This window comes from Parasteatoda tepidariorum, chromosome 4 (genome assembly GCF_982258835.1).
Source record: "Parasteatoda tepidariorum strain Cologne lab strain chromosome 4, Ptep-v5.0, whole genome shotgun sequence".
NCBI classification, from domain to species: domain Eukaryota; kingdom Metazoa; phylum Arthropoda; class Arachnida; order Araneae; family Theridiidae; genus Parasteatoda; species Parasteatoda tepidariorum.
This window is the reverse complement of record NC_141758.1, coordinates 83148820-83220908: the sequence shown is the minus strand read 5'-3', so window position 1 is coordinate 83220908 and position 72089 is coordinate 83148820. Positions and strand designations below refer to the sequence as shown.

Below are 72089 nucleotides of genomic sequence, written 5' to 3'. Positions count from 1 at the left end.
ATTTCCATGACTTAAGTAAATTGAATGTTGGGGTCAAAATTCAATTTACTTTATTATATATTTTTTTTGGGTGTTGGAGTTGACAACAGAAAGTAACTTGAAGATCAGAATCACTGCATACTAATATAAAGGTATGCTGAACAAAAATTTTCACCCCGAGAGTTTGAACAATTTTAAAACTTTTCGTTTAAAATAGTTCATGAAATTGTTATAAAATTCTCCAAATTGTAATTTTTTTCTTCAAATTATCATTTAATTCTTTTAATGTATGGTAATATTCATGAATAGAAAAATTAGCATAAAGCTATAGTAATATTATCAAAGCATTTTTTTTGTAGCACAAACTGAAATTCAGTGTGAATTTTCAGTTAATAAAGGAAAGCAAGCAGTATTGTTGGATTTGAAAAGATTCTAGTCATCTAACAATCAAATCCAAATATTTCTTTAAATAGCTTCAAAATAAAATGTAACAATGAAACATATCTCTGTCAGTGAGCTTAACAATATAGTTAGTCCATTTTTTTCAAATCCCGTTTAGACTTAGTTACGATTACCAACTTAAAAAAGTTCTCTGCAATCATGCCTAATATTTTCCGCTACATCTGGAGAAAAATGTAAGCATAATATTTTTCTAATTTTATAGACATTATGAAAGTTCAAAAACGACAAATGATAAAAATTATTGGCGTCTAATCATTTTTAATATTTAAAAACAATAATTCATTCTGAATAACTTACTTTAATGCCAACGCATTGTTCATAAATTCTTGTTAATCAAAATAAATATTTGTTTAGTCAATATGATGTACATCTTCTTTAAATTAAAAAAAACATTCGATGACTAACTTTAAAGCCGAAGAACTGTGCAACCAAAATTATGATTTAATATCCCATTTACAGATTAATAATTGACTTTGAAAGGAATTCTATTGAGTTTGAAGTGTTTTTATTATTATTTATACTGTCGACAATTAATTTATAATTATTCATGGGCATTCCTTTTTAGCTTGTTTTTTGGTTGTGATTATGGTTAAAATTAAATAATTTTTTTTTGTGTAAATTAATGTTTATTAGTTTGAATAAAAGAAGTCTTAAATTTGCTGTGCCTCAATCATGTTGTATCCAAAAATTCATTATAGAGCTATAGCATGGTGTTCCAGCAATAGCACTGCAGTCAATTTTTCTTATCGTTGAATTCCAAAAAAATTTAAAATTTCTTACACAGTTAGATCATTTTTCTAATAATGACCTTCAGTGTTACATTAGGTAATAATGAATCTTATAAGAGAAAAAGTGGCATCATATTATTCCCATTTATTAAATTAAAAATTTGATAAAGTGATGAAACTTCGTTAAAAAGAACAATCAAAGGAACTTTTAACTTAAGGAAGAACGTGTTTGTTTGAAGTGAAAATTTAACGACTGCAGAATTGTCAATTTTGGAGACTTCAACGGTACTTAATTCATCTGGAAATCCATGTAGTATCAAATTTGTTCTGTTTAGAGATTTCGCACAAATTAAATTTGAAAAGATCAAAATATTGTGCTTTTCTTAAAAATTTCAATCAGCGTATACGCGAACAAAAGTTTTGAGTTTTATGGATTTAAAAAAGAAAGGAATTTAAAATTAAGCTAAATTTGTGAATGCTTAACAGTTTTTTTCCATAATTACTTAAAATTTCAGAAGTACAAAACATTGCAATAGTTATTTTAATTTACATAATTACTAAAAAGTTTATTTTAAAAATCATTTCAGCACAAAAAGGAAAAAATCAAAAGAGATATTACCCCCAAATGAGACTAAAAAAGGAAAGGAAGAGATAAAATGTTATGAAAAAGATCTGAAAACTTCCCCTGAAAACCTCAATCTTCCACAGCTCGCCCCGCTGCAATTTGAATTGACTGATGGCAAAATTAGCCCAACAGGAAAGAAGAGCAAGATCATCACTGATGAAACCAAAGAAATGGAAATCGGTGGAAACGCGCTTAACATCTGCGATTGCTCACAACTCACCCCACTTCAAATAGAACAGAGTGAGGGAAGAGTTATTGTTAATGTAATGAATAAAGACAACAAGATCGTCTCTGATAAATGCACAGAAAATGAACCTGAGGAAAATGCACTCAACATCTGCAATACTCCTCATCTTGCAATGCAAAGAATTGAATTCAGCGGAGGAAGAGATAATAAAATAGGAAATGAGAACAAAATCAACTGTGACAAATCAAAAGAAATGGAAATTGGTGAAAATGCACCTAACATCTGTAATTCTTCACAGCTCGCCCAACTCCGAATAGAACTGAGTGAGGGAAGAGTTTATTACTACAACAATAAAATGAATATAGAGAAAAAGACCATCTCTGATAAGACCACAGAACTTGATCCTAGAGGAAATGCACTCAATATCTGCAATACTCCTCATCTTGCCCCGCAAGGAATTGAATTCAGCGGAGGAAAAGATAAAACAATAGGGAACGAGAATAAAATCATTATTGACGAATCAAAAGAAGTGGAAATTGATGAAAATGCACATATCTGCAATTCGTCCCAGCTCGCCCAACTCCGAATAGAACTGAGTGAGGGAAGAGTTTACTACTTTAATCGAATGAACACAGAGAACAACTCTAATAAAACCAAAGGACTTGATCATGGAGAAAATGTACTGAACATCAGCAATGCTCCTCATCTTAAACATCAAAGAATAGACTCAAGTGGTGGAAGAGATAACACAATGAGAAAGAAGAACAAAAGCAATATTGGTGAACATGCGACTAACATCTGTAATTTTTCACCTCTCGCCCCACTCCGAATAGAAAGGAATAAAAGAAGACCTTACTATATCAGTCTAATGACTGGATGGAACATCACCAACTTTGATGGACTCAGAGAAATTGAGCCAGAAGAGAATGTACTCGGCATTTGCAATATTCCTCATCCTGCTCCACAACAACTGAGTTCGGAAAAAGCAAATGTCAACCAAACTAATATAGAGAATGATATCGACTCGAGCGAATTGAAACATGAAAATACATCTGACATCCGCCATGTTTCACAACTCACCCCGCTGCCTTTAAACCTGAGCGAGGGAAGAGTTTCTGATAGCCGAGATGACTATAATATTGATACATGGAAGGACGTTGAAGACAACGATTACTCATGTATCCAGAGTTTCTTGTTTGACATCACTAGAACAGCCGAACAGATAGCTGAATACAATAAAAGAAATTACATCGAAATTGATCCCAACGATCCTTTCATATTGGAACAATTAAGTGTGAAGGAAGACGAATCGAGTGATGAAGAATCCACTCCACCTAAAAAGACATTTATTAAGAGAAAATGGCGATTCTTAAAAAAAGGTCTGCGACCAAAAAAATCAAAGAATACAAAAGATTCAGTGCAAAAACGGGAGTTCTAAATTTTTTTAAGTGTTTCTTTCTGCAATTTCAGTTTGTTTTGGTTAAATGTACATGCAAAATTTTTAAGCTGATATTCATATATTTTTGCGCAGGAGTAATTTCAGAACAAAACCAGCAAAGAAATACAAGTTGCATCCAAACACAATAGAAATAAATTCAATACTGGAAGTTTTAAACTGAAGAAACAATATGAATTAAAAAGTAAAGGACAATTTCAGCGAATATTTCTGGCAGAAGATATTAAACCAATTTCTATTAAACAGCAACCTTGAACTGCAGCCTATTAAACAATAATATTGACCAGCAACCAACAAATCCAGGAAAGAAATACACTTTGCATCCAATCACAATAGAAATAAATTGAATACCGGAATTTTTAAATTGAAAAAAAAAAGAATATTAAATGAAAAGTAAAAAACAATTTCTGCGAATATTTCTGGGAGAAGAGATTAAACCAATATTCTATTGAACAGCAACCTTGAACTGCAGCTAACAGTAATATTGACCAGCAACCTCGAACTTGATATGTATCCTCAAACACCAACATCGAATGATAACCTCGAACTCGCGCTGTGATATGTTTTTACGAAAACATATTTATTAAAAAAAAAGATTTAAATCAGAATTGTACAATAATTGTACTTATTAGTATATTTTTAGAATTTTTTTAAATGTGGTAGGTAGAAATATACCATTGATGGTAGTTTCTCACCTGACCGTTAATCAAAAACAGTATACAATTTATCATTAGGTATTTTTTTTACCTATGAGAAAGAGAAAAGAAGAAAAAAGAAGATAAAAGAAGAAGAAAGGAAGATGCAAGAGGAAAAGAAGAGGAAAAGAAAAAAGAAGAGAAACAATAGCAAGAGAAATAAATTGAAAATAAAAAATTGTGGTTTTGGTGACATAGTCCCTCTGAAAACAAAATAGGAAAACAAAATATTAATGCAATAATCATAAAGAAATTAAAAGTGGAAAACTATTTTTTAAATATGCATCTGAAGAAGAAAATAGAAGAAAAGTGATGTTCTGAAAATAGCTATGTGCAAAATTAAAAGTTCTATAAAAACAATAAAATTAAAAACACATCCAAAAAAAAATTTTAAAAATCGAAAATTGTCGGCGTGTTGTCCCCATAGTCTCCAACAAAAAAAAATAAAAAATGATGAAAACAAAAGAAAAAGATAAATAACTGGAAAAAATGCTTCGCAATATGCCTGTCTATTGTAAAACTAAAAAAAGAAGACAATATTGCAATTTTAAAATTTAATATTCATGATTATAAAATGTTTTGGCCAATAAATATATCAAAATTCCCCTGTTTCATGCCTCATTTTGTTTTACTATTCTTTAATCCATTCACAGTAAAGAATTAAAATTGTGATATCAAAGTATAACAGTTAATATTTAATGATATGTAAACATCAATTGATTGAATGGTAATAAATGTCAACATGGTACATGCGCTCACAAATGGGCTCCCATTCTCAAGACTCACCTGATGTAAGTGAGAAAAACAAATAAATTTGAAACAAGTAACGTAAATTTGCCAAAGTAAAATGGAAAATAAATGTGAAAAACAAAGCTACAAGAATAGAAGTTGCCAGGAGTGAAACAGAAAGGAAAAATAAATAAAATTTTTGCCTCTCCCCTTATGTCATTACAACTTTGCTGTTCGGTCTAGTATTGTAGGTATATATTATACTTTGCTAAATCTTGTTTTAAAATACCTTGTGTTAAACTCTTTATTGTCAATAGCTACTTTTGAAAAAATGTCTTAGAAATGGATTGAAACTTTTTAAACTTTTAAGGTTTTCAAAATAAATAAATAAATTTATTAATTAATAAATAAAAATAAATGTTTTATGAGCTTGAGCTTTCTGAAAGGATTACTCTAAATGCTCATACATAACTTACTCCATTTTTAACAATTTCTTTTCAAATTTCAAAAAGATATTTTTGCCATTATTTAAAAAACTGCTCAAAAAATATTGTTCAATTTTGTGGAATATATTTACAGTTATAGTAAGAAAATGCGATTAAAAAAAGTTTCGCTATAAAAATGTCAAAAATCTCCTTGAATATTTAAGCTAGATTGGCGAAATATATGTAGCTATTGCATGCAGTAACCAAAGAGATCGTTATAATTTTCTAGTTTATTGCAATGCTTTCAAGCATCGGATGCTCAAATACTGTTTTTCATTTGTAATTTATTGCCAAATTTATTCTAACAAATGAAAGCTTTCCTCTTAATATGCATCGTTTGACCAAAATATCTCATAAGTTATAAGATAACTCTCTTATTATTTCATGTTAATTTAAAAAAACTTAAATTATTATCGTTTCCACTTTTGCAGGGTGGTATATGATTTTTCGTTTTGTAAATTTGATTTTAACATTAAAGGAATTTTCCACAACACTTTATGTAAGTGATTCATAAATTCAAAGGAAAAGCCAAGCTGTTATACTGGTGAGGAGTTTCTTTAGTTTTAAATATTCTACCACGCTATAAAATATTTTGCGAAAAAGAGTAGCACTTGACTATGCCATCTACTTTCTTAGATCACCTGTTGCCGGAACTACTTCCTTCCAAAAGTCAGCCGTTTTTTGATGGATATACATTCTCTTCTCATCGGTTTCAATCCACTTTAGGAAGCCATTTGAATATTGTGTATATTATCAATATTTCAGATTCTAAATCTCTTAGAATCACAAATTCGAAATTTAAATATACATTGGTGTTACGTGAAACAGCTATACGATTTTTAAATGTATCTAACTTGTAGCCAAAAAAATCCACTTATTTCATTCGCCGTGGTGCTTGAAAATTTGTAGATGGTATCTAAACTTTTAATGCATTTTGAACACTTTCTTTAATCCAAAAATGCTAATATTTTCGTAAAGAAACAATAAAAACTTGTAAATTTGGCTTCTAACATGGTTTGCCCTGGACTTTGATCTTTCGGTCTGTTTGTTGTGATTTCCCATGTCAATGAAAAATATTAAAATGCTTCAAAGCAAAAAAGCATTTGATAATGTTCATAGTTAAATTCTAGCAATAATCATGGTCTGATCTCGTATCGTGGTTAATAAGTGTACAAAGAACCAAAAAATGTAAATTAACATTAGTTTCTGGATAGTGGCAATGATTTCTTCTTTTCGTTCAATTAAATTAAAAATGCTCTAAACAACAATTTTTTTTCAACACTTTTACTTTTTGAAGAAAGTCAGAAGAGCGTCAGCTGGGAGATATATGGTAGTTGCCTTCGTCAGTACTTCTATGCTACGAGAAACGAAAGAAGATGTAGAATAGAAGGTTATTAATGGAGAATAGTTGATGGTCAGAAAAACTAAACTATTTTGTTCTTACTGCAACTTCGTCTACGTATGTACTAACTGTAACTTTGACTACTTATTTCATATGTAATTAACTTCGATTACTGCTTTTATTTTAATGTAGTTATCACTCAATTATTTTTACGAGACAAGCAATTGAGCAATTTTTATTAGAGGTAGTAAGAAAAATCAGAGTTTTATTAAGTCTGCTGTAAGTTTGGGTAAAAATATACTTGAGGGTGTCTCTTGGCGAAATTGGCGACTTATGTTTGGCGCCATTCCTGTTTGCGTGGAACACCGTGGTAACAGGAAAAGAGGCCAAAACATAATGATATTTTAACAAAACATCAGCTAAAACCTTATGAAATTGTAATGAACCCAATATATGAAAAATTAATAAACCCAATAAAATACATTTTGAATCGAATCAAAAATTAATGGAGTAAGCGCAGAAGGAAAAGGAAAAAAACAACTCCCACAAACAGGACATTTATATTTATTACTAATTAAGCCTGTCTTGCAAACACACATTTTATTTTATTGCTTTTTATTACTTTTTCTTGTTTTTATTGTTTGTTTGAATATCTTAATGAAACCTTCATTCATACACCAGTCAATCAGCGTTTTTTTTTGCCATTGTTATTTAAATCATACAGAAACTTAAGATTTATTTTATTTACTGTCGTCATTTTTAGGACCAGAAGCGAAAGTAACCTTTCCAGCTGGTATCTAACGTAGAACTAACGAACTTCTGAAATAACATTTACCTTTGAACATTTAAAAATAACGCTAAAATCTAAACCAATCAGAATCACGATTGGGTTTCAACATCGCCCATCTTGGCGATCAACCACTATCACAATTTGGCGAGAATCAAGGAGCACCCTCAAATATAATCTACCCTCAGTTTGCAACTGTTACCTATGACTGTTAGGTCAAGTTTTGCTTATCTAATACCAGCGCCAAACGACAATATGGAGAAAAGTCACGGTTTTGTGAAAATGAAAAGCATATAATTTTTTAATATTTAAAAGCTTATTCCATAACCTGGGCTCCTAAAAATTTGTCAAATCTGAGAAAAGGCATTGATTTTGATAATTTTCATCAAGGTGAAAAAAAAACCGCCAAATTGGCAATTTTTTAAAAAGTTTAACAACTTTTAAAATATTTAAGTTATTTGTCCGTTTTAAAGCCCAGATAATTCTTCCTGGCAAGGTTATATATATAGTTTAAAAATATAGAATTCTTTAAGTGTAAGGCACTTAAACTATGGCCTGTGTTACAATGTTAAGGACAAACCACTTTTAGATGTCTAAAGGATGTTTTTCCTAGTTTATTTCATCAAAACAGAGTGCAGTGTTTTTATGCATCATTAAAAGAAAACAATGTTGATGTTTATCATTTAAAATTTAGTGGTTTTGTCTTATTTTTGTTTATTTTTTTGGTGATTATGTCTATGACATGATTGAATAGTACTTCTCTATGTATCAAGTTGTGATCAAGTGTTTCATTTGAATATGGTAATTGGTATTTAACAATTTCTTCCAGAAATTTCTAAAGGTGTGCATTTTGTAAATATATTAGTTGGGCATTCATATCTAGCTATTTAGAAAAGCAAAAGCCGAAGAACGAAATAATAACAAAAGCCGAATGAAAGAAATATCTGTTCTGACTTTTAATAAATCGACTGATTTATAATCAATTTCAGCACGCTATGCTAAATAAACTCCAAACGTCGTAGAGATATTTTCAGTAACACTTTGTGCCAGTTTTTATAAGGTAAGAGATTGTTTCACTTACACTAGATTACTGGAATATATTATTGACTAAAATCGCTACTCTGGAATGATTAAGGGTCTAACTGATTATTTAACTGAAATTATCTGAAATAATTAATTGCACACAAATAGCACGCAGTTTCTAAATTCGATAAACTTCAAGCTTAAAATTGAACTTTACTTTTTACGAATTTACACTAATTTTTATTTAAACTGTTTTTTTTCCAAATAGTAATTTTTGTTACATTGTTTAAACAAATTATGATGTCATTTAATCATGATGGCTTAAATTTAAATAAATATTATCAAAATTATTTAAATATTTCAAGCCAAACTACATTTTAAGTAAATCACAACGTGCTGTTGCTGGAACTTAAATAGACAAGTAAGTACATTTCGAAATGCATTTTAATACGATTATTTTGTTGTTATTATTTTATTGTCATTTCTATCAATATTGTACTTTCTAATTCTCACAATTTCTGTTATTTGCACATACGTACAATTATTAGACACGTTGGGGGGGGGGGAGGGTCGTCATAAAAATTTAATTGTTTTTTTAAATTTTTTATTTATTTTTTTAGCACAAGAGATGGAGATATAAAAATGTTGATTTCAAATTTATTCATTTTTGTGGATTATCCTCAAAAATAAAAGCTCTTATATTCCCATGAAATTTTTTTCTCTCTTTACATTGGGTTTCTTAACGGGATTTTTTTTATAAGAAATGATATTTAAAAATTTGAAAAGACATAATTCCAATATTTCTGACAACATAAATGTTGTGGATATTAAAAGTAAACGAAACTATTTGAAAAGCTATATTAATCTCATTAACTAAGATAATTAAGGACAATTCATACCCTCTCACATCATCAAGATCCTTTTAGCTATACTATCCAAATCGCTAGAATTTAAAAAGAACGGTCAGTTAGTTTATTAGATTTAAGTAGTTGACATTCCACAAATAATAATAATAATCCCGTAAAATTTGTAGTTTTAAACAGGCAACTGGATTGGTTATGAAAAACTGTGAAGTTCACGAAATAAATGCTTAGCTTCAACCATTTTTACGAGAACGTTTTTTTACCCTAAAAACCACGAGGGAAATCCGTAATAAAACTGCTTTTTTACAGTAACAAAACAAGTTCTCCAATAAAAAAAAATTTATTTTTCTCAACAGACTTTTACTGTATGGTACAATCGGTGTTCATGTCAGAATGTAAAAATTACCGATTAAATGGTTGATGAAAAATTATTCAATTTTGTCGTAATTCTTCAAAGTATTAACTTGAAAATCTTTTTTTGTTTTTGTTAAAATTACTTTTCAATTTTGTAACTTTATCAAATGTATGGTAATAAGAACTATAATTTTGAAAACCAAAATCTGCAATTAATTACTGCTGTAACGAACGGAAAAACTATGAACATGATTTAAATACCCCACATTTCGGTAATAATTTCTAGAATTCTTTTTTTTCTTCTTTTTTTTTCTTCGTCAGATCTGTCTTTTTCCAGAAAGCATGTTTTCTTTTATTGGCAGAACTTTTTCCTTATTCTGATAAGACATTTTTGTAATATTTTGAGATATTTGCTCGATGTAAGTTATTTTAAAAAAAAACAGGATTTAGTAGTTTATCACACTGGATGAGTATTGCAGCTATTAAATAAAAAGAGTATGAAATTATATACCTTTTTTTCTTAGATATTAAAATGATGATTAAAATGATATTCAAAGAGACATAGAAATTTTTTACCAAGCCTACGTTGAACACTATAATAATTGTATCACTAAATGCTTGTCAAATTTTATACATTTATTGATCTTAAAAATAACATGTCAAAAGATTTGAAATTTTATAAATTGTCTGCAGTTTTAAATATCTTTCTTAGTATAGCGTGGAAAAAACAAACCATTACTAAGAAATCCTTTTTCGTTTCATATTAAATAGAAATTTAAATTTTATAAGTTATGAATTAGAATTTAATATTGTCAGAAAAATTCAATAATTGGGAAGAGATTTATTAAAGTTTTGTTGAATAATTTTCAAAAGCTATATTAATATCAATATTCTTAGAGCGCATTGTTAGGAAATACAAAACAGCTTTTTTGTAAATTCTATTCTGTTTGAGAGAAAACATGCTTTATTGCACAAAGATTCATAAGTGCCTTTATAGAGTGGTAAAAATGGGACTTTTAACCTTAAATGTATGCATCAGATACACAGTTTAGATCTGTCGTACACTTTCGTTACAAGTTTGAGTATATATAAGAGCCATATATGCTGTATCTCTTTAAGTTAGAACATTATAGCTAATTTAAAGGGAAAAACTCTACCACTTTATTTTATTAAAGAACCTTTTGCATTACTGTAAAATAGGTTGTATCCTTTTACAGACAGAACTTACCGCAAAGCCTAATATTTACTTAGAAAAAAGTTAAACAGAAGTAAGTAAGTAAAAAATATATTTAAGTTACTTTTAATTCGTGATCGCAACGCTCGAATGCGCCCTCTAGCGGGAGCCTGAAAATATCGGGCATTAATTCCAGCATAACCATTGGCAATGACGGACGCCATTTTCCTAACAGCAAATAAGAAGCAGAATTTCCCTAAGAATAAGGTAGAAAAACTTGAAAAAACTAACCAGAACACGCCAAACAATGCAGCAGAACAAGCTAAGCATTTGCTGAGCAATTTCTCAATAATTGTTACCTTTCTATTACCAACAATATAACTTCCGATTTCATGATCACTTGCTGTTACAGATGTGTGTATGACGGTAAAATAATTTTTTCTGTCTTCAATTCATTACAAATTAAAGTGAAATCAACATTGCTTTCGTCATTCCAATGAATAAATGTGAATTCAGAACGTACAGAACCGTAGTTGTAGAAGATTCTTCTTTATGGAATAGTATATATTTCTGTATCTATATAATTCCGAAAACAACAATAGTGAATCATCAAATTACTTGAAATAGTATCATTTTATTATTACAAAATTTTTATCGTTTTCTTGGTAAGCATTTTTTAGTCTTGAAAGAATAATTTCAACTAGAATTCAGCTATTCTGTTTTTAAACTATATATTCAAATTCATATCGAGATCTCACAATTATAAAATTTTGATGTGCGGTATGTTATCTAAAAGTAATGAAGGGATAATCTATGCATATATTATTTGAAAATAAAAGTTTCAAACGAAGTACATTTCATTTGGAATTCTACGGATTTATAATATAGGTGAGTGTTATGATTTTTATAATAAAAAATTTGCTTGCAAATAATTCTTTTTCTTATTTGATGATCGTTCTCTACAGAATGGTTTTTTACGTCTGATTAAGAACTATAAGAATAAAAAAAAACATTATGGAAGTATTTTATTTCAATATGAGAAATTTTTACAATCGGTTTTTACAATAAGAATTCTTAATTTTACGTTTTTTAGTTTATAGTTTTTCGATAAAAATTGTTGTCAAAATACTTTTTTTGAAAAATTAAATGGTACAACATTATGTGCTTATGCATACTTCTTGCATATTCTAAAGTTTGAAGTGATATGAATCAGAAAAGTATGGAATAAAAATTCGGTACTTACGTATTAGCGCCACCGCAGCTGCAGATTTGGCGGTTAAGTGCAACACCTCCTAGAAGTAGAAAGGCCTCAGCATGGATCAAATTAGTAGTCCGATGTAACGAAGTTAACTGCGCAGTAGACGAAAAATAAGTGTCGCCAACCTACACTTGAAATTTTTGCGACAAATTATAAAATAAAACATTTTATTTAAAATCAAAGTAATTAATCGGATTTCGGTGGAAAATGGGCCGATATAGAGTTTAGCATAGATTCAAAACAATCTCTATTTTCTTTCACCTGGTCGCCATATGAACTCTGATAAGTAAGATTCCAAATGAAATAACATGTTCAAAACGTACGTTTACTAAGATATAGTTTCATGTGTTATGTCATGGGAATTGGTACATTTTCGTTTTTTCGGCCAAATATTTCGCTCCTGAAGAAGTAAAATGGCATCTTGTTTTGTTTTTGGCGAATCCTAAAGAAGCATTTTCGTAGCACTAAAAAATGGCGTCGAGAAAGATTTTTTTTTGTTTTGTTTCGTAAGAATTCTTTATGTTTTTTAGTTTCTAAATAATGATTTTTATTGAAACTTAATATTTTTGATATAAATTGTTGTCAAAAAACTTTGTTTACAATATTAAATTATATAAAATTACAAGGCTTTATGTCCTATTTTTCTGCTCATTTTAATTTTTGAAGAAGTATGATTCTTAAAACTACGGAATGTAAAGTTTAAATGGGTCTTTCATGTTATAGCGTTAAATTTAATATTTCTCAGGCATTAGGTTTTAACTTTAATAAGAAGATACTTACTTTTTTCTGCTTATTTACAAATATTTTCCGATGTGTTTGGGATGGGGAAAAAAGAGATACCATTTTGTTTTCGTTTGTATACGAAAGAATATCAAACATTTTTCTTTTTTAAATTTAATAAGCCACAATAAAGAAGGAACGTTACAATGCTAGACTCTACATTAAAGACATCTCAAGAATAACTGAATGACTGTTCATATAGAAATCGCAGGTATTCGTCTCATACAACAACGGCCCCCTACAGTTCGTTGCGATCGCGAATTATGTATTATTTTTAGTTATTTGACTTTATTAATGTTCTAAAATTAATTAAATAGTTTTAGAATTTTGATTTTCCTCTACGATTTTATATATATTTTTTTAAATTGTTGAATAGAAAATCAAACGATTTATAAATATTCCAAATACAATATATGTTTATATAAGAGTTTTTACTTTCTTAATCATTATTTTAAAGTGCAAACAAATTAAACACCAGATATTTTTTAGGCAAATGCAGGTAAGTTTTATATTATTAATAGTTTCTTCATTAATATTACTGAGTAATTGATTTTTATCAAGATTTAAGACGTTTCATTGCACACAGTTGTTTGAATAATTGTTATAACTTTTCAATGAGTAAAAGTTACCTTCTACCTAAATTGTATAACTTTACAAATTCCAATTTCTTTTCTCTTTTTCAAAATATTTCATCTTATAAGTTTAAGAATTAGTCACTGCGCATTAGTATAGGTAAAAATATGTATTGTCAATAAATTTTATATCTATTTTTTAATCGTTTTATAAATATATGTATTCCAATAATAATTTGTGCAATTCTTTTATTAATAATTTTTATATTTCAATTAATATTTTTATAATTTTTTTTTAATTTGAGTTAATTTATGTTTACTACTTGCTTTAAAAGAATTGAATATTTATAATTGTAATCCATTTATAACCTATAAGTAAATCCATTTACTTGATAAGCACTTTCTATTTCGTCTTATTTTATAGTAAATAGTTTCTTAACTTCATGCAGACATTAATTTTTAATCTTTCTTTTTATTATAGTTTTAGATATGGTTAAAATTGAAAACGCTTTTATTGCAGGGCCTTTATCTCCGTACAATCCTTTTCTTTCAAACTCTTGGGAAAAAGAATTAACTCGACAAATATTTAAATTATTTATTAAAAAAATTTGCCAGTTTTTGAAATCTTTTTCCTCCTTGAAAATTGGTAAAATATTGCATATTTTTATGTGTTCAAACAATGCCGTAGAGGAGTTAATACTGAAATATAAAGAAAATAGTGATTTATTAAAAAAAAGGTCGGCATTGATTATCCTCAACAGTGATTTCTAAGAATTTGATAAAATTCTGACAGATACATTTATTTGCGACACCAGAACATGAAGTTTTTAATCAAACTGCGACTTCATGTGCCACAAGCATTTTTAAAATATATGAACTGAGTGTTCCGTTTCCTCGTTCTTGATATTAATTGTTTAAATATTTATTAAGAATTTAATCTAAATAATACGCAATTAATTGCGTACTATTTAGATTAAATTCTCAATAAAATAACCTATAATTATTGGTTAATCTATAATTATAGGTTATTTTATAGGAATAATTATAGGTTAACCTATAATTATCGGAGACCGATAATTATAGCAAAGAATATAGAGGGGTTCTATAATCAGGGGGGAAGGTGGGCGCACGATGCGCCCACTTAAAACTTTGGGGGGGGGGAATTTTTACACTAAATAAAACGAATACTTTTGGGGGGGAATTTAGACGAGAGAATTTGTTTCTTTTTGAGTACATAAATAAAAGAAGCAACGTAGCACTATTTCGAACAAGCTAACATGGAAGGGGGAAGTTAGCAAATTTTTTTGGGGTGGGGGGGTGGGGACCACTGTCTATAATATTCTTTGATTATAGGTCGCAGGCTAATATGCGGAGAAGCGAGGAAGTAACAAAAAGATAATTGGAAACTATCGAGTCCCTAAAGAAGAAAAGATGAAAAAACGGCAAAACCAATTTGATTGCCTAATGATTCTTAGATATAGTTCTACCGATCTCCTTTCAATTTTTTTCTGTTTCACCCGAAAATCAAGTATGCTTCGTTATTTACGCCAACTGGGATTCGCGGGTTTTCACTGATAATGTTTCGTTCTCGCTTAAATTTTAATATGCATGAAATTTATTTGCAGCCTCTGTCTATAGTTTCTTTTAAGTATAATTTTAAATATAATTTATTTTCCTTCTTCAGAAGAAGTTAAAAAGCTGAAGCGTCAAAACAACGAATTTTCGAAGAACCATTCTTTTTCAGAAAAGGCTAACATTAACACACACAAGATAATTTTTAAAGCAATAGTATAACAATTAGAAAAATGTTTTTTCCTCCCCTTTTTTTTAAATTTAAATATCTGAATCCAAAAATCAACTCATGTATATGTGACCAATGTGTTTCGTTATTTTCACAGAATTGCAAATGCATGTAAATAATTCTTCTTCGATTTAGGGCATTTTCAGCGTGGACGGAAAAGAAAATCTTTGATGTCAAGCTTTGTGCTCTCGAAATAGCTATTTCGAGAGCACAAAGCTTGACATCAAGCACGGTAAAATCAACTAAATCAACATAAACTACAATTCAATTCGTAATCAAATACTTTTAAAGGTAAGTGTAAAGCAAAATGTCAACATAACATCAAGGAATTTTTTTATACAAATTAAACTATTTTACAAAAATTATTTTTGTATTAAGTTTTATGAAAGAAAGAAAAAACATTATTTAAATTTTAAAAGTTTCATTTTCTTCAATAGTCTTTTCTATTTCGGAATGATTTGCTTGTCCGAATATATTAGCAATTGTTTCCACACTTTTTGACAATGTCAGTAAATTCTTCTTTTAAAATGTAAAAAATTCTTAAACGACTTATTTTTCAAGGAAATAAAATTCATCCCTCCCATAATTAAATTTTCTTTTTTGTACACTCCTTTCTATTTTCATTTCATTGCTGTAAGGATTTACTAATTCCATCACTAGATGGCAGCTCTGCATTAAAGTACACTCTACTAAAGGCTCTGTTAGTAGTTTAGAATTGTAAAATTAAATTATCAAATTAATTATTAATAAGTAATTAACTAAGTTAATACATATTTCTAAAACGAGTCAAAAGTTTTATTAACTTTAAAAGTAAAAATACAATTTATTGTCCATTTTTTATAATTTATTATATTGTTATATTCGAAATCAGAACTAGTACAACTAAGCACTCAACGAAAAAAAAAAGGGTAGTAAATTTTTTTAAAACGCCAATAATAAGATAAACCACACAAATAAGGTAACCCTGAAAACCGGTTTTTCGTTGCCATCGGAAAGATAGGACCTTCACTTCCTCTTACGGGTTCCTTATATCTACGGCACTAAGCACCCCAGAGTCCAAGGTCAAGAAAACTGAGATTAGCACAGTAGGTCTAGGCCCTCTATGGGCTGTCACGCCACTAAGTATAGTTACTGTGCCAGGGAACATGCTCGGTAACTAAAATAATAATGGTTCGAGAACGTTTCGCGAGTTTTAACAGTCTGATCATTTCGTAAAGCTGCAGTAATTTGTGTGATTACTGAGCTGGGTTGAGCTGCAAAAATTTTTGTGTTGAACGTTATCAAATCTGATCAGGAGTAAATTAACTTGTTATTATCGATAATGTGAGTTAATATTTAGATTCCAGTTCAATAAGTGGAATATAATTTCAAATAGAAACCTTTATTCATTCTAGTTTGCTTTATGTAACATAACATAACTCATAACATTGCACTTTGTGTAGTGACTTTGTGCCAATTTTCGGTGTTGAGTAATGAGTGCTGTAATCAGTATATGTGTAACGAGATATGTGGACGAACCTCATCCGTTGAGGAAACACTGTGAACTAATGTCACCTATGTTGCTTAGCATTTCAGCAAAATTTATCTTAGGATGATAATTGCAGATTTCATGTTCAAGTGTGTCATGGAATGTCTTAGTTTCTGCCAAGGAAGAGTATTAGGTAGAACATAGTCGTGATGCTCTTTGACACAAGAAAAAAAAGACATTCTGCTTCTAAAAAAATTGTTAGACGTTAAGTTTCGTTTTAAATAATTAAAGTTTAATAAAAATAATAATAGTGTTATGCAAAATACTAATACCAAATTTTTGTGTGCCTTCCCCGTGATAAAATTTCTTAAAAATAATGGATATTGAAAATTAATATTTCTTAATTATGTTTAAGAGATTGTGTATTAAGAGCAAAATGCTCAACTGTCAGCAAAGATAAAGTTTAAGTAAATTTAAAAAAAAAATTAAATGAAACAAAGTGATTTTGACTATGAGTGTGAATTTGCAGCAAAGGAAATGTATTTCGTTAGCATTTTCTTAATATTTAGTTTGAAGTTTAACCTATACGAGGTATATTCAAAAAGTTCCCGGATTAGTTCAATTTGAAATTATTAAAAAGTAGAACAATTAATTTTACTTTATTGACCTTCAAAGAGCTTTCCTTTTGCATCCAAACACTTCTTCTAGTTTTCGTACAACTGTTCAAAACACTCCTGGAATCCATTTTTTCAGTTGTCCTTCGCTTGATTCGTCGCTTTTTCGATCACATCATCTGAATTCACGAAACAATGACCCTTCAATTTTACTTTCAGCAGTGGGGAGTGTTCCAGAGGTTGCAGAGAGTTTAGTCATGTCTTTCATGATTTGAGGAACTATTTGAATATTTTAAAAATTTAAACTGTACAATAAAATTTACAATACTATTTATCAGTTACAATTTTGAAACCCTCTTCAAAATGCACTTCAAAATGTGGTCTAGTGTTTTCTCCTCCTACAATTTATAGTTTCGATAAATATTTACCAAAATTCCGATTAATGTGTATAAAAAGAATTTTTTAAAAAGAAAATGATGTAGTTTTGCACTTCAGACATATTTTATTAGAGAATTTAAAAAAAAAAGAACGTCGGATATGATTTTCTATGGTATTTTTTATATCAGTTATAAAACTTTTTTTGATTGATAATATATTTAATTTTATTTGCTTGAAATTTAAAATGTTTCATTTATTTGTATATATTAAGGGGATTCGGTAGGGTAATTCCCAATAATGTTAAAGCTGGCCTTTTTGGATATACCTTTTTTCAGCATCTAAACAAGGTGTTGCTTCAGTTTTTTCCACAGAATATTGACATATACATGTGATAACTGTTAATACATAACTTTGGAAGATTTAAAAAAAAAAGAATTATAAATTGAGAATTATAAATTGAAATCTTTAAAAAAGTTTAATAATTTTCGTTCAAAAATCTTTCATAACTCCAAAAGTATTCCAGTTAACACTAAAACACATTCACAGCATACAACTGATATAATATCAAATATCCCCCAAAAACTTGAAAACGATATCATTGTTTAGAACTTCTTTCGTAGAACCGATACCCTTAATTCATAGAGTGATTTATCTGGAAAAAAAACATGTGGCGGACGGGGTTGTTACGGAACAATAATTCGATATTCCATTTTTTTTCTCCTTATAATCATTTCAATTTAAATAACTAAACAAAATCACAACTATTATGAGATATAATTGGTCATAATGACTTTCGAAAAAAAAACTGCTTTTTCATCTAGTTCATCACGCTATTTTGTTATATAATTTTCAGATGGTACTTTGAAGTACTTTGATTTTGTCGAAGAAATCAGTGACAGTGCGTAATCTAACTTATTGTTCATTAAATTCAAACTATTGTAATTTTAGGAGAAAGATTCACCTTGTATAAAAAAATTTCCTATTTAAAATATCTCAGTTTAGAAGAATTTTTTAAAAAATGAGGAAAAAAGTTTTGATTTCTATACTTTTTTTACAGATTTAACTAAAAAAACATAGAAAGTAAATATTACAAATAAATTATAATTTTTTAGTATTTTCCTCATCGTAATTAAGTTTGTTGTTGCTAATGAGCCGCTATATTATTTATTATATAAAATATATTAAAAATACCATATTAAATTAAAAATAACACTTAGACATCATTCTTTTGTATTTGTTTCTATTAAACGCTCCAGTGATTTTTTATTATTTTATTTTAATTTTACTCTCTACTGAAATATATCAGCGGTTTATATTAATATAGAGTGATTTATATGGTGAAAAATGCAAGCAACGAAAGAGTTTCTCTTGTAAAAATTTAAGGTATTGGTTTTGAGAATGTTTTGAGTTGTCAAGGTTTATTTGAGGTTTGTTCGAAGTTGATTTCAAAAACAACCTTAAAAGAACAATCAATTAAGGTTCATAATCAAGGTGCTTGAAGTTGTTTTATTCACACTTGAGGATGTTTTGAGGTTAATACTAAGATGTTTCGAGGAAACTACTTTAGAGCAACTAGGACAGAGAGGTTGTTTTTAGGTGTACGGGTTATTTTTTCGCCACTCAATGAAAATATGTATAATTTAAATGATTAATATTTTATCCGATCTGAACTAAAATTATTTCTGAGTAATATATGAGGTTGAATTCGTGAAGTGTAAATTTAGGTGAAATTGTAATTGATAAGGCTATTTTGAGTTCAAAACATATTCTTCCTCAGGTGCATTTTTTACATCCGCCAACCTTATAATAACCTCAAAAATACCTTATTTTTAGTAAGGTTTATTGTATAGCTATAATGGAACATTATTTATTTCACCTATAGGAATTGAAAATTAACCTTCAACTATGTTGAGAAGACGAAAACAAATTTTTGGTGATTATGCAACTGACATATTGCGAAATTCAATGGTTACTGGAGTTCCACAAATAGCACAAGCTGCAAACCCTGCTAAGAAACTCATTCGAGTTCTGGTACTCATCGCTTGCTTGACGGGGTTCATTTACCAATCTTTAGACTTCATGAATCTATATTGGCAGTATAAAACGATAGCAAACGCTTATGTGGAAGAAACAAGAGACACGGAACACATTCACAATATGTAACTTAAATGGGTATGGATTTTTATTACCTAATCATTTGTTTTAAAACTTTCAAAAGAAAATAGTATTCATTTAGAATATTCATTCTGTGTCATAGTTTTTTTCTCACCAGCATTTCAGCATTATCTGCTGTAATTTTGTAATTATTTTTTACCAAAATATATTTGTTTATTAAGTTAAATATATCTATACTCTAAAACGAACGGAGCTAATTTCTCAAATTAAGATGAATACTTAACCTTTACGATCTTCAAATATCCCCAGAAAACCTCTTCCTCTATTGTTCTAATTTTTTCATGCTAACATGCAAAAATGATATGCATTCTTCATCGTTGCAAATTATTTTAAAGTAAATCTTTTTAAAACAAAAGTCAAATTTGAGTTCTACATTATTGGTTTCTTCAAATAAATAATAAAAAATTATTCGAAAGTATTATTCTAGCTGTTAAATTGCATTAGAACATTGAACACATTAGACTGATCGAATGTTAGCACCACAATTTAATGCTGAATATGGAAAAAATTTCCTCATGTCGCATAACTTAAGGTTCCTTTGACTACTCGTAAGAGAGCAAAGAAATTCCCAGAAAAGAACACTTGGTTTAAATGCATGATTATTGGCTCTTAGTCACGTGCTAACATTAAAATTATTGAGCGCTGCTACATTGAAAAACATTTGAGCTTTTCTTTTTACCAAATCTAACCAACTACTTTACTACTTATCAATACCAACTACTTTATATTAAAAGTAGTGCAGATGAACGCGAAGGAAAATTCTTGCTGCAATCAAGCACCAAGAATCGTGTCTGGTGTTTAGAAATATGAGGAATGCTTTATTTCACTTCATTTTGTGTATTTGTGTATAGCAGCTGAAACAATATTTGGCGATCAGCGATACCGAAATTTTCATTCGTAATAATATATAATACACGTAAGAATCAGTTAAGTTGGTTTTGTATTACAATTTTAGTACGAACTATCAATTTAAAGTACATTCACTCAATAATATTTGAAATAAAATAAGTTTGTAAGTTAATCTAACTACAAACAGAGAGAATATTGGACTAATTATTAATATTAAAATATTCGGATGGAAATTAAAATTATTCAATATAGTTACAAGTGGCGACTTGCACTTTAAAAAGAGGAATTACACGGATGCCACAAATGTGACATATGACGTCAGCTCCAGCTGGATCGTTTATAAGCAAAATGTGTTTATAAGTGTGCTAAAGTTGAGCTGAGTTTCTCCACATACGTTAGAATTTGTGAACTTTATTAAATATAGTAACGTATGGCACGTCAAATTATTATTTATGTATTTTATTGTGACCCGTGGTATATTTTTGTTTTATATGCCTGGTAACTTCAATGCATAATTAGTTTGTTTATGTCCTATATGGCTTAATGCCTGTCTTTGAGTTAAGTATGAATTATATAGTGAATGAGCTAAAATCTTGGTGAAAGAATCTTTGTGTAAGAACATAAAATGGGTCACTTAAGAGAATTGATATTTGACGAACTTGACTTACTCGAAATTGACTTACTTACTCAATGAATTCCCATCAATTAGCTAAATTACAACTATCTTGCTCTATTTCACAAATTTCTCGAAAACTAGGAGGCTTCGCCCCCTGCTCGCTGGCGCTCGTCAACCCCCGGAACTGCTTTCGCAGTTCATAAATATCTTTGAAAACACAATTATAGATTTGGCATCTTGGAGCAATTACTAAAAGGCTGTCAAATGACTTAACTCTTGACAGGCCAACATAAAGTTGTCCATGACTAAAAACTTGTTTAGTCAATACTAAACTGATTTTCTCAAAAGTCTGACCTGACTTATTTATAGTCACGGAGAAGGTAAGCCTACTAATTGAGTTTAAATTAAATATTATCATGTTTTTAGGGCATGAATCTGAATTGAACGACCTGATAATGCTCACTGTGGTTATTGTTTCCGTTTTTAAAAGCGCTATTTGTTGAGCCTGTTTAAATTAAATATTATCATGTTTTTAAGGCATGAATCTGAATTGAACAATTATTGTTTCCGTTTTTAAAAGCGCTATATGTTGAGCCACCTGAGCTAGATTTGGCATGTGACATTTTTAGCAGCAATCATTGGTCGATTTTCTAACGTTGCCATTCGGGGAGCTGTAATGAGGCTTTTTTTGGTGCCGTGTAAGAGAAATATATAAATAGATACTTATGCACGTTGCAACAAGTCATATTAAACTCTAATACTTATGCTCGCCCTTAAAAGAAGAGCATCAAATATATTTGCAAGCATGTGAGGCAGTGATATGGCAGTATTTCGATTTGAAAATACCAATGTGACTGCTCTTCCAGTGAATAACAGCGATTAAATAACGCTGTACCAAATTGGCCGGTACATCAGCTCACATGAAGCTGTTTGGCGTATCTCTGGATTCCCAATTCATGGACGGGATCCAACCGTTAGTCATTCAGCCGTCCATCTTGAAAACGATCAGAGCGTATATTTCACGAACGAGACAGCGATTGACCGAGCTATAAATCTACCAAAAACAACACTCACCGAATTTTTTGAATCGAGTAATTGGGTGGATGCTTTTGGAGCCTTCACGTACATTACTCAGAAGTACCAATCTATTTCACATGGGCTTAAACAAAAGAATGGGCATCCCGCAAGCAAGGCACACCGGCTGATGTATGTCCCGGTTTATTCAAATCAAGTGCCTTGGGGAGAGTATTTACAGTCAATCGAGGGCAGACTGAGTACTTTTATTTTCGACTGTTGTTGGTTAATCTCACCGGCTCCTTGTCATTTCAAGATATATAAAGTCGATGGACATCAGCATCCTACATATAAAGATGCATGCTTTGCACTCGACTTGCTGGAAGACGACATCCAGTGGGAATGTATGTTTGCTGAAGCAGCATTGAACTGTACTGCAAAGCAAATTCGTCTTCTATTTGGTATAGTATTAACTACATGTTTCCCGGCCCGTATACAAAGTTTATGGGATAATCACAAAGATTCGATGACTGATGATACACGGTATCAACATCGCACATGTTGCAACGATCTAACGATAGCATTCAGCGATGCTATGTACAATGAAGCACTGATTGCTATAGAGGATCTTTGCATTTTTATTGCCAACTTGCTACTCCGTCATTTCGGTATGCCTTTCTCCAAATCGAAGTGCATCTGATTTATTAAACATTGACATGAACTGACTGTGAACTGCAATACAATGCGATAGAAATCGCAGCAATGTTACTCGTTATGTTACACTAATGAATGAGGAACAAAGGAACATTTATGACCGCATTATGCTGGCAATTTTGGCAGGACAAGGTTGATTTTTTTTGGATGCGACAGGTGGAACTGGCAAAACATTTATTATTTCGCAAATTCTCGCTGAAATTCGATCAAATAATTGCATCGCGTTTGGCCGTTGCATCATCTGGCATTGCGGCAACTTTATTGGATGGAGGCAGAACAGCTCATTCAGTATTTAAGCTGCCATCGAATATTCAAAACAACCAAGATGTAACTTGCAACATAAAAAAGCAATCGTCTATGGCCACAGTGCTGAAACATTGCAAAATTATCATCTGAGATGAATGCACTATGTCACACAAGCATTCGCTTTAGGCGTTGAACAGGACATTGAAGGATATAAAAAACAATGACAAATTATTTGACGACACTCTGTTACTCCTTTCCTTTGATTTAAGACAAACACTTCCTGTCATTCCGCGTTCAACGTGTGCTGATGAGATCAATACTTGATTGAAGTCATCTCCACTGTGGCATAATGTTGAAAAAGTTCAACTAAAAGTAAATGTGCGTGTCCAAATTCATCCATCTGCTGAAATATTCTCAAAGCATTTATTAGATATCGGCGATGGAAAAGTTACTAAGGACGAGACTGGATGCATAAAATTACTTAACAGTTTCTGCACAATCATTGATTCACAAGATGCTCTCATTAATCAGATATTTCCGGATGTACACACACACAAAACATTCATCATGAGTGGCTGACAGAAAGGGCAATTTTAGCAGCAAAAAATGTGGACGTCAGCGAATTCAATCTGAAGATACAACAGTTATTGCCAGGCAACTTGGGAACATATAAATCCGTTGATGCAGTTTGCGATTCCATTGAATCTGCAAATTTTCCAACAGAGCTTTTAAACTCAATGGATTTACCAGGTATCCCACCGCATAATTTAGCACTCAAAGTTGGATCTCCGGTTATTTTGCTTCGTAATTTTAACCCACCACGGCTGTGCAACGGCTATTAGTCGTTAAAAGATTAATGAACAGCGTTATAGAAGTCATTATTTTAAATGGCAAATTCTGGTGTGAAAGTATATTCTTTCCACGATTCCCTATTATGCCAACAGATGGGACAATTCAATTCAAACGCCGTCCGTTCCCCATTAGATTGGCATTTGCAATGACTATTAATAAATCTCTAGGTCAAACAATGTCTGTTTGTGGCTTAGATTTGAGCACAGCATGTTTTTCACACGGACAATTATACGTGGTATGCTTTTGAGTGGGCAAACCATCCAGTTTGTTTGTGTTAGCTACAGATCGAATGACAAAAAATATTTTGCACTCCATTGCACTAAGAGATTAATATTTTTGACTAATATTTTCAGAATTCGTTGGATATATAATTTATGAAAAAAAGTTACAATAAAATAAATAAACTATTATTTGGTGTGTTGTTGTTTTCACATTCCGTTCTTAGCGCTCCATGCCTCTTACACTCATATACCACATACGCACACACTTGCAATAAATAAGATTAATTTTCATACTCTAGAAATAATTCATATAGCACAACAACGTTTGCCTGGTCAGCTAGTATATACCTAAAAATACAGCAGAATAATTAAAATTATTAAAAATGACTTTTTATATATTTTTATAATGATATTTGAATCAAAAACCAAATATTCATACCAATTTCTCTGATGAGGTCAAAATGGACGCAATGGTCACTCTAGTTAGGTGAAAATGTCAGTTGTTTAGTGTTAAGATACAAGAAAACTGTTCACTGTGTACTTTGTCTCGTAAATATAACTTTAAGGCTTCTTATGTGTATCATATCTTACTATAAATTATTAATTTTAGTGCTTCTAAAAAACAAACATGGTTGCAGCTAATTTACACCAAGTAACGTAAAACAGCCAGAAACAATCCTTAGATTTTGGTGTGGTATTTTCTAAAAGCAAAAAACACGAAAAAGGCATTTGAACAGGAAAGGTGGTGCATCAATTGGGTGTAAAGTACCTTTTTTCGTATTCAGAGACACGATTTTTTTTACAGGTTTTGACATTATATGATCTATTTTTACTGTTTCTATGTGTATTTTTAACTGATTTCAGTCAAAAATCTGCATGTAATTTTAACTACTATCTTAATTACTTTGTTTTACATAATTTTTAACACGATTTTGTCTTTGCATTTTATAATTTTTGCAGAATATATAGAAGTCGGATTTGTAGTGACCCAAGATTCATGCCAAACTGTTCAAATTTCGAAGATTACAATTGGTGTGAATGTTCAGATCAAAGATGGTGCTATAATGGAACTCTGGAAGATACTAAAGTGAGCAATATATTTCTTTGAAGTAAAATTTTTTCATTGCATTTAAGGTTAAGTGTGTTTTTATCATACACAGTACAGGAACTGTTTTCAAAAATAAATATGTTGTTCAAAATATACTAATCAATTTTACTTTAATTGATTAGTATATTTTTTTTGTCTACGCATGTGTTCCCCAAGACGTAAAGTTCTAGTAGAAACTGGCATTAGATTTTGCTTAGGGTCAACTCAAATGAAATCATATCTTAAATGAAAATGATAGTTGGATCTGCACAATATTTTCTGGAAAAAAGCACTGATATAAAATCACTTTCACTATTGTTTAAAAATTGAGGAACATACACTGTAAAAAATTTCATGCATTTACGAAAGCAAAGCATACTCCTGGTGTAGTATAGCAAATATGTATTAAGTTATTTTACACTGCCTGGTATAAAGTAAACTCCACCATGCTTGTTACTCAATAACACTAAAATTAATAGTTAACAGATGATATACGTCAAAATCATTTTTACAATACAATCTAAAGCAATAACAAAAATTTAGAAAGCGTTTTTACATTTAAAATTGATGTTTTTGGGTTCTCTATTGCACCATTTATGTAAAGTAAAAATCGCTTTCCTTACAGCTCATGTATAAAAAATAGTACAAGATTTACTTATAAGTAATTTGGCCCTTAGTAGATGCCAATATGTGCAGTCCTCATACTTGTCAATATCTATCTATATTATATAAAACGCTAATACGTACGTATGTATCAATAAAACCGATGATATTTCTTTTCTCGCGCTGGCAACAGTTTTCATTTTTAACTGTTAGGCTTCGGCGCGCAAGAGCACGTAGTGAGCATCATATGGCTAATCTATATTATATAAAACGCTAATACGTTTTAATTGATAGGCTTCGGCGCGCAAGAGCACGTAGTGAGCATCATATGTCTAATTGGGTGAATTCTCACCGAATTATCAAAACAATTCTCACAAAATTATCTTCATCGAAGTCGATGCTTCACACCCGGCGTTCAGTACTATTTCATATCGTTTTACAACACATGGTTTTAGCCCTCTGGTGGGAAAGACTTTAAAACAAAACTTACAACAGTTACTTATCTCAACAACTGAAATTTAGAATAGTGTGATTAAGAAAAATATGTGAACTGTTTACAATTTCAAATTGATATTGAAATGCACAGGTTTAGAATTTTCTACAGTGAAAAGTTTTCGGAACTTCAGTGTTCAAAAAAGTATTTAAAAGCTAGACGTTAAAAGCGTATCCAATGAGCGAGCAAAGCGAGCATCGAATTACGAAGCAATCCGAAATAAACTGCAAGAAGCAGTTCCAGGGGTTGGCGAGCGCCAGCGAGCAGGGGGCGAAGCCTCCTAGTTACTAGTAAACCATTATATTTTGTGTATTGAGAAATATTGGGATTAGTCTAAGTAGGTAAATTTGCACTAACAAAGTTAGTTAATCTGCACTAACTGGAGCAAAGCACTACATAGTGCAGAGTTATCTGATTTCGATGACGGTGTTATTGCAGAATATCTCAAAAATGACAATAAGTCACAATCCTTTTTTTTAAAAATCCAAATCCTTATTTAATTTATGATACAAATCCTTTAATTCCTGATCTATTTCTTCTCACCCTTTAATGCATTAGTGCAATTGGAACACGCTCCCCGCACGTTCTTTTTCCCTACTTTTTTTCTTGGAACAACACCTGGCCCCGCGGTATTTCTCATGTCCACGCGAAGGCCACGAGTGTAAGATTATGCATGACGGTAACTCCCACATTTTCCATCAGAAGGTAGGAATGACGCTGAAAAAATAATTGATATGACAACTAAACTTCCGATGGTTAGGAAATTTCACTTTAACTTCTAGCATTTGAGTATAAATATATGAGCAAATAACGCTTGAAAAAGCATTCGATACGAGTTCATCAAGTTGTTACGTCCCTCTGCTTAACGGAGTTTTATTTCATTTTTCTTTCCCTCCTAGCTGAGGTGGGGAACCCTTTTTTGTTGGAGAAATGGCGTCATTTCGCGCCATCTTCACCTTTTTCATCAACTTGATTTTGAATCTTCTATTTTAGTCATTTTTCAGCTACTAACTTGCAATCACCATTTTATGCCTCTTATCCTACAGTATTTTAATGATAAAACCATATAATTTGGCTACCGGAATTAGAATGAAGTATTCAACGCCGCTATCAGTGTTGTCATCTGTGATATCCATCTGGAAGGGGCTAACGCCATCACCCCCCCTCGAGTTGATCCGGAACGACTGCATATTCTTTTTGAGTCATGTGCTATGATGACCGGTGTTTCTCCGGGGAGCCCACTCGTGCCGATGTGAAGTAGATACAGAGTTGATGCAGTTTTGCTTTCGTGAACTTTCCTGCCAATAATTTTACACCCAAAGTTTACCACCTCTCCATGATTCCCACCTTGCCATGTTGTTTTCTTGCTACTGCTGCCCCTACGTTTTGAAAGATCATCTAAATAAAAAGTGAACTTCATTTTTCTGAACTCAGGACCACTTTATTGCTAGTTTATTCTTTTACAGCTGTGAATTTTTTTTAGATGTCATCATCGTGACAAAAATTTAAGGTATGTTTTTTTATTGATTTTTTACGTGATTTCTTGACCAGACCTGGACTACCACTAGTTTCATATCATGTGCCATAACTTCCTCTTAAAAAAATGCAAGTTGTAATTTTTTTTGTCCTTCACATAAATTTAATTTTAATTTTGTAATTTCTTCTTTTTCAATACCCAATCATAACGGTGCAGACTCCATCTTTAGTGGTTTAGTCAGCTAAATTATCCCAAATTGAAAGTCGTCGTAGGAAATCTTTAGGAGAAGGTGAGCGAAATATACCGTGAAACTAGGATGTAGAGACTGATTGTACTGTTCGTCGAAATTTAGAAGTTCTATTCCAAACTGATGGTCTATATAACTAATGTCAGAAATCTATTAAGTTCTGTAAAAATCTGGTTTAAGTTGAAGTGTTTTTTTTGGTAAGAAAGCAATTTTTCTTAACTTTAATGGCAGTGCTGTCAATTATAAGCTGTCACCTGACATCAAGATAAAGTAAACTTCGATACTTACTGTCTTTTTTGGAGTAATGGCATGGTGTCTATTAGGGATTGGTGTGCTGCAATGGATTAACAACCGAATAAATCTGGTATGCCTACTGCCTGGTCATAAACTCAATTGAAAACCCCTTAGACTTGCACGTTTTCTCCAATCTGATTTGAAAAAGATGGTCATTCGAGTACTTAAGGAAAGCCTGCTTCTGATTGCTAAAGCCGAGAAAAAGCAGGCAATGATAAAAGAGGGGATTAAAATCTCTATCGAAATCTCAGTTCTTGATGCCATTTCACGTTTTAATTGTTTTTTATCCTCATAAAACCGATTGCCATAGGCAGCGTGCAGTTAATTCAATAACCGAACTTAAGTTTCAACTGGAGCTATGTGCTTGATGTCAAAATTTGTTTTCCGACCACTGCAAATTGAATTTGCCATCATTTTATCGTAAAAAAGAATGAATTTGTTGCGAATTAAACTACACACAAAACTCAAAAAGAGAAGAAAAAAATTAAAAAAAAAATTAAAAACTACTCTAAAAATGCAAGAGTAATTCTTTTTTTTGGCACACTTTAAATAAAGGACGTAAAATGTGTAATTTTAATTATACTCTTTTCATCACCATCGAATCTCTCAAGTCTCATAAAAATGATGCGCCCTCATTTTTAGCTTCAAGTGTAAAAAATAGCTTTTTATTTTATTTTGCTTATCAACTCACTTACAAGGGAAACTAGGGAAGTGTGACTCGTCAATTTTGAAATAAACTAGCAGGATGTATGCCTTGTGAGGAATAATTTTAGGGGGCAACATTTGTTTCGGCCCATGGAAGGTTCAGTGAGAGATAAAAAAATAAGTCAATATATAGAAAAATCGGTATTTTATTACTTCAATGCAGACTATTAGTTATTGTAATTATCTCCTACTCCAATTAATTTTGTGGGACTTTCACGTACTATATACTGCATATTTATTGCCAAAATTGATTTCGAAAATTTTATATATCTGTAATTTTTCAGAAAAACCTGTTAGGTTAATTTAAAAAAAAAATTGACATCAAATTTTCAAATTTTTTTCTTTCAAAAAATTTTCCAAATTAATTGGAGTATGTAATTGCAAATCAATTAATTAATTAATAATTAATTAATGATAATTAATAAGAATTAACAATATTAATAAGAATTAACAATATTAATAAGAATTAACAATATTAATAAGAATTAACAATAATTAATAATAATTCATTAGTGATTAATAATTAATAGTTAATAATTACTAATTATTAAGTAATAATTAATTAAAAAGTGATTAATAATTAATTAATAGTTAATTAATAATAAAATAATAATTAATTAATAATAAAATAATAATTAATTAATAATTAATTAATAATAAAATAATAATTAGTTAATAATTAATTAATGATAAAATAATAATTGATTAATAATTAATTAATTAATTTGCTTATTAATTTATTAATTAGCAAATTAACTAATTAACCAATTAATTACAAATTAATTGGATTATGAGATAATTACAATAACTAATAGTCTGCATTGAAGTAATAAAATACCGATTTTTCTATATGATGAATTATTTTTAATCTCTCACAGGACCTTCTATGGGCCGAAACGAATGTTGCCCCTAAAATTATTCCTCATAAGGCATACATCCCTCTAGTTTATTTCAAAATTGGCGAGTCACACTTCCCTAGTTTCCCTTGTTAGTTTATCAACACATTTAATTTCCTCTACTTTTATTTTTTTAAGGTACCGAATTCTGAATTAATAGAAAAAATTGGTCAAATGGATTATGAAGATTATAAAATGCTGTTACAAAGGTTGGACGAGTTTATTGATAACTGCTCTAGTGACGAAGGATCACCGTGTGAGTAAGTATATTTTATCCATGTAAAAGGATGATGCCAAAAAATACTGATTTCGTGTGTTTTAAAAAAATTATTTCTAATTATAATATAAAGAACAGTTTGTCTACGTTTTTTTCTTATTACTTCAAAATCTTTTGGGCTAGTGTCTTTAAATTTTGATAGAAGTTGATGATAGTAATTTTAAACTCGGTCCAAAACTTGTACAAAAATTTCAATTAGTTTGTACAGGAAGAACATTTAAAAATTACCTTTTCGAATTGAATTAACATAAGGCGTTTTGGTAAGTAAATCTTTGCACAATTCTATTTCTTCAAATATTTAAAAGAAAATATCAGAGGTGCTAAAACCTAGTTCAAAAGAAATCCTGGAATTGTTTTTTAAAAATATTTTTGTTGTTGATTATATTAGGCAACTATAAGCAAACTCACTATATAAATAAATATAAATAAATAATAATGGAGAAATGGTAATTAAGGTAAAATAGTAGCTAAATAATGAGTTTGGAAACTACCTGAAATAACGTGATTACTTTTTTTAAGTAAGTTTTCGTTAATTTCCACTAGAGCATATGACAAAATAGACTCGTCTTAAACGATTATAGCGCAATGCTATGACAAAACGCTTTACTACCTAAAATGACTGTTCATTTAAATTTATCGGGTCACGCCGTCTTCTATGTTTTCATAACAAATTATACCTCTGAGGGTACTGAATCGGTCATTCTTTGGTTCAAGGCTAATCACGATCTGTGGATGAATGAATGTATGTATAAACACGTCTGCCTTATAAACGTTTGTGACGTAAATTGTGTGGCAGAAGTCGAATTCTTGTTCATAGAGGGCGCCACTTGAAAACAAGAAAAATCACACCCTTTGTTTCAGTGGCCTACGAAAACAACAACAACTACGTAAATTGATGAGTTTCTCGTTTTTTTTAAAAATTATTTTTCGACGCTCATTGCAATCGTTCAGTTATTTTTTTCATTTTAATCCAATAAAATGCTTAGATGTTCAGTTTTTGGGAGGTCCTTCCACTCCCTGTCGAACTCAACTGTCGAGGAGAGGAGACTGTGAAGTAAAACCTTTCATCCCCAGGTTAGGAGAAGGAGACAGTCTAGTAAAACCTTTCATCTCTAGGTTAGGTTATGAGGAAGATAATTTAAATTGCAAATAACAACTGTAATAGGTATCTTAACAATAAGCAATATAATAAAGTTTAATACTAAAATAAGCAGTATTTTAATCTTAAAAATTTTAATCTTAAAGCTATTAACTTTGTATCACATTTAATTTGCATTCGAATGCAGTCTAGATAGATTATTTGCCACAGTTTTTTCTTGAAGGATTTTATAAGTCTAATTTAAACTCAAGCATTGTTATGTTTTTTATCCCTGAATCAATAGTACTACTGTTATTATGCACTGCAGAAATATTTTGAAATTTGACAGTGCATTCTGAATCAATATTTCAGCTTAGAACATGCTCATCACACACGCTGCCCATCCAGATTTAAAGACGTCATTGAAAGCTGTTGGACTTTAAATACAGTTATTGGACGACCAGAAATGGAACCTAAGAGAATAAACTCAACCGAAGGTAAGTTTAGGACTCATAGACAGGTTGTTTCAAAGTTCGATTAACACAATCAGGTTGGTGAAGATAGGCATCTACAGGATGGAAAGCAGGAGGCTTTGAATTTCGACGAGACTGAAAATTACTTATCCATTTCAGCTGCAAGCAAAATTCAGCTATTTTTTAATATTTAAAACGCCTTCCCCCTAGGTCCTGTCAAAATCACGGGGAGAGCTTTTGTCTCCTATTTTTCGTGACCGTGATATTTCCGAGTTAGAGTGTTTAAAAGTAATGCATCAAAGACTATTAAATATATATATCTCTTGTGCCCGCATTTTTTTATTTCCAATTTTGCGCGCTAGATGGCATCACCAGACTATTCTCCATGCAGCTTTCAATGAAAATTATTAATGAAACTTCCAAAGTTGATTAAAGGCATTTCATAGAAATAAAATGTTAGTAGAATAAAGAAATGCTTGAAAGTCATTACTGCAGCCCTCTCTGATGAAGATTCGTTTGAGAACTGTGCAATACCCCGCAAAGTGTGCACATTATATGTTAGGATTTCGTATCATATTATACTTTTGTACCAAACAAATACTTCACTCCTAATTATACCAGGGCGTTTTGCCTGTGCTCGATTACCACCCTGCTGTATCGGACCCAGATAAAAGGAAACCACTCACGTGTTCGCCGTGATATTATAATCGGAAGTAAAAATTCTAAATTCTGAGAAGGGGGATTAGACAATTCATGCCCTGAGTAGAAATAGGCCGCTGGGAGAAGTAAGTGATCTGACAAGAAATTTGCAGTTAATTTGGAAAACAAAATTAGCTCTGTTGCTGACACCGGATTTTTGAAATTCCTTCAGTTACCATCAAAAATTTTTAAAACCGAACCAAAACAAGAGCAGGAGACTAACCAAGCAATAGTAGAGCAGAAATATCACTGAATCAGCCTGAAAATTTCTCATAAGCAGGATGAAAATAACTCAACTTGAACATTGACTGTATGCAAGAATCTGCTTTTTTACTCCACTCATAAAGTAAAAAAATAAAAAAGTTCCGATAATGCCGTGAAAATGAGAAATCAACATGAGCAACAAAAAATTCAAAATTGTAATTTTTATATATTTGGCATTTTTGTATAATGCTCTATTTATTACAAAAGATTTTTTTTTACAAAATTAAATCTTATTTTAAAATTTTTTTGAAGTTCTATTTTAGAGTTCATCTAACTAGAAAGAAAAAGAAAATAGTTGTCGAGCCACACTTTTTTTTAAAATTTACTGCGAAGCTTTTGCAATTAAACAGTTGTTTTTTCAATTAAACATTATTATTGCACTTTTTTTTGTATTTGGTTAAATGGTATTATTTGGAATGATATTAGAGGTTATGAGTAAGGTAATGTTTATGATGCCTTTGATTTGTTAACAACATTAAACTTGGAATAAACATTATGTGAACGGTGAAAGTATTTTTAATGTATTTTCTAGAAAAAATTCTGACTGTGTTTCCTCATGTTGAAGAATATCCCGATTACCATGTAGTTGCTTCAGCATATATCTCTATTCACAATGCTCGACAGATTTTAAGTCCGTTCAATCATGGATTTCGAATGGATCCCAACAAAGTGCTGGAATTCCGACTCAAAAAGGTGTTATTTTATTTTAAAAATAATTTTCTAGATGTAAAATACTATTAAGTTTAATTTTTTTTAATCTTTTTATACTGGATTTTATTAAATATATATCTACATATTTCAGGCAGTAACAAAACTTCTCCCAGCACCGTACGAAACAAACTGCGTAGATTACATAGAAAAATGGAGGTCAAGAGGAGGATATGGCCCCACTAACCAGAGAGTAAAAAAAAAACAATATTTAATTAATATTTAGATTACTCAACCTAAAATTATTCAAAAATTTTTGCTTAATGAGTGCTCGGTAAAGGCTAGTTGGTCATTTCAATTTTCATATTTATATAGTTTCGCCGATACTGGACGATAGAAAGGCATATATTTTGATATGGAGGTGCACATGTCTGACTCTGCAGTTCTTATTCCACTTTTTCTTCGCTTTCATGAATTTGAATAAATAACACAATCTATTGTCAGAAGAAAAATAATAATTATATAAATAATACAGAGGGACAATTACTTTCTTTTTTCCTGTTGCATGAAATTTTTAAAAAGATCTTTGATATTTCCTCATAACCTATTCCAAATCTGGTATCATTTCTCTCTAAACTATAGTTTTCAGGCAGTCTAATTACATGGGCCTAACAAGGACATTTGAAAATTCACTCGTGTGATTAAATGACCCTCTTATTTGGAACGTAGGGCATGGTAAGAAGAAGGCGATAAATACATTTCAGTTTATGTTGCAATAAGATCATATGTTTCTTGTCTTAAGTTCAAGGAGTAGACAAATGTAATAAGACAAATCAATACGTTATTTATAAAGTTGTACAGTGTTCAAAATGAAAATCGTGCCACCATGAATTGCTTTCGATCTAATTATCGGATCTTCATGTTTCAGGATTCAATCTCAATGTTTCGAGGAGGTGATTTTAAATAAGTCAATTAATTAAAGCATGCAACATTTCAAGTTACCAAATTAAGCGCGAAATCATACTTTCCCTAATATACCTTATCTGGATAGATTCGGATTTTTGACGCCTAAAATATAGGGGGGTAGATGTAATTTGCAGAATATAGTCCCAATATTTTAATATTGAGAGCGGTCCAAAGTTTTCAAGTTTTTAATGTTAAAATTACTTTATGCGTATTTCGCCCCATATCGAGAACTTTGTAAGTGAATTGAAAAACTTTTGAACTTAATTATAATTTTATTCAATTATTTTTTATCAAGTTATAATTTTGCTTCGAAATGTAGACCTATTAAAGGAAATCATTAACTAATTTTTACTCATGGTTAATGCGATAGGTTTATGGACTAATGGACAAATATGTCTGTCCATTGCTTTCAATGATAATTTCAAGCTTTAAGGCTTTATGGTACAGCTGTAGAATGTTTAAATATATTATTACATTATTAGAATGCTTAATATAACTTTAATCCTATCTTTTAATACATTACATCTGATACTATTGTGACGCACTTTGTTTCACAGCGCGTAAGCTGCTTACTTAGAAAAAAAAATCACTCTAAATTGTTTATTTTATTTTGAAATTTTTTTTCCGTGAGAGAATTCTGATCAATCTTTTTTGATTTATTATCTGTCATATATAATTTTCGGACAAACACTGTTTAAACAAAGTTAATGAATTACTTTTGGAATTTTTTAGGAATGCTTTGATGAATGCATAAAAAACCTCAGTCTGCAGTTTCTTGGTTGTGTTCCACCAACTTATGGAATTCCGAGCCATGAAAAACGCTGCAGCTCTACAGGTAAAACAAAATGAAAAACTAGTATGATTCTGTAAACTATTTAAGAAGGATTTTTTTCACAAAAAATTTTCAATTATTATTTTTTCACATATTTTGTTAAGAAAGCATCAACTCTATCATCAACGAATTCATATCTTTCACCGATTGATTCAATCTTAATTTTTTGCTCTTCTAAATTTAACTTAGAATTCTGAGTTTTTTTGCGAGAGTTTTTTAGACACAGGCATTATTTAATGCAAACACTTTTGTGAAATAATGCAAAGAACTCTTGTAATTTAATTTTATTTTTTGTTTCAATTTGAAGGGAAAAGCATAAACACGAAGTCACAAAAATAATGTTAATGGTTTGAAAGTTTTTTTTTCACAAAAGTAAATAAAATTGCAGGGGCAAATAAAAACCATTATTTCAATAATAAACAAAACTCAAATTTTGCAGAATTTATGGGGAAAGAGCCAAGAGGTGAAATTGAAGAATGTCGAAAAGAACATTGTTATCCTGCGTGCTAGTAAGTCATAGTATTTGATCTTCTGATAAAGTAAGCGTGATCAAATCTTTTTTGTTATCGTCTTTGATGAATTATTATTTTTAACACTGAATTATATATTTGTTAATAATTCAATTATATTACAAATAATTAAATATTTCTCCCAGTATCGCTGATTGGTATTATTTCTAGACATTTTTTAATATTAGGTAATAATATTTACTAAATATTTAAAGCTAGTTTTCATCAAAATTTTGCGTTAAATTCACATCACTTACCGAAAAGAGGCATTTAAAATTATGTAATGCAGTGGAGCTAAAAATAAAGTTTCTTTTATCTTATAGCGACATTGTCCCACCGAAATCTAATATCCGATGCAAAAAAACAACAATTAGTACTTCGATTAAAAACTCATGTCGTAATTTTTTCTGTTAGTGTACCTTTTCAATGAGATTGTTTAAATAAAAATATAATTTCCTTAACCTCGTTATTTCAAATTTTTAAATACAATTTTTTTACTTTCTTGGCCAAAATGTAAAGGAATACACCACAAAAATATACTAAAATTTGTAAAAATGCTAAAAATTAAAATTTATAATTTTTCTGCAAAATTAACTTTAATTTTTTTTAACAAAAATGTTTGTTGTATTCTTAATGTCACTTTGACAAGCCATGCCAACCAACCATTATTGGTATCTATTGAAATAAGTAAGGAAGGTGCACATTTCGTTTGACAAGAGAGCACAGCAAAGTACGCCTTACCTCAGATGACTCACGTGTGACTCATTTGTGAGGCCACTCCCTTAATTTAGGCATAAATCTGAAGGAGAAGGAAATGTTCTCCATATTACGGTAACCATAGTACTGCTCAATGATCAATCACAGGACTTTTTTTAAAAATAAATAAATTTATTAAAATAATTAAATGAAATTCACTTAAAATTTTGCTTCGCATTTATGAATTTAGATTCTTAAAAACCGCATAGTTATAATTAAAAAAAAATCATTTTCTGCTATTTTTAAAAAGTCGGGTATCTGATGGATGATCACGTGCTTTCAAAAACTGGTTTGTCTACCCTTCGATTTGAATTTAAAATTTGAAGAATTTCTTTGAAAATATTCCATTTTCTGTTTAATTTCTTTTTTTTTAATTCAAAATTAAAACAAAGTGACAAAACTTTAATAATACTTCGTGACTTGGTTTTTGAACTTTAGTCGGTAGGTTATTGAGATGAAACATTTTACTTATCATTGTTAGAAATAATTAAAATTTTCATATTTTCATTCATTTATTTCATAAACTTTAGCACCAAAAAAAAAAAAAAAATCTAGTGCCTTCTCCAGGGTTAAGTTAGCCTATAAAATATAGTTCTAGATTACAATTTAAAAAATAATTTATTTCCAAATAATTATATCCAAAATGAATTATTTCATATATTAAGAAAAATCTCAAGGTTACTAGTAACAATTGTTTTTTGACAAATCTATTTGAAAATTTACGTTAAGGGGCAGCCTGTTATTTTACAATGCATAAAGTTTATTTTCTCCTTGAGTATCTTTAACGCATCTCTTCAATACTAAAACATTTTCGTTCCTTTCTTGCATAAATTTCAACCTTGCAAACGTGTTTTTTTAGTACAATTGTGATGAAATTTTACAGACATTATTACTTTAATAATCTGCAAAATCAATTTCACTTTAATTTTGCAGAATTTTTGACTAGAATTTTAAATACGAGCACTTTTAAAACATACCATATAAATTAAATTTCTAAAATCAAACATATATTTTGTAAAGTGTTTCCTTTGGTTTCAATACAAAGTAAATCCTACAGAAGTAGGCGTACATATTTTTAGAGCGTCATTCAGCAAAATGTTTACAAACGGGCTGGAGATTCGCATTCCTGAGAGTAGGAGTTCGAATCCCGTTGGACGAAGAAACCCCATGAAATAAATGTTGACTGGCGCACGTTAAATGTGTTGGATCACAAAGTCCTCTAAGTTCCTATGACAAATCAATGCCTCTGCGAGTACTGGATTGGATATTTATCACTCTCTAGTTTAGATTTGAATTTCTTTCGGTTGCTAAATGAACGGATGTATGAATGGGTACACCCTGTAAAACGGGCTGTGACGCGTGTGCGGCTGAAGAATCATATTCCTGGCCATAGATGGTACCATTGAAAAGCAAGAAACGCTTTCTCTACAACAACAACGATTACAAACTTGGAGAAGCCGTGTGACGCATCTAAAAGATTACGAATTGCAAAGCAACTCATGAAAATAAATACCATAATATGCTTCTAGGAGCAAATCTACCTTATGAACAAGTTGGTTGGGCGCACTTTAATTGTTACTTTTATTAATATAAACGGATCTAAAATTATGGTAATTTGTTATTTGGTAATAATAATGTCGAAAATTAAATTCAAATAAACACACAAATATCTGTTTTATCGTAATTTACTGATTTGGGTGAGCATTTAGTGATTTCAGTAAAGTCAGCAGTCAAATTTTGTCCAGGCCCTTATTTCCATAGTACTGCTCAGCAACGAACCACGGAACATATATCGCATGTAATCGGTGGGTCTCAGCAGAGTTGATGATCGAATCCCGGCTCCCCTCTACCGGAGTCTGATTCTCTAACAACTAGGCTATCATGGCCAGTATGGAAGCACATTATACTTTACGTTATTAGTACATTAGAAAGCACGTTATTAGTTGGGGTAATATTCATGTCTGAGAAAAGGTGTAATTATATACCTACTGTTGATATCTTATTGAAAAACTGAATGCGATGAATAAAATTCTTATTTTTGCTTTTGTTGCTAGTGAAGAACATTTTGAAGTTGAAAGAGAAACAGTTCACTCAACAGCTAACGTAAGTTTACTTCTGAATTTGTATTTATATTCATAATAATATTTGTATTCCGAACTTCTTATTACTTTCATATATATATATATATATATATATATATATATATATATATATATATATATATATATATATATATATATATATATATATATATATATATATATATATATATATATATATATATATATATATATATATATATATATATATATATATATATATATATATATATATATATATATATATATATATATATATATATATATATATATATATATATATATATATATATATATATATATATATATATATATATATATATATATATATATATATATATATATATATATATATTGTCACAGTTTTAGTGGTTAAACTCCTCCTAAACGGCTTGACCGATTTTGATGAAATTTTATATGTATATTCAGTGGGTCTAAGAATAGGTTTATCACTAATTTTTTTTCATTTTTTGGGCAAATTTAATGTATTAAATATATCTTTATTTAATCGTTTTCGGATACAAACTAGACATAGAAACATAACAAATCAATAATAATATTCACGCACGTTGCAACAAGTCATATTAAACTCTAATACTTATGTTCACCTTTAAAAGAAGAGCATCAGATATATTTGCAAGTATGTGAGGCAGTGATATGGCAGTACTTCGAGTTTAAAATACCAATGTGACTTCTCTTCCAGTGAATAACAGCGATGAAATAACGCTGTACCAAATTGGCCGGTACATCAGCTCACATGAAGCTGTTTGGGGTATCTTTGGATTCCCAATTCATGGGCGGGATCTAACCGTTAATCATTCAGCAGTCCATCTTGAAAACGATCAGAGCGTATATTTCACGAACGAGGCAGCGATTGACCGAGCTATAAATCCACCAAAAAACTACAGTCACCGAATTTTTCGAATTGTATAATCGTGCGAATGCTTTTGGTGTCTTTGCGTGGACATTACTCTACTCAGAAGTACCACACTATTTCACATGGCCTCACCAAAAAAAGGGGCATCCCGCAAGGAACATGCACACCGGTTGATGCATGTTCCGGTTTATTCAAATCAAGCGCCTTGGGGAGAGTATTTACTGTCAATCCAATACAGACTGAGGGTGCAATTTTGAAAAAGTTCAACTATATAACTAAGCAAATATGCACATCCAAAGGCAAAACATTCAAATATGCAAAACATTCTCAAAACGGATTTTAGACATCGGTGATGGAAAAGTTACTAAGGATGAGACTGGATGCATAATATTACCGGACAATTTCGGCACAATCATTGATTCACAAGGTGCTCTCATTAACCTAATATTTCCCAATGTACTCACTCAATACATTCATCGAGAGTGGGTGGCAGAATGGGCAATTTTAGCAGCAAAAAATGTGGACGTTAGCGAATTGAATCTGAAGATACAACAGTTATTGCCAGGTATTTTGGTGACATATAAATCCGTTGTTGCTGTTTGCGATTCCATTGAAGCTGCAAATTTTCCAACAGAGTCTTTAAACTCATTGGATTTACCAGGCATATCACCACATAATTTAGTACTCAAAGTTGGATCTTCGGTTATTTTGCTTCGTAATTTGAGCCAACCACAGCTGTGCAACGGCACGCGATTAGTCGTTAAAAAATTAATGAACAACGTTATCGATGTCATTATTTTAAATGACAAATTCGGAGGTGAAAATATATTACTTCCACGAATCTCTATTATACTCACAGATGTGCCAATTTAATTTAAACGCATTCAGTTCCCCATTAGATTGGCATTTGAAATGGTAAGGTGAAACAGTGTCTGTTTGTGTCTTAGATTTGAGCACATCACGTTTTTCACACGGATAATTATACGTGGCATGCTCTCGAGTGGGCAAACCATCCTGTTTATTTGTGTTAGCTAAGGATGGAATGACAAAAAATATTGTGCCCTCCATTGCACTAAGAATTTGTTGTATATATGATTTATAAGAAAAAATTACAATAAATTACAGCGCTCCATTCCTCTTCCACTCATATACCACACACTTACAATAAATAAGATATATTTTCATACTCTATAAATAACTCATATGGCAAAACAACGTTTGCCGGGTCAGCTAGTATATATATATAAAATAAGAAATCGTTTTCAGGCCAAATCTACAGGTTTAGGTCCAGTGTGTCTACGGAATGGATAGGTAAGTAGCAAGCGCCCTCTATCAACATGCCTCTATCTATCATTCGGCTATCACTGACAACAAGACATTCATCAGAAAAAACAATAGGTCTCTATTCTGTTCTCCAGCGAGGTCTTACTCGACATTACTCATGTCGTATTCGGCAATGGTTTGAATGCAAGCTATTTTCAGCATGGATTGAAAAAAAAAAGAAAAAAAAAACTTCCAAATACAATGATAATACATAATATGACTCAAAAGTTAAGATTTTAATTGAATAAAGTTATTAAAGATTGAAATAAAAATTCTAAGAACTACTTCTTTAAAGTTGACTGAAATGGAAGAATTAATAATTTTTGACGCTCCAATAACCACCAAGTGCCCAGCATTTTTTTTTCTTCGTTTAGTGGAAGCAAAATCGAATTATTTTCTCTCTCCAAGTCGACATGAATCGTCATAGTTTTTGAAATTTTTAACTTATTAAATTATAATAAAAAGATTAAATAAATTTCAAGATTTCTTAAATCTGAATTAAATTAGGAACCCCTATTTAAGTAAGTTTTCAGGTTTTTTTCTGGTTTTTGTTGCGTTTTATGCTATGCTGCTTTGCATTGTTAATGAAATTGATTTTTTCAACTGAAATGTATCTTTTATTTAAATTTTAATGTTCATCATTTTTATTTTTAGTGATTATATTTTTTTCTTTGTTTATTTAAATCTTATTCAGCTTTGGCGCTTAATATTTTCTGCTGAATCTTCTTATAAAATTTTCTCTACGCTTATTGCTGATTCCGTTTTAGCTGCGGTAACATTATCAAGTTCATAAATATGAAACAAGTATGAGGAGTCAAGTATTATATTTTGAAAATGCGTAATCCTATTAAAGATTGTACATTAAAACGAATTTTTTTTTCTCTTTTCGAGCAGGATTGCCAACGTCCACCAGCTAGCAAGTAAGAATTTTATTGAACTAGTAAAAATTATAATTCTGAGACTTCAATAGGTATTTGCACAACGAAATAAATTGTAATTACAGGATAATTTTGAATAACATGACAATTTCACGTACTTTTTCTCCCTCTTTTCACAAAAATATGCAGATTGAGCTTTCTTTATAAAAATATGATGTTTTTTTCACCAAAAAATATTGCTATGTGTAAATGTTTTTGTAAAAAAGGGCATAGCTATACATCAAAAATAAATATGTATTCTTGATGTAGGGTAAACTAACCAGTGAAGGAACACTTAAGCTTCGCTTGCCTTTTAAAAAATCATATTAATTTCAAAATTCGTAATTTCAGTTAAATGACAGTGTCAACATATTTGTTACTAATTGCAAGCTATGCAAAAAAATTGCAGAGAACTTACATAATATTGTTTTAAAGTTTTGGAGGCTCAAATAACAAGTAGTAAGAAGACCCAGTGAAGGAACAGCTCAACCCAGTGAAGGAACACAAAATTGCCCAGTAAAGGAACACTTAATTTTGGTTATTTTTTAATGCTCTTTATGAATTTTTTAGCCATACAATTATATAAAAACAAGACTATTTGTGAAATTATAACATACAGTACTTGTAAAATGCTAACTTTTTTCTGTAATCATGAACTAGAAATTAAAGTGATGTTAAATACAAAATAAATAAAAAAAATCATTCTTTCTTAAAATTTGACAGTCAAATCTAAATCATTGTGTCATCCGATGCTGTTTATTATCATTATTATTTTATCACCTTTTTCTTTACTCTTTTTCCTCTTATTTCTTGAAGCTTTTCTTCTCTTTTAAGCATTTTGTCGTTCTTTTTCTTTTCCACGTTCTCTTGTCTTAACTTTTTTTAGATCTTTCAGCCTCTTGAAATTTTTGCCATTTTTCTGAAATTAGTGCAAAAGGTAATTTATTCGTTTTTCTTCTTATTTGACCTTTCTTTTTATCATCAATATTTGGCCAATGTAAATGGTTCTTCCAAACTTCTTCTGAATTTTCAGCAACATTTCTAGAATGCCTTTCTCGAAAATAGACGGGGGAAAGGTGTCTTAAAGTTTGAGGCAAATCCATCTCTTGATGACTTATATCTAGAGGATCTTTAGAAGTACTGATTTTACTTCTAGAATCATTTCTTTTTTCAACTAAGAGAGGATCAGCATGAGGACTCATTTCAAATTTGATATCTAAGATGCATTCATTATCAATACTAGCTTCAGTTCCTAAGTTTAACTTAACCAAGTGGTCTTCTTTTAATACGTACTTCTTCCATATTGAAAAAAGTACAGGCTCTTGGATATTTTCGATATTAGACTCTTCAGTCAATGCTGCGTTAAAAATTTGCAACATATTTTGAGAGATTTTCCTCTCAAGCTTCTGAAGAAATTGAGTATCGTTTCTGTTTAACTCTGTTTTTTGTTGAGGAGCTTACTTCTAAATTCTAACATTGTAAAGTCGTTTTTATAAATTATATAATCACGTTGCTATCCTATAATGATAGCTTGTTAGGAGTTCTTGGTGGAAAAACCAGCGAAAAAATTTTCTATTCAAATTTTTAAGTTTTCGATTTGTAAACATAGTTTATTAAGTTGCCTAACATTTGATGTAACTACACATCCCATTAATAAATATAAATTATAATTTTTTCATATTATCAAGTATCATTTTATATTTATCAAGTATCATATTATCAAGTATCATTTTTTCATATTTCATATTATTCAAGCTATTAAATTGACATTTTGAACTGAAATTATTTCAGGAATTATTCATACAATTTTTAACAAAATTTCAGTTGTCCTCTATATAGCAGAATTACTTATCCAAGAGACCTAGAGTCATGTCAAATCATATTTCACTCATTACTGTTCATTCACTGGAAGTATTCCCAGTGAAGGAACATGCCTGTTTCTTCACTGGTTAGAAGTTGTTTTTTGTCTTTTAAACAGAATTTTGATGTATAATATGACTAAAAGTACAAGAAAATTAAAAAATTTCTTTTATTTTCATTAACTGGGAGAAAAACCCAGTAAAGGAACACTTGTTCCTTCACTGGTTTTTCATCGTTTGGTGATCCAGTGAATAAACAACCCCTTATCTCAGAACTTGATTATGCTATGGTGCTTTAAAAAAAATAAAACGTAACTTCAATAACTATATTTTGAATTCTCTTTTTCACAGTGAGAAAAATAAGACTACTACATGCAATTAATTCCACTTCAAACATATAACTACAAACACTCACCTTATAATTTTTTCAATGAAACAAGGTGTTGCAGAGATAATAACATATTCAAAAATTTTTCCAGAGATGTCTATTTGACCAGGTAATCCAAAATATTGCTAGATGACTTCCTATTGTTTGCCAGTAAGCTATTGTTACCAATCAATCTAAAAAAAAACTTTCAAATTCTTATTTTTAATCAATATATATGAAATGTTCCTTCACTGGGTAGTGTTCCTTCACTGGTTGGTTTACCCTATGAATATGTTTCTATTACATATGAGATGTTTTAATTGCGCTATATATTTTAATAAAATAAATTTTTTTTGTCATGAAATTTGTTATGAATTTGGTGTACTAAATTTTTTTTTTCTAGCCAAAGAATTACGATAATTATAACCATGAATACTGTAATGGAAACAACAACATATGAACACAATCCCAAATTTCAGGTGAAATTTAATCTACTCTTTTATATTTTAGAGCATTTATCAATATTCATAAATCACTATATCTGCGCCAATGCAACAGTTCTGGATGTTCAATTTAGAGCAAGATTTCTCTTGCTGCACAAACGTTATGGCGCATAAAACTTGAAATTGCGGAGGGACATTGGAAAAGTAGTTCAAGAATTAACTAGCAGTTAAACTTGTAGGGAAAAATAGTCTGCTTTGCAGACAGCAGGAATGCAAATATAAAGTTGAAACGTCACTTACTGAAAGGTATATTTACTATTTTTTTAAAAATTATTTTTCTTTCTTTTTTGCTGTTCTGAAACTAATAAAATACAATTTAAAAAAAAGGAAAAAAAAACCTCTTACAAAACCATCGGGGCACTGAGGGAGATATTTTAAGCATTTGCTTCTCCCTCAATTAGAAATGGTTTTGTTTTTAATGGCTACCGAGGCCGGTACCCCCTGAAGACGTCGGCTTCGGTGGTCATATTTTTATTTTTATTTCATTCGTTTCTTGTATTGATACTTTTTTCTGAAATTTCTGCTGCTTCTTAGCGCGTTTTTTCAAAGAAGTTTTATCCTTTTCGAATTTAATTATTTGTGTTTTCTTTCAGTATTGTAACCTTAAAGCATTTTTTGCAGGTCCATTTAACTGCAGAACTTAGTTAAGTAAAAAAATGTACTTATCAATGATATACCGTTGTAACCTTAATGAATTTTTTGCGGGTCAACTTAATTGCAGAACTTCATTAAGTAAATAATTGTGAGTGATGTGTTATTCAAACCATAATATATTTTTTGTGGGACAACTGAATAACAGAACCTCGTTAAGTAAATAATTGTACTTATTAAAATAGTCAAATCTATGTGGACTTAAAATATGATTTCCAATGTAGAAAGGTATAGATGTAGAAAGAAAGTAAGATTTTGGAGTTTAAACTATAAATTTGGATCTAAAGAACATATTTTGAAATAATTTCATTTGTTGACTTCTTGTCGATTAGTCTGCTTTAGGAACAAAAAAGCATGACTGAAGTTCAGCATGTAAGACATATTCTAATTATTTAAGAAATATTTGAGAATAGAGCGTTTTAAAAAAAAAATTACGATTTAAAGACACTATGTACTTAAGGAAATATGTAAAGTAAACTTTTAAAAGTAATATGTGAGATTAATTTATATGTGAAGCAAAATTTTTGTTAGATCAATAACTGATATCAGGTGCCAGACCATTATTATCAAAACCGATTTCATTAGAGAAAACTGATGACGTATGACATGATACCCTGTAGCTGTTTAGCATACATAAAATAAATGAGATCGCAATAATTAAAACTTCTTTATTTTTTTACTCTGAAATTATTTCATGACTCTGACTATTTTCATGACTTTCCTTATTTTCATTTACTCTGAAATTCTGACCAGATAATTTGAGATTTTTTTCGTTTCGCTTTTATTCCATTAAAGGCGAAATCATCTTAATGAAAAAAAATTATGTGCATTTCTGAGTTTTTGAAAAAAAAAGAGATGTTTTTGCTGAATTTCGAAGACATTTTTGAACATAGGTTAAGATTTAAGGATATTTTTCGTTCTCACAAATAGATTGAAATTTCTGAAGATTAATATCGCAATTTGAGGACTGTCTTCAACATTTTAGGACGTCTGATCAACTTAGTATACCTACAATCCATATAAATACGAAATGCAAACCTTTGCAAGCAGTATTAAAATGTGTTTCAGAAGATTGTATTTATCGAAATGTATTTGACATAAATTTCTTATATGAATTGAGTTTATTTTACTATTATGCATTTTAGAGCGTTGAAGTTTTCAGCTATATAGGTGGCTACGTTGGGATTTGGCTTGGAATCTCATTGGTTGCTGTATTCGATTTCTTGGAGACAGTCCTACTTATCATAAGTTATCCTTTCAAGAGTTACAAGAAAGTTAGGAAAAGAAAAGGAAGAATAATTGACGTCAAAATATTGACAAGAGATTTGTAAATATTTCTTACTCTACAACCATCTGCAAAAATCCCTGTTCATCCAGTTTTGCTGGAGATATTGCAAAGATATATTTATAAGAATATTGACTATCGTAAAGATGTAGGCTGTTTATTTATGATATTTGAGTTTTATGAAAGCTTGTGATTTTAAATACATTTTATCATGCATTTTTATAGTAAATGCGTATTATTACTAATTTTATGTGTTATTTTATTAACAATCAGAAAAGAAAATAAATTGGAAAATTTATAATCATTTCGAGTACTGTAATAGAGCATATTTTTCTGTCACATTGCCAGCACAATGATATTGTCGGATACCTTAACTTGCCCAAATGGATTAATTGTAGTTTAGAATAGTTTAATTGCTTTGATTCTTATTACATTTAAAAACAATGAAAATTCAAAGTTTCTGTAAAAATATTATATAATAATTTTCTTCTTCATTTTGTGCATTCAATAAACTCCAGTTATCTTTCTGACTCAGAATTTTTATTCAATATATTTTTCTTATTTTGTATTTATTTGGGACAAAATAAATGAAGAAATATCATATTTAGCATATTAATAATTTATGGTTAAGAAATACGGTTTTAAACACTGGTGTTTTTCTCTTCTTTTTTTAGGGTTAAAGGTAAAGTTTATCTAACACGGCACACTTCTGAAAAATATTTTTTTCAAGTTTGCACTTATTTTGAGGTTTTTTGATCTAAGAAAAACAGTTAATTGATAAGTTTTTCATTGTGAATGAAAAGAAAAATTTTCAAGCTGCTTTTCTTGGATATTTTAGCAGACATATAATTTAGATAACCTAGCATTTTTTATTAGCGATTAGACTGTTCTTTATATATAAAAAAATCGAAAATGTATCTTTGCTTGTAATTAGAGCATCAGAAAAGAAATAAAAATATGGAAGGGACTTCGGTGTCTTATCTGCGTCAAATGGTTAAATGATACATTTTCTATTATATAATGTACCTATTACATGATATATCTATTATATGATATATCTACCTATTACAAACAAATAATATGTTTCCTAAATACATTATTGTACATTTTTTATTAGCTTAAAAAAAGGATCAGAAAAGTTTATTCATTCTCGTTTTTAATATAAAATAATATAGCCAGAATGAATGGGAAAAAATACTCACAAAGGTTAAAAACCCAGAAATAGATAAATAAATAACTTTCAAGTAATTGATACATTTATGAGTACAAGCCTGACAATCAGATGATGTAAATAGTAGTTTCTGACCTATTTAAATAGTAAAGATATGGTACAGTCCGCAAAAAAAAAAACGAATCACCCTGAATAACTTTCGTTCTAATGATCGGATTTTCACGAACTAAGTGTCAATCTTAATGGTTCCTGGGGGTGACCTCAAATATGTTAATTAATTAGTGCTAACTATTAATTAAGTTACGAAATCAGACACAAAAACGTACTTTCTCTGAATAAACATATAATTTTTTTTACATATTTGGAATCTAGACCCTTGAATTAGTGGGGGTAGACAAAATTTAAAAAAAATTGGTTTGTAAATTGGGCCGCAATAAAGGTTTATATATTTGGCGATAGTCCAGAAAACCGCCAAAAAAAGTCGCCTGCGCAAATAAATATTTTAAGATAACCCATTGACTAATTCAAAAGAGGAGTGCTTAATTTTACTAGGTTGCTACGCAACCAAACTCTGATAGTAAAAAAATTGAAATAATGTTCAGTGATTGCTCGGAGGGGCTTAATTTATTGTTAATAGAAAATATCTCGAAGTTTCCAGGCCATAAACATTTTTTTTAGGGGATTTCTGTCCAAAAAGCAAAAAAAATATTATTTTAATCTCCTTTGAAAAGTAAATTTGAATCGATTTATAAATTATTTATGATAGTTTTTAGAATTTAAATACATGAACTTTTTATCTGATATTATTTAGATTACACTGTTTTTACTATATTTATTCGAGGATTTTATACTAAAATATAATGAGCATAACTTATTATAGCTATATATAAAATTTTAGGGATAATCATTTTTACAGTTTTAATCGAGTCTTCTAGGCAAGAAAGTTTGAAGAAAAGAAAAGTGCTTGAAAAATAAAATGTAGATTGTATAATAATTCTAATGCACATTCACAAGGTTTTCTATAATTTACGATTTTCTTTTCTATAACTCAATGAATTGCTGAATGTTTAGTGGCATTTTAAAAAGATTGAGTTTTGTTTAAGAATAAGATATTGAAATAATATGTTGCAAATTGTAGGATTCATTGTTTAAAAAATCGCTTCATTCTACTTGATATTTAGGTTACATCGTTTCCTTTGGATAAAGATGATTAGCAAATAGCATCCTCATGTTTCGATACATTCTGAAACTTATACGTTCGCAAATTCACCATAAAATGTCGCACAGCATATTCTTCAATTACGATAAGCTACATTTACCACCAAATACTGCTAATATGGTTATTTTTGCTTTCTTATATATATCTGATGATCTCTTTTTAAACAGAGCTCGTAAGATCCTTAAAATACTGAAATGGGGGCACAAAACCTTAAGAGATAAAATATTTAATTTCATTAACTCAAAATATCTGGTGTCAAAATGTTAATTTTTAAGTTAAATATAACTTTTACAATATTGATGTTTTTACATTTTTAAAGATCACATGAATCCTGATAAAATATTAAAATGCATATGTTTACTTTAACTAGTGTAAAATCCTTATCAAAATAATGATCAAGATCCAAATGTAAAACAGTATAATTGACGATAAAAACTCAACTGGCTTCAAAACATATGAAGAGGGAATTAAAAGTCGACATGTTTCGAGTTTTCAAATATAATCGCCCATTCTCAAGACTTGTCGGGCTTGGATAACTTGTGACTTTTATTATTGGACGCTCAAAGCATGTCTATTTTTATTATCATCTATTATTTTTTTAAATCAATGAAGGTTTTATATTTTCGATTCAGTTTCTTGGGATTATCCATTTAGTTACACAACATATTAAATTATTTCACTTGATATTAAAATAAGTTTTACATATGTCAAAGGCACAGGTTCTTAGATTGAAAAAATAATAATTCACTACTTTGTAAAAAAATTAATGCAGTAAAAAAAAATTTTTTTTTCTTTTGCTGCAAGCCTTAACATTTTAGTATAAGGTCATAAAAAAATTCCGTTTACAATTGAAATTTCAAAAGTCGAATGTGAAAATGGAATGTCCCCTAGTACCAGGAATCGAAATTAAATAGTAACAAGGACAACTTTTTTAAACAAGTTAGCGTTTCCGTCCTACTCGAAGTTGTTTGAAAAGGTATTTTTTATATATCGATTCCAAAGTTTATTCTACATATATTTCAGGGTATACTTTGGGAGTATTTCGATCGAGTTTATTTTTACACCCTTATTTGCTTAAAATTATTAAATAATTTACTTAAAATAAATTATTCAAGCTACATGATTTAATGCATTTATAGTATAATAATAAACGGAGCTTCCGACGCATATCCTTAACCTTAATACCGCTATCATTAAATAAATGGAATAAGCTTAGATAAATAATAAAAGTTAATTTTTCCCTCTTGTAATTTTCAAGGAATAATATGTTTCGATCAAACAGATTTCATTCTGGAAATAACGAAATAATTGAGTAGGTCCCTTGGAGCAATATAATTCTTATCCTCTTTTGACGAAATATAGGAAAAATTCGTTTTCACAGTTTCTGAAAAAAGTATGTTAGCCTACTTGCCACGTTTTTTTTAATTTTTTTTTTATTAAAATAAGGTCGGAAATTGTGTATTGTGTGCACAGCTTCGGAATCCTTACAGATTTCAATTTTATTATTTCCTGAATAACAAAATAAGGCACTTTCTTAATAACAAATTATACTACAATAATATCTTGGAAATCATGCTAAAATAAAAAATTAAACTAAATAGTTTAGTATATTATCAGAAAAAAAAATCTACTCGGTATCATAAAGAGTAAAAGATATAATGAAATAATTAGTGAATCACACGTGGTCAGATAATTAAAAATTTAATTTCACAACTAAGATAGTAGGACGACATTTAAGATACTGAGATATTTTAAGACACTAAAAAAATTCGCTACGTATTCCACAGCTTTTTATGTTCGGTATCTTTATCCTCTTTGTAGTGACTTATAAAACATCAACACTATTTTAGACAATCTAAGTTGAAGTCACAAGAAACAAAAAAAAAAGACAATCAATAATTTATATTCTTTTTTCAAAAAAAAAAATAGTATGCTAAACAAATAATCAGCTGTTTTGCATTAAATAATTTTAAACAGCTGAATGTTTTAAATTTCTTAACAAGGTTTTATTCTTAGCTAGCAGACAATAATTCTTTAAAAAAAACTTGACTATAATTTGAAAAGGAAACCTAAATTAAGGAAAATCTAAATTAAAGTTCTAAAAAAATTATTAGTATATTAATGAAGAAATAATAAACGTAAAATGGAAAAGAATAAGAATTTTAAAATGTTAAAATTTTATTAAATAGTTGGTAAAATAGTTCTGTGATACACTTCCGGAAATTTCTTTTAAGATTAGGATGATATAGGGTAAACCAACAAATGAAGGAGCATTTCATAGATATTTCTTAGAAATAAGATTTTAAACGTTTTAATTTAGATTGATTGGTAAGAGTAGCTTACTACCTAACAATAGGAAGTCCTCTAACAATGCATTTAGTTATCTGGTCTTTGAGTCTTCTCTGGAAAAAGTTTTGAATTTGTTAGTATCTGATCAACGCCTTGTTTCTTCGACAAAATTATAAGGTCAGTGGTTGTTGTTATCCGTTTAAACTACAATTAATTGCATATAATAATGCTTTTTCTTTTCATTGTGAAAAAAAGAATTCAAAATATGGTCATTGAAGTTACGTTTTATTTATTTTAAGCATCATAACATAAGCAAGTACTGAGATTAGGGGGTGTTTATTAACTGGATTACAGAGCGATGAAAAACCAATGTATAAACAAGTGTTCCTTTACTGAGATTTTTTCAAGTTAATGAAAATGAAAGAAAAATTTTAATTTTCTTGTACCTTTTGTCATATTATAAATCAAAATTATGTTAAAAATAAAAAAACAACTTCTAACCAGTGAAGGAACAGGCATGTTCCTTCACTGAGAATAGATTTCCCAGTGAATGAATAGTATGTGTGAAATATGATTTTACTTGGATAATTAGTAGTTCAGCGACATAGAGGACTCCTAAAATTCAGTTAAATGTTGTATGAATAGTTCCTATAACTATTTCATTTAAATATGCAAATTTAATTGCTAAATTTATTTAAAGAATTATAATAATAATTTATTTATTATTTATCTTCATAAATGTAGTGATTAGTTATTACATCATACCTTAGACTCCTTAATAAACTATGTTTATTAACTAAATATAACAACTAAATATAATAATAAAAGCTTGAATGGAATCTTTGCAGGATTTTGTGCCAATAATTAGCTAAATTATTATCCTATTGCCGTCTTTAATGTCCTAACGGGAACTGGTAGGAAAAATCCATTTAAAGACAATTATCTAGGTGAAAAATGGGTGAAGTTTTTTTTAAGGTGACATCCACCGATGACTCAGTGCAATGCGAAGGTAATTTCAAAAGGCAAAACTTCCCTTTGAGAATAATATTCGAAATACTGGTTTTTAGAACTTCAGAGAATCTTTAGGAGGGAAGTAGCCCTGGCATCTTTTTATAAAGTGATTGCATTTACAATGCGAATGAAACAAGAGTTGAATACTGCCCTTAAACGGGAAAAATCTGCGGCCTTAAAAATTATAAGGATTTATATTCTAAAGTACCTAGGAAAGAAAAAGTACCTCCATTGGTAGTTTTTCCTTACAGAAGAATTCACTGAGATATTACAGAATCAGTCCCTGCTACATATTTCATTGGAAAAAGCTATTCATGAAATGAAACGATGACCACAGCAACATTTTACAAATATATTGCAAATGTTTCTACCCATGGCTAATTATTAATGCAATCAAATTCCTAATTTTGCTTCTTCTGGATAGGTATAAATCTCATATCAATTTGAAACTGAGCAAGTTATGTTCCTCAAAACAAATTTTCTGGTTTAGTTTTCTACGTAATTCTTGGAAATCTCGTTAGATCTTGAAAATAAAAGAATTGTAAAACAATATGTCTAGAAAATTTTACATCCATTTTTAAATAAGATTTGAGGCATCAACTGATGAAGTTAAAATGCTTTTATGAAATGCGATATTTTTTCATTCGATGTAGAAAACGTTGACTGTAACAAATGCATGCAAAACAGACACCAAGAATTAATGAGCAAGACAACTTATCAACAAAACACATGCTTCGAGAGTAACGATGCGCTATTTCTTCAGAAGCTTGAGAAGGAAATCTCACAAGTTATGTTGCAAATTTTTAAAGGAACATTGACAGAAAAGTTTAATCTCCCAAATATCCAATAGCCTGTGCTTTTCTCAATATTGAAGAATTTATTTCAAAAAGAACAATTGTATAATCAAATTTTGGCTCTGAAGCTGAGACAACTAACATTAATAATGAAAGTATCTTGAAAACTGATTTTGAGATAAGTCCTCTTGAGGCATTGTTAGTTGCAAAAACGATTGGTTTCATAAGTAACTACCAGATATAAGTCAATGAGAGATGGGTTTTACTCAAACTTCGAAACTCCTTTTTCTCATTTATTATCCAGTGAGGAATTCTGGAAATGGAACTGGAAAATCAAAAGAAATTTCGAAGATACATTTACATTGGCCAAAAATTTGGAAAAAAGAGGAAGGTTAAATCAAAAGAAAAAGAAATAAATTACTCATGACGAAGAGAAAAAAAAAATACTTAAAAAGATTTTAAAAAAAGCTTAAAAAATATGAGGAAAAGATTAAACAAAAAATGATCGAATTATAATAATAATAAAAACATCATCAGATTACACAATGATAAACATTCATAATTTAGAACGGACTATTAAACTGTGAGAAAAAAATGAAAAACATTTTTTAAAATTATGTATTCAAACATATTTTACTTTCCATTCCATGACTGAAAAAAAAGTAACATTTTCCACATTAACTATGGTTATATGTCGTAATTCCAAGAAAAATCTTGTTTTTAGACATTTGTGTGGCCTATGGGTTCCTAACGAGCATCAAACATTATCAAAATTAAGTGTTCATTCTCTGGAAAATTTAGTGTTTATTCACTGGTAAGAACTGTTCCTTCACTTGGTCATCTTACTACTTATTATTTAAACCACCAAAAGCTTAAAACAATATTATGTAAGTTATCTAACTTTTTTTTACATAATTTGCATTTAATAACAAATATGTCGACACCATCATTTAGCTAAAATTACAAATTTTGAAATTTTTATAAATTTTTTTTAAAGGCAAGCTAAGCTTAAGTGTTCCTTCATTGTTTAGTTTACCCTATAAGATGTTGAGAAATTTGCGATGTTGTGAGAGATGTTTAAAAATGTTGACTACGTATTTTTATTAATATTTATAAAATATATATTCAAGAAATTGATAAATATATTATTCCAAATCTATGCATACGTATGTATATTATTGAAATTGTATCAGTTATTGAAAAACAAAATTTAAAAAAATAAAAAATAATCACATTAAATTAGCACAATATGGTGCATAATCATATTCTATCAGAAGCACGCTTTTATAAAACTAGACATTCGTTGAATAAAGTGTCTTTTAATCAAATTTCTTTACTAAATAGAAAAATAAAATATCAAACGACTGAAAAAGAAATATCCTATTTTATAGTTTGAAGGAAATAAAAATAAAAAGATTAGCAAACGATTATTAGCGAAAAAAATATGAATGAAATTTTACGCTACGCGCGCGAAGTCAAGTTCCTCGCAAGTTTATCACATTTTAATATTAATCGCCCCATTTAATTATTTCTTTACTGTCGCCAAATTATTTTTTTAAATATAATTAGTTTTAATTTTTCTCAGCTTCTAATAAATAAAACCGGTTGAAACTTTAGATTTTTCAATTGAAAAGCATATAGATTAATATGGCATAAAAAAATTCATACCTTATAATTCAAAATTTTTTCATCCTCAATTTTATTAAATAATAAAAAATAATTATTAATTATTAAAAATTATTTTTTTCATGAAATTAACTTTGGGTAATCTTGTTTTATGAGTGGGTGCAATTTTCTTTGAATTGCTTTAATAGTTTTAATAATATGACTAAAAACGTAAAAAGTGAAATTAACATTAAAGGGTACGAACTTTGGATCGCTCTCCTGACCAAACTATCGGGACCATATTTCCCAGATTGCGGCTACCCCCTATATTTTGAAGGTTAGTAATCCAAATATGTAAAAAAAATATATGTTTATTCAGAGAAAGTACGTTTTTGTGTCTGATTTCGTAACTTAATTAATAGTTAGCACTAATTAATTAGCATATTTGAGATCACCCTCAGGAACCATTAAGATTGACACTTAGTTCGTGAAAATCCGATCATTAGAACGAAAGTTATTCAGGGTGATTCGTTTTTTTTTTGCGGACTGTACATAGCACAAAATAAAAAAAGCGAACACTTTGAAAAATGTTTATGATCGGTTTTTACGTACGGCACCTGACAGTCTAATCTTAATTATGCTAATTAATTTGTGCAGATGATATTTTGTGACAAAATCGGACAGAAAAACGTACCTCCTTTGAATAAATAAACCTTCATACCAATGTATTTAAATTATTGACCCTCAAAGCATAGAGGAGGGGATAATCACAGTTTAAAAAATAGGATTTTCAGTATTTATTCAGGAGAGAGGTCTAAATTTTAGATCTCTTTATGCTAATTTTAAGAATTTTGATGGTGCAAATGTACGTTCAAAATCATGCTCCCGAAATATTTTCCGGAAACTTAGTTTGGCGAGATATCAGAAACTTGCCTTTTTGAGATTTAAAATTCTTCTGGCTTATTAATTCTGACTTTCCACTTCTAATATTGTTTTTCGATTCATAAATGAGATTTCAGCGTCCGTTATTATGACTGCAAATTGATGTAATAAAATTTTGCTTTCATAAAATTCAAAATATGAAATGAAATACAAAAAAACTCAAATTAAACACGAAAGGAATGCATTTTTAGTCCAAAAATTTTTTTGACCTACAATAATAAGTCTTAAATGTAAGCGCTCGAAATCAGTAATAGATAGTATTCATCTAAAGAATTTTTTAATCAAATGAATTCTTTCTATTGACAATTACATTGAAGTAACAATTTTCAAAATGTGACTACGAGAAGTATACGAGTATACAAAAGTATACAAAAAGTATACAAAAGTATACGAGTTTTATATAAGAAAAAAATTAAAAAAAAAAACGTTCCGCAACACCTGATAGTGGGGTAAATGGTGGTGTCATGGAGATTAAAGCTTAAAAATTTCCTGATGATCAATTACACGATTCTGGCAGTATAGTCAGTATTACGCACATGCCACATACTTTTCAGACAAGCTGACACCCATCGAACTGGTGGGTTTCAAACCACGATTGTAGATTGAATCTCAGCTCTTCATAATGAATATTCAAAGTTTCAACCACAGAGCTATAGCGGAATAAATGAACTGCTTTGTTTAATTCTCGAAACTAATAAATTTTTTTAAAAAAAATATTAACTAATTTCTCTTACAGATATAGCGAAATTTGTAAAAAGTGAAGTTGACGTATGATTGAAGTATAGAAGCAAGTTATCCGATTGAAAAATTCAATTACTTTAGAAATAAACAAATAAGAAATATTAGTCGACATGCTTCAAGTGTACCAAAAAATGGACCAATTTTCACGACTTGCCAGACGTGAAACGAAAGAGCACGAAAGATCCTATGACCTAGAAGCAAATTATGGTAAAATGCATTTCCATGCGTTATGGAGAGGTCGGGAGGAACTAATGTCGTTAACAAGGGAATCCGCATTCAAATGAATAAAAACAGATTCCAGGGCATCAAGATAAGCTGATGCAACTGGGGTGGAAGTAATTTTAGCATTTTCAAAATTTAATTTATGCCCAAGATTTCAACCATTCAGGGGTGGAAAAGATTTCTCGAATTCTTGATAACAGACATATTTTTCGCGTTCCATTAGTCTAAATTTAAAAGTCGCAAGGAATTTGGTAAATGCCCCATCGATTATCAAAGCCAATAAAATCTTTTAGAGACGTAGATTTGATACAGTTAACATGCCTGAAATTTATTTTAAAGTTGAAACAAATGGGGATATTAGCAATTTTATAACAAAAAGTAGAAAATTTGTTAAGTAACCGAATCTCTGTAAAGATTAAAGAAGAGGGCCGTTTGCGTTTAGTGAGTTTGGGAAGAGCTACATCAAGTATTTTTTTTTCCCGATGCCCACCTGGGGAATGACCAACGTCATGCAGACATCTGAAGGGCAGATTTGTTGGTCACTTTCTCGGGGGCACCATATTAGGTGAGCCAACGTTGCTCCTACAGTATGGACAGACAGTACAGAGAATGAAAGAACATCCATGCTTTGCCCGGGATTCAAGCCCAGAACATTTCTGAAACAAGATCAGTTTCCTGACCCCAACACACGCCGGTTGGTACTGTAACAAATATCGAAGGGTTAAATCCACGTTTAGGGTACGGCAAACAAAAGTATTAAATGGAACCATTTTGACAAAATTAAGGTGATTAGAATTAACAAGAGGGGCCAAACAGACTGCAAAATGTTTGCTATAAACTGCGGTGAAAAAATAATCAGGGCATTTAGTTATTAGAACATCTATAAAAGGTAAATTAAAACTAATTTCCATGTCCGAAGTAAATTGAATTTTGGAGTCAACATTCAGTTTACTTCATTATATATATATTTTTTTTTTTGTGTTGGAGTTGACAACAGAAAGTAACTTGAAGATCAGAATCACTGTCTACTAATGCAAAGATATGCTGAACAAGTATTTTCACCATGAGATTCAGAACAATTTTAAAACTTTTCCTTCGAAATAGTGCATGAAATTGTCATAAAATTCTCCGAATCGTATTTTTTTTTCAAATTACCAATTAATATTTTTAAATAAAAATTAAGCTTTTTTAATAGATATCGTAAGTAGAAAAGTTAGCAAATAATAAGATTGTAGTAATATTATGAAGCTGTTTTTTTCTGTTACACGTGCTAAAAAAAATTCAGTATAAGTTTTCAAATAATAATGAGAAACATAAAGCATTGTTGGATTTGAGAAGATTCCAGTTAGCTAACAATCAAAGTCTATTAATTTTTTCTAATAATTTCAAAATTAAATGCAACAATGAAACATGTCTTTCTTATAGTAAAATAAACAATATAGCTCGTCCATTTTTTCAAATCCCGTTTAGACTTAGTTACGATTACCAACTTCAAAAAGTTCTCTGCAATCATGCCTAATATTTTCCGCTACATCTGGAGAAAAATGTAAGCATAATATTTTTCTATTTCCATAGACATTATAAATATTAAAAAAAGACAAATGATAAAAATTATTTGTGCATAATCATTTTTAATTTCTTAAAACAATAATTCAATCAGCTAAGTAACTGAGAAACTCACTTCGATCACAACGCATTGTTCGTAAATTCCTATCAATCAAAATAAATGTTTGTTAAATCAATACACTGTACATCTTCCTTAATTTAAAAAAAAAATAATGACAAAATTTACTGACAAAGAGTTGTGTAACCAAAATTATGATTTAATTTCCCATTTATTGATTAATAATTGACTTTGAAAGGAATTGTATTGAGATTGAAGTGCTTTATATTCTTAACTACACTGTCGACAACTACTTTATGATCATTCATAGGCATTCATTTTTTTGCTTGTTTTTTGGTAGTGATTATGGTTAAGGTTAAATATAATTTTTTCTTTTTGCGGAAAATAATGTTTACTAATTTGTATAAAAGTAGGCTTCAATTTGCTAAGCCGTAATCATGTTACATCCAAAAATTCCTTATAGCGCCATAGCATGGTGTTCCAGCAATAGCATTCTAATTTTTTTTCTTATTATTAAATTCAAAAACATTCAAAATTTCTTATGCTGTTAGATAATTTTTCAAATAAGGACCTTAAGTGTTACATTAGGTACTGATGAATAAGTTAAGAGAGAAAATGGCATCATATTTTTCCCATTTATTCAATGATAAATTTGATAAAATGAAGAAACTTTGTTAAAAAAAGCTTTTTCATAACAAAATTACTGTTAGAAAAATAAAATCATCTTTTAAATATAAAATAAAATTAAGGAAGGACATGTTTGTTTGAAGTGAAAATTTAAGAACTGCAAAATTGTCAAATTTGGATACTTCAACGGTACTTAATTCATCTGGAAATCCATGCAATATGAAATTTGCTCGGTTTAGAGATTTCACACAAATTAGATTTGAAAAGATCAAAATATTGTGCTTTTTTTAAAAATTGCACTCATCGTATACGCGGACAAAAGTTTTGAGTTTTATGGATTAAAAAAAAATATATATGAACTTGAAACTAAGCTAAATTTGTGAATGATAAATAGTTTTTTTTTCATAATTACTTATACTTTTAGGAGAAAAAAACATTGTAATAGTTATTTTAAATTCACATAATTACTAAAAAGTTCGTTTTAAAAATCATTTCAGCACAGAAAAGAGAAATTCAAAAAATATATTTCCCCAAAATGAGACTGAAAAAGGAAAGGAAGAGATAAAATCTTGTGAAAAAGATCTGAAAACCTCACCTGAGAACCTCAATCTTTCACAGCTCGCCCCGCTGCAATTTGAAATGACAGATGACATAGGAAAGGAGAGTAAGATCAACTCTGATGAGACCAAAGAAATGGAAATCGGTGAAAATGCGCTTAACATCTGCGATTGCTCACAGCTCACTCCACTTAAAAAAGAACTAAGTGAGGGAAGAGTTATTGTTAATCTAATGAATAAAGACAACAAGATCGTCTCTGATAAATGTACAAAAAATGAGCCCGAGGAAAATGCACTCAACATCTGCAATACTCATCATCTTGCAATGCAAAGAATTGAATTCAGCGGAGGAAGAGATAACACCATGAACAAAACCAATAGTGACAAATCAAAAGAAATGGAAATTGATGAAAATGAGCCTAACATCTGCAATTTTTCACAGCTCGCCCATCTCCGAATAGAAATGAGTGAGGGAAGAGTTTACTTCAATAATCAAATGAATATAGAAAACCAGACCATTTCTGATAAGACCATTGGACTTGATCCTAGAGGAAATGCACTCAACATCTGCAGTACTCATCATCTTGCCCCGCAAAGAATTGAATTCAACGGAGGAAAAGATGACACCACGAGAAAGGAGAATAAAATCAATGCTGACGAATCAACAGAAATGGAAATTAATGAAAATGCACTTAACATCTGCAATTCTTCACAGCTCGCCCAACTCCGAATAGAACTGAGTGAGGGAAGAGTTTACTACTTTAATCGAATGACCACAGAGAACAACTCTAATAAAACCAAAGAACTTGATGAAGGAGAGAATGTTCTGAACATCAACTATATTCCTCAGCTTAAACATCGAAGAATAGAATCAAGTGGTGGAAGAGATAACAAAATGAGAAAGGAGACCAAAATCAATATTGGTGAACATGCCACTACCAACTGCAATTTTTCACCTCTCGCCCCACTCCGAATAGAAAGGAATAAACGAAGGCCTTACTATATCAGTCTATTGACAGGACAGAACATCACCAACTTTGATAGACTCAGAGAAATTGACCCTGAAGAGAATGACCTCGGCATTTGCAATATTCCTCATCCTGCTCAACAACAACTGAGTGCGGAAAAAGCGAATGTCAACCAAACTAATATAGAGAATAAGATCGACTCGTGCGAATTGAAACATGAAAATACATCTGACATCCGACATGTTTCACAACTCACCCCGCTGCCTTTAAACCTGAGTGAGGGAAGAGTTTCTGATAGCCGAGATAAGTATAATATTGACACATGGAAGGACGTTGAAGACAACGATTACTCATGTATCCAGAGTTTCTTGTTCGACATCACCAGAACAGCAGAACAGATAGCTGAATACAATAAAAGAAATTACATCGAAATTGATCCCAACGATCCTTTCATATTGGAACAATTAAGTGTGAAGGAAGACGAATCGAGTGATGAAGAATCCACTCCACCTAAAAAGACATTTATTAAGAGAAAATGGCGATTCTTAAAAAGAAATCTCCGACCAAAAAAATCAAAGAATACAAAAGATTCAGTGCAAAAACGGGAGTTCTAAATTTTTTTAAGTGTTTCTTTCTGCAATTTCAGTTTGTTTTGGTTAAATGTACATGCTAAATTTTCAAGCTGATATTCATATATTTTTGCGCAGGAGTAATTTCAGAACAAACCCAGCAAAGAAATACACGATGCATCCAGTCACAATAGAAATAAATTGAATACCGGAAGTTTTAAACAGAAGAAACGATATTAATTAAAAAGTAAAGGACAATTTCAGCGAATATTTCTGGCAGAAGAGATTAAACCAATTTATATTGAACAGCAACCTTGAACTGCAGCCTATTAAACAGTAATATTGACCAGCAACCAACAAAACCAGAAAAGAAATGCACGTTGCATCCAATCACAAAAGAAATAAATTGAATACCGGAATTTTTAAATTGAAAAAACAATATTAAATAAAAAGTAAAAAACAATTTCAGCGAATATTTCTAGGAGAAAATATTAAACCAATATTCTATTGAACAGTAACCTTGAACTGCAGCTATTAAACTGTAATATTGACCACCAACCTCGAACTTGATATGTATCCTCGAACGCCAACATCGAATGACAACCTCGAACTCGTGTTATGATATGTTTTCACGAAAACATATTTATTAAAAAAAATAGATTTAAATCAGCATTGTACAATAATTGTACTTATTAGTATATTTAAAGAAATTTTTTAAATGTGGTAGGTTGAAATATACCATTGATGGTAGTTTCACACCTGACCGTTAATCAAAACCAGTATACAATTTATCATTAGAACAGTTATAGGTATTTTTTTTACCTATGAGAAAAATAACTATAGAGAGAAAGAAAGAAGAGAAATGAAGAGGAAAGGAAAAAGGAAGCGGAAAAGAAATAAAGAAGAGGACAAGAAAGAAGAAGAACAATAGAAAAAGATATAAACCAAAATAAATCAAGATGAAAAATTGTGGTTTTGGTGACACCATAGTCCCCCTAAAAATAAAACAGGTTAACAAAATATTAATGCAATAATCATAAAGAAATTAAAAGTGGAAAAATATTTTTTAAATATGCATCTGAAGAATAAAATAGAAGAAAAGTTATGCTCTGAAAGTAGCTCTGTGCAAAATTAAAAGTTCAATAAAAACAATAAAATTAAAATAACATCCAAAAAATTTATAAAAATCGAAAATTGTCGGCGTGTTGTCCCCATAGTCTCCAACAAAAAAAACAAAAAACGATGAAAACAAAAGAAAAAGATAAATAACTGGAAAAAATGCTTCGCACTATGCCTGTCTATTGCAGAACTAAAAAAAAATTGTATTGTATTTTGAAAATGTATTATTATTCATATTTATATAATGTTTCGGCCAATAAATATATCAAAATTCCCATGTATCGTGACTCATTTTGTTTTACTATTCTTTAATCCATCCACAGTAAAGAATTAAAATGGTGATATCAAAGTATAACAGTTAATACTTAATGATATGTAAACATCATTTGATTGAATGGTAATAAATGTGAACATGGTACAAGCGCTCACAAATGGGTTCCCATTCTCAAGACTCACCTGATGTGAGTGAGAAAAACAAATAGATTTGAAACAATTAACGTAAATTTGCCAAAGTAAAATGGAAAATAAATGTGAAAAACAATGCTACAAGAATAGAAGTTGCCAGGAGTGAAACAGGAAGGAAAAATAAATAAATATTTTGCCACTCTCTTTTTGTTATCACAAATTTGCTATTCGGCCTGGTATTGTAGGTCAATCGTATACGTTGTTAAACTTTGTTTTAAAATACCTTGTGTAAAACCCTTTATTGTTAATAGCTACCTTTGAAAAAGCGTCTTAAGAATTGATTGAAACTTTTGAAATTTTTAAGGTATTCAAAATAAATAAATAAAATAATTAATTAATAAAAATAAATATTTTCTGCCCTGTCTGATAGGGATACTCTAAGTGCTCATAACTGACTCCATTTTTAACAATTTCTTTTTAGATTTTAAAAAGATATTTTCGCCATTATTCAAAAAACTGCCCAAAAAACATTGTTCAATTTTGCGGAATATATTTACAGTTATAGTAAGAAAATGCGATTAAAAAAAGTTTCGTTATAAAAATGTCAAAAATCTCCTTGAATATTTAAGCTAGTTTGGCGAAATGATATGCAGTCATTGCATGTAGTAACCAAAAAAATTGTTATAATTTTCTAGTTTATTGCAATCTTTTCAAACATTGTATGTTGAAATACACTTTTTCATTCGTAATCTATTGCCAAATTTTCTCTAACGCCTGAAAACTTTCCTCTTGATATGCATCGTTTGACCAAAATATCTCATAAGTTATAAGATAACTTTCTTAGTATTTCATGAGAAATTAAGAAAAAAGCTTAAATTATTATCATTTCCACTTTTGTAGGGTGGTATATGATTTTTCGTTTTCTAAATTTGATTTAAAACTTAAAGTAATTTTTCACAACACTTTATGTAAGTGATTCATAAATTCAAAGGAAAAGCCAAGCTGTTCTAGTGGTGAGGATTTTCTTCAATTTTAAATATTCTACCACACTATAAAATATTTTGCAAAAAAGAGTTGTACTTGACTATGCAATCTGTTTTCATAGCTCACCTATTGTCGGAACTACTTCCTTCCAAAAGTCAGTCGTTTTTTGATGGATATACTTTTTCTTCTCATCTGTTCCAATCCACTTTAGGAAGCCATTTGAATATTATGTATATCATCAATATTTCAGCTTCTAAATCTCTTCGAATCACAAATTCGAAATTTAAATATACATTGGTGTTACGTGAAACAACTATACGATTTTTAAATGTATCTAACCAGGAGCCAAAAAAATCCACTTATTTCATTCGCCGTGGCGCTTGAAAAGTTGTAGATGGTATCTAAACTTTTAATGTATTTTGAACACTTTTTTTAATCCAAAAAATGCTAATATTTTCGTAAAGAAACAATAAAAACTTATAAATTCGGTTTCTAACATGGTTTGCCCTGGGCTTTCACCTTTCGGTCTGTTTTTTGCGATTTCTCATGTTAATGAAAAATATTAAAATGCTTCAAAGCAAAAAAGCATTTTATAATGCTCATAATTAAATTCTAGCAATAATCATGGTCTGATATCGTATCGTGGTTAATAAATGTAGAAAGAACAAAAAAATGTAAATTAACTGCAGTTTCTAGATTGTGGCAATGATTTCTTCTTCTCATTCAAATTAAAAATGCTCTAAACAACAATTTTTTTCAACAATTTTTCTTTTTGAAGAAAGTCAGAAGAGCGTCAGCTGGGAGATATATGGTAGTTGCCTTTGCCAGTACTTTTTTGCTACGAGAAACGAAACAAGATGTAGCATAGAAGGTTATTAATGGAGAATAGTTGATGGTCAGAAAAACTAAACTATTTTGTTCTTACTGCAACTTTGTCTACGTATGTACTAACTGTAACTCTGACTACTTATTTCATATGTAATTAACTTCGATTACTGCTTTTATTTTAATGTAGTTATCACTCAACTATTTTTACGAGCAATTTTTATTAGAGGCAGTGAGAAAAATCAGAGCTTTATTAAGTCTGCTGTAAGTTTGGGTAAAAATATACTTGAGGGTGTCTCTTGGCGAAATTGGCGACTTATGTTTGGCGCCATTCCTGTTTGCGTGGAACACCGTGGTAACAGGAATTGAGGCCAAAACATAATGATATTTTAACAAAACATCAGCTAAAACCTTATGAACTTGTAATGAACCCAATATACGAAAAATTAATAAACCCAATAAAATACATTTTGAATCGAATCAATAATTAATGGAGTAAGCACAGAAGGAAAAGGAAAAAAACAACTCCCACAAACAGGACATTTATATTTATTACTAATTAAGCCTGTCTTGCAAACACACATTTTATTTTATTGCTTTTTATTACTTTTTATTGTTTTTATTGTTTGTTTGAATATCTTAATGAAACCTTCATTCATAGACCAGTCAATCAGTGTTTTTTTTTTGCCATTGTTATTTAAATCATACAGAAACTTAAGATTTATCTTATTTACTGTCGTCATTTTAAGGACCAGAAGCGAAAGTAACCTTTCCAGCTGGTATCTAACGTAGAACTAACGAACTTCTGAAATTACATTTACCTTTGAACATTTAAAAATAACGCTAAAATCTAAACCAATCAGAATCACGATTGGGTTTCAACATCGCCCATCTTGGCGATCAACCACTATCACAATTTGGCGAGAATCAAGGAGCACCCTCAAATATAGTCTACCCTAAGTTTGCAACTGTTACTTATGACTGTTAGGTCAAATTTTGCTTATCTAATGCCAGCGCCAAACGACAATATGGAGAAAAGCCACGGTTTTGTGAAAATGAAAAGCATATAATTTTTTAATATTTAAAAGCTTATTCCATAACCTGGGCTCCTAAAAATTTGTCAAATCTGAGAAAAAGGCATTGATTTTGATAATTTTCATCAAGGTGAAAAAAAACGCCAAATTGGCAATTTTTTAAAAAGTTTAACAACTTTTAAAATATTTAAGTTATTTGTCCGTTTTAAAGCCCAGATAATTCTTCTTGGCAAGGTTATATATATAGTTTAAAAATATAGAATTCTTTAAGTGTAAGGCACTTAAACTATGGCAATTTTATTTTCCTTGGTGACAGTGCTTTGAAAAACAGTGTTAAGGACTAACCACTTTTAGATGTCTAAAAGATGTTTTTCCTAGTTTATTTCATCAAAACAGAGTGCAGTGTTTTTATGCATCATTAAAAGAAAACAATGTTGATGTTTATCATTTAAAATTTAGTGGTTTTGCCTTATTTTTGTTTATTTTTTTGGTGATTATGTCTATTACATGATTGAATAGTACTTCCCTATGTATCAAGTTGTGATCAAGTGTTTCATTTAAATATGGTAATTGGTATTTAACAATTTCTTCCAGAAATTTCTAAAGGTGTGCATTTTGTAAATATATTAGTTGGGCATTCATATCTAGCTATTTAGAAAAGCAAAAGCCGAAGAACGAAATAATAACAAAAGCCGAATGAAAGAAATATCTGTTCTGACTTTTAATAAATCGACTAAATTATAATCAATTTCAGCACGCTATGCTAAATAATCTTCAAACGTCGTAGAGATATTTTCAGTAACACTTTGTGCCAGTTTTTATAAGGTAAGAGATTGTTTCACTTACACTAGATTACTGGAATATATTATTGACTAAAATCGCTACTCTGGAATGATTAAGGGTCCAACTGATTATTTAACTGAAATTATCTGAAATAATTAATTGCACACAAATAGCACGCAGTTTCTAAATTCGATAAACTCCAAGCTGAAAATTGAACTTTACTTTTTACGAATTTACACCAATTTTTATTTAAACTGTTTTTTTTTTCCAAATAGTAATTATTGTTACATTGTTTAAATAAATTATGATGTCATCTAATCATGATGGCTTAAATTTAAATAAATATTATCAAAATTATTTTAATATTTCAAGCCAAACAACGTTTTAAGTAAATCACAACGTGCTGTTGCTGGAACTTAAATAGACAAGTAAGTACATTTTGAAATGCATTTTAATACGATTATTTTGTTGTTATTATTTTATTGTCATTTCTATAAATATTGTACTTTCCAATTCTCACAATTTCTATTATTTGCACATACGTACAATTATTAGACACGTTGGTCGTCATAAAAATTTAATTGTTTTTTTAAATTTTTTTTTTTTTTTTTTTTAGCACAAGAGATGGAGATTTAGTATGTTGATTTCAAATTTATTCATTTTTGTGGATTATCCTCAAAAATAAAAGCTCTTATATTCCCATGAAATTTTTTTCTCTCTTTACATTGAGTTTCTTAACGGGATATTTTTTTTTATAAGAAATGATATTTAAAAATTTGAAAAGACATAATTCCAATATTTCTGACAACATAAATGTTGTGGATATTAAAAATAAACGAAACTATTTGAAAAGCTATATTAATCTCATTAACTAAGATAATTAAGGACAATTCATACCCTCTCACATCATCAAGATCCTTTTAGCTATACTATCCAAATCACTAGCATTTAAAAAGAACGGTCAGTTAGTTTATTAAGATTTAAGTAGTTGACATTCTACAAATAATAATAATAATCCCGTAAAATTTGTAGTTTTAAACAGGCAACTGGATTGGTTATGAAAAACTGTGAAGTTCACGAAATAAATGCTTAGCTTCAACCATTTTTACGAGAACGTTTTTTTACCCTAAGAACCACGAGGGAAATCCGTAATAAAACTGCTTTTTTACAGTAACAAAACAAGTTCTCCAATAAAAAAAAAATTATTTTTCTCAACAGAGTTTTACTGTATGGTACAATCGGTGTTCATGTCAGAATGTAAAAATTACCAATTAAATGGTTGATGAAAAATTAGTCAATTTTGTCGTAATTCTTCAAAGTATTAACTTGAAAATCTTTTTTTGTTTTTGTTAAAATTACTTTTCAATTTTGTAACTTTATCAAATGTATGGTAATAGGAATTATAATTTTGAAAACCAAAATATGCAATTAATCACTGCTGTAACGAACGGAAAAACTATGAACATGATTTAAATACCCCACATTTCGGTATTAATTTCTAGAATTCTTTTTCTTTTCTTTTTTTTTTCTTCGTCAGATCTGTCTTTTTCCAGAAAGCATGTTTTCCTTTATTGGCAGAACTTTTTTCTTATTCTGATAAGACATTTTTGTAATATTTTGAGATATTTGCTCGATGTAAGTTATTTTTTAAAAAAATAGGATTTAGTAGTTTATCTCGATGGATGAGTATTGCAGCTATTAAATAAAAAGATTACGAAATTATATACCTTTTCTTTAGAAAATGCTAAAATGATATTTAAAGAGACATAGACATTTTTTACCAAGCCTACTTTGAACACTATAATAATTGTATCACTAAATGCTTGTCAAATTTTATACATTTATTGATCTTAAAAATAACATGTCAAAAGATTCGAAATTTTATAAATTGTCTGCAGTTTTAAATATCTTTTTAGTATAGCGTGGAAGAAACGAACCATTACTAAGAAATCCTTTTTTTGTTTCATATTAAATATAAATTTAAATTTCATAAGTTATGAATTAGAATTTAATATTGTCAGAAAAATTCAATAATTGGGAAGAGATTTATTAAAGTTTTGTTGAATAATTTTCAAAAGCTATATTGATATCAATATTCTTAGAAAGCATTGTTAAGAAATACAAAACAGCTGACTAAATCATGCTTAAATGGAAATATTAAAAACAATATTTTTTGCAAATTCTATTCTGTTCGAGAGAAAACATGCTTTATTGCACAAAGATTCATATGTGCCTTTATAAAGTGGTAAAAATGGGACTTTTAACCTTAAATGTATGCATCAGATACACAGTTTAGATCTATCGTACACTTTCGTTACAAGTTTGAATATATATAAGAGCCATATATGCTGTATCTCTTTAAGTTAGAACATTATAGCTAATTTAAAGGGAAAAACTCTACCACTTTATTTTATTAAAGAACCTTTTGCATTACTGTAAAATAGGTTGTATCCTTTTACAGACAGAACTTACCGCAAAGCCTAATATTTACTTAGAAAAAAGTTAAACAGAAGTAAGTAAGTAAAAAATATATTTAAGTTACTTTTAATTCGTGATCGCAACGCTCGAATGCGCCCTCTAGCGGGAGCCTGAAAATATCGGGCATTAATTCCAGCATAACCATTGGCAATGACGGACGCCATTTTCCTAACAGCAAATAAGAAGCAGAATTTCCCTAAGAATAAGGTAGAAAAATTTGAAAAAACTAACCAGAACACGCCAAACAATGCAGCAGAACAAGCTAAGCATTTGAAGAGCAATTTCTCAATAATTGTTACCTTTCTATTACCAACAATATAACTTCCGATTTCATGATCACTTGCTGTTACAGATGTGTGTATGACGGTAAAATAATTTTTTCTGTCTTCAATTCATTACAAATTAAAGTGAAATCAACATTGCTTTCGTCATTCCAATGAATAAATGTGAATTCAGAACGTACAGAACCGTAGTTGTAGAAGATTCTTCTTTATGGAATAGTATATATTTCTGTATCTATATAATTCCGAAAACAACAATAGTGAATCATCAAATTACTTGAAATAGTATCATTTTATTATTACAAAATTTTTATCGTTTTCTTGGTAAGCATTTTTTAGTCTTGAAAGAATAATTTCAACTAGAATTCAGCTATTCTGTTTTTAAACTATATATTCAAATTCATATCGAGATCTCACAATTATAAAATTTTGATGTGCGGTATGTTATCTAAAAGTAATGAAGGGATAATCTATGCATATATTATTTGAAAATAAAAGTTTCAAACGAAGTACATTTCATTTGGAATTCTACGGATTTATAATATAGGTGAGTGTTATGATTTTTATAATAAAAAATTTGCTTGCAAATAATTCTTTTTCTTATTTGATGATCGTTCTCTACAGAATGGTTTTTTACGTCTGATTAAGAACTATAAGAATAAAAAAAAACATTATGGAAGTATTTTATTTCAATATGAGAAATTTTTACAATCGGTTTTTACAATAAGAATTCTTAATTTTACGTTTTTTAGTTTATAGTTTTTCGATAAAAATTGTTGTCAAAATACTTTTTTTGAAAAATTAAATGGTACAACATTATGTGCTTATGCATACTTCTTGCATATTCTAAAGTTTGAAGTGATATGAATCAGAAAAGTATGGAATAAAAATTCGGTACTTACGTATTAGCGCCACCGCAGCTGCAGATTTGGCGGTTAAGTGCAACACCTCCTAGAAGTAGAAAGGCCTCAGCATGGATCAAATTAGTAGTCCGATGTAACGAAGTTAACTGCGCAGTAGACGAAAAATAAGTGTCGCCAACCTACACTTGAAATTTTTGCGACAAATTATAAAATAAAACATTTTATTTAAAATCAAAGTAATTAATCGGATTTCGGTGGAAAATGGGCCGATATAGAGTTTAGCATAGATTTCAAAACAATCTCTATTTTCTTGCACCTGGTCGCCATATGAACTCTGATAAGTAAGATTCCAAATGAAATAACATGTTCAAAACGTACGTTTACTAAGATATAGTTTCATGTGTCATGTCATGGGAATTGGTACATTTTCGTTTTTTCGGCCAAATATTTCGCTCCTGAAGAAGTAAAATGGCATCTTGTTTTGTTTTTGGCGAATCCCAAAGAAGCATTTTCGTAGCACTAAAAAATGGCGTCGAGAAAGATTTTTTTTTGTTTTGTTTCGTAAGAATTCTTTATGTTTTTTAGTTTCTAAATAATGATTTTTATTGAAACTTAATATTTTTGATATAAATTGTTGTCAAAAAACTTTGTTTACAATATTAAATTATATAAAATTACAAGGCTTTATGTCCTATTTTTCTGCTCATTTTAATTTTTGAAGAAGTATGATTCTTAAAACTACGGAATGTAAAGTTTAAATGGGTCTTTCATGTTATAGCGTTAAATTTAATATTTCTCAGGCATTAGGTTTTAACTTTAATAAGAAGATACTTACTTTTTTCTGCTTATTTACAAATATTTTCCGATGTGTTTGGGATGGGGAAAAAAGAGATACCATTTTGTTTTCGTTTGTATACGAAAGAATATCAAACATTTTTCTTTTTTAAATTTAATAAGCCACAATAAAGAAGGAACGTTACAATGCTAGACTCTACATTAAAGACATCTCAAGAATAACTGAATGACTGTTCATATAGAAATCGCAGGTATTCGTATCATACAACAACGGCCCCCTACAGTTCGTTGCGATCGCGAATTATGTATTATTTTTAGTTATTTGACTTTATTAATGTTCTAAAATTAATTAAATAGTTTTAGAATTTTGATTTTCCTCTACGATTTTATATATATTTTTTTAAATTGTTGAATAGAAAATCAAACGATTTATAAATATTCCAAATACAATATATGTTTATATAAGAGTTTTTACTTTCTTAATCATTATTTTAAAGTGCAAACAAATTAAACACCAGATATTTTTTAGGCAAATGCAGGTAAGTTTTATATTATTAATAGTTTCTTCATTAATATTACTGGGTAATTGATTTTTATCAAGATTTAAGACGTTTCATTGCACACAGTTGTTTGAATAATTGTTATAACTTTTCAATGAGTAAAAGTTACCTTCTACCTAAATTGTATAACTTTACAAATTCCAATTTCTTTTCTCTTTTTCAAAATATTTCATCTTATAAGTTTAAGAATTAGTCACTGCGCATTAGTATAGGTAAAAATATGTATTGTCAATAAATTTTATATCTATTTTTTAATCGTTTTATAAATATATGTATTCCAATAATAATTTGTGCAATTCTTTTATTAATAATTTTTATATTTCAATTAATATTTTTATAATTTTTTTTTAATTTGAGTTAATTTATGTTTACTGCTTGCTTTAAAAGAATTGAATATTTATAATTGTAATCCATTTATAACCTATAAGTAAATCCATTTACTTGATAAGCACTTTCTATTTCGTCTTATTTTATAGTAAATAGTTTCTTAACTTCATGCAGACATTAATTTTTAATCTTTCTTTTTATTATAGTTTTAGATATGGTTAAAATTGAAAACGCTTTTATTGCAGGGCCTTTATCTCCGTACAATCCTTTTCTTTCAAACTCTTGGGAAAAAGAATTAACTCGACAAATATTTAAATTATTTATTAAAAAAATTTGCCAGTTTTTGAAATCTTTTTCCTCCTTGAAAATTGGTAAAATATTGCATATTTTTATGTGTTCAAACAATGCCGTAGAGGAGTTAATACTGAAATATAAAGAAAATAGTGATTTATTAAAAAAAAGGTCGGCATTGATTATCCTCAACAGTGATTTCTAAGAATTTGATAAAATTCTGACAGATACATTTATTTGCGACACCAGAACATGAAGTTTTTAATCAAACTGCGACTTCATGTGCCACAAGCATTTTTAAAATATATGAACTGAGTGTTCCGTTTCCTCGTTCTTGATATTAATTGTTTAAATATTTATTAAGAATTTAATC

The 72089-nt window shown here is 29.6% G+C and overlaps 1 protein-coding gene across 1 annotated transcript; it reads left to right on the top strand.

Annotated features, from left to right (window-relative positions):
• The first annotated feature begins 30329 nt into the window (after positions 1-30329).
• Positions 30330-46813, top strand: LOC147811839 (degenerin mec-4-like). The gene is made up of 10 exons (XM_087160389.1): positions 30330-30509; positions 31977-32101; positions 33573-33733; positions 33843-33941; positions 35387-35489; positions 35926-35995; positions 38806-38854; positions 41945-41970; positions 44597-44672; positions 46493-46813. Exons 1-10 carry the CDS (start codon positions 30424-30426, stop codon positions 46676-46678), a joined length of 981 nt encoding a protein of 326 aa, XP_087016515.1. The 5' UTR covers positions 30330-30423; the 3' UTR covers positions 46679-46813.
• Positions 46814-72089: the final 25276 nt, after the last annotated feature.

What these genes read in the sequence shown, in the direction of transcription:
- LOC147811839 (XM_087160389.1), top strand. Translation starts at nt 30,424, where the DNA reads ATGGATTATGAAGATTATAAAATGCTGTTACAAAGGTTGGACGAGTTT. An exon ending in TGGAATTCCGACTCAAAAAG is followed by an intron (nt 33,734 to 33,842) that starts GTGTTATTTTAT and finishes TACATATTTCAG; the next exon opens with GCAGTAACAAAACTTCTCCC. An exon ending in CAACGTCCACCAGCTAGCAA is followed by an intron (nt 41,971 to 44,596) that starts GTAAGAATTTTA and finishes TTTTTTTTCTAG; the next exon opens with CCAAAGAATTACGATAATTA.